At 37.0% G+C, this 72,089-nt stretch overlaps 1 protein-coding gene across 1 annotated transcript; it reads right to left on the bottom strand.

Moving 5' to 3' along the window:
• Positions 1-49,288: 49,288 nt before the first annotated feature.
• LOC131655656 (F-box/LRR-repeat protein 3-like) lies at positions 49,289-57,265 on the bottom strand. The gene is made up of 6 exons (XM_058925521.1): positions 57,191-57,265; positions 50,129-50,562; positions 49,881-50,042; positions 49,724-49,802; positions 49,474-49,629; positions 49,289-49,345 (listed from the first exon to the last, which is right to left on the bottom strand). Exons 1-6 carry the CDS (start codon positions 57,263-57,265, stop codon positions 49,289-49,291), a joined length of 963 nt encoding a protein of 320 aa, XP_058781504.1.
• Between the last annotated feature and the right edge of the window lie 14,824 nt (positions 57,266-72,089).

Raw genomic sequence — 72,089 nt, 5'->3', positions numbered from 1 at the left:
GGCATACTTGTTAAGTACCGTCGAGAACAAACCCGGAAAAACATTGCACAGTCTGGCCGTTCCAAACCAATTAGAAAACCAGAAAAGAATTCTATTACCATTACCCAGCCTCCACTTCAATTGACTCGAAAAACCGTGACTTACCAATTCATCAAAATCATTAATTTTCAATAGGTCACGCCACCATAGTGATTCCTGTAACACCCGTATATTTTAATTTTTAATTTAAATGGAAATTTAATTTAATAATTAGAATTATTGGTGATTTGTAGAATTTAATTGGAAAATGATGGTTTATGGTGTTGGGCCATGTGTGACGTTAAGGAATGAGGGGGTGTTATGTTAGTAAAGGTCTTATTCCAATTAAAAGGTTATTTTATAAAATAATAAGGAATTGAGAATAAGAAAAGGAACGTGAAAAGCAGAGCAGAGGAGATGAGTGATTGGGAAGCTGGTACGTGAAGAGGAGCAATGGAGGGAGAGACCAATCAAGAATCTTTGGCTAAGGTAAGGGGGACTCTCTGGTTATCATCTATTATCGTGTTTCTTAGATAATAATATTGATTAGGGATGTTGTTGAGTCAATTGGATCATATGTTAGGTTTAGGGAGGTTATGAATTGATGAAAATTGCATGGATTATTGGTTGATTATGTGTTGTTTTGATGTGTGATGATGAATAATGATGCAATTGGTGATTAACTGCCTATATATGACGTTTAGAGACGGTTTTGGACTCAGATTGAGTCAGATCGCAGGATCTGACGCAGACCCGAAAATCTGTGAAATCGCCAGTTCGCGCCGCGTCCCCGTGTTGGCGCCGTGAAGGTGTACTTGTTTTCTCGCATCGCGCCGCGTGCATAGGTTGGCGCCGCGAACGTGTTTTTGTGGTTCAGGTCGCGCCGCGAACTTTGGTTGCGCCGCGTGCTGTAGCGTTAGTTGTTTTCTTGGAGAAGTTAAATGATGTGTAACTTTCGAACCGTAGGTCCGTTTTTAGTGCCGTTTCGAGCACGATGAATCTTATGAGATAACCTACGTGCTTAAATGATGAAATGAGGTGTGAATCCAATTATTTTTAAATATGATTTTATTTCTTGATGAATGATGTATTGTACATATATGCGATGAGATGTGTTAAATACATGCTATGTTGAAATATTAATCATGTGACGATTTGTTTGATTGGATGATGTATTGTTGACATATATGATGAAATGTGACAATATAAGATGTTGTTTTGAAAACATTATGATGTGATGATTTGTAGAGAATTGTGTGATGTTGGTTGATTTGTTTTGGAATGATGTGGGTACATGTGTGTTCTTCTTACTAATGATGATGATTGATGTGGACACATGTATGTTCTTTAATGATGATGATGATGATGATTGATTGTATTGAATGATGCTAATGTATATAAACATACTTTGATGATGATGATGATGATGTTAATGATGATGATGAAATGAGTATTTGATGATGTTACTCATTATACTTGACGATGGTATAAGTATGTTGTATATGTTGCATTCATTCATGTGCATTGATGATACTGTATCCATAAGGGTGTGTTGGATCAGTGAAGGGCATGATTCCCATTGTGAGGAATCTGTGCTGGCAGGGCCGTATCTTGATGATGTTGGATCGGTCATGGGTTATTCCCATTTGATGAGGTTGGTACCACATGCATAGTGTCAGTTCATACATATGCATACTTTTATAACATGATTGGATGTATTCCAGTGTTATAAATATTGATGATGTGTTGGTTGTGTGTTTTGTTGAATTAATGTTGAGTATGATTGTCTGTTTGAAAGATGTGTTCTGTTGATGTTTGTGTAAACGATAGATGTTCCTAATAATCTGAATATGATGAAATTGGGTGAATAATATAACTATGATGTGTTGTTATTTAAGATGCAATAACATTTGTTAACTGTGATGAGACTCACCCTTACTGTTGACATTTTCAGATTGAGGATAGCTGCTTTCGACTTGGTGAGGATTAGCTCATAAGTCAGTGTATTAGTGTAGCGTCAGGTGTCATGCTCTGATATTGTAACACTGGGGGAACGTTAGATTAGAGTTTATGATGATACTCTATCGTGTTGTTATTGTATTAAATTATGTGGGATATTGCATAGATGATGTTATGCTTATCTGTATGATGAATTTTCCGCTGTGTAAACATGAGATGTTTATGTATTATGACAGATTGTTCCTTAGGGAAAGCATGACAATGAATTTATGATAATTTGTTTTAAATTGAATTGTGGCACCCTTGTTTTCATGTTTTACTCTGAAAATTATTTTATAAATTTCCGTGGGGTTTAGATGGGTGTTACAATAGTGGTATCAGAGCAGGTCGGTCCGTCCGGCCAGTTGTTGAGTCAGTTGAGTTGCACGACGGTTGAATACTGTCGGCATATTATCCCTTGGTACGCGACATGTGAGTGAATCACTGTCGGTACTTTGTTGTTTGTTGTGGAAGTTGGTTTGAAACAAGTGGGGGAGAAGCTTCGCTTCTCAGTTATGTTTCAGTTGTAAGATGATTGATTCAGTCGGCTGTTGTTGGCAATAGTGCAAGCATTGTTGGAGTTGTTGTTTTCCGAATTGAAGGTGACTTGGAATTAAGACTTCACTGGGAATTGAGTTGGAACATCTTGAAGGAAGATGATTAGAGGTAATTGATGATTATTTGTAGGAGAGGAAAATTAGAAAGTTGCGATGTATCAGCTCTGCTGGTGTGCTGCGAAGTTGTCGGTTGAGTAGCCTTGGGTCTTGGAAGAGGATCAGTTGCAAGTTTGCAAAGAGGATTGATGTCGTAATGTTTCACAAATCTCACTTCGGCGATGGGATGTGTTGCTCAAATTATAAGAATGTTTGGAAGTAAAGAGATATGATAAGGGGTTGTTTGGAATGTAATCGAGTTGAAGAGAATGAGTTTTGGAGTGAGATTTTCGTAAGAAAAACGCAGGAAAATTGTTGAATAGCTGCGGAACTTCGAAAATTCATAACTAGAGTTCTGGACATCCGATTTGAGTTCCGTTGAAGCGTCGGAAAGCTAACGAGATGAACTTTGTTATAAAAATGGTTGCAGCAGCTGTAACATAATTAATTGTGACAGGATGACGTTGGAAAGAGGCGAAGTTGCGGTTACTCTTGTTCTTATAACTAGACTTGTTTATTGGTACTGCACGGGATGTCGGTGTCAGTGTTGAATGGATTGAAAGAATAATTAGAAGGTTTGTTGAGGAGTAATTTTAAGAATTGAATTTACCAATTGAGAAGTTTTGGATATATCGTATAGAGTGTCGCTGCATGATGTCAGTGTTGCATTTTCGGACAACAATTGGAAAATTCATATCTTGAGTTCCAAGTGTCGGATCAACGTGCCGTTTGAACCTACGAAGAAGAGAGATTATGTTCTACCTTATGAGAGAGTTATAAATACAGTAGAGGTGATACTATGAGGAGATATTTTGAATTCGGTTAAGGAAGCGTGGAACTTGTTGAATAGGAATACCTACTACCGCGATTGTTTGAAACACAATTGAGTGGAACATGTTGTTGATGAATAGGCTGATGAGATGTTTGATAATAAAGATGATTTGAGTGCCGATGGATTTTAGTGAAGAGTGAATTAGTAGGAAGGGTGGAATAAACTTTGGGAACAGTTGAAGTCGTAATTGTGATGCCAAAGTAACGATAGGTATAAAAGAAGAATTGTAGAGAATTTCTAACACCTATTGATGTGAGGAAGACTTTGTTGAGATTTCGAGTTGAATGATACTTGAACGCGAAAGATGTCATCAGATTTAGAATGAAACCACGAGTTATGAATGTTGCCGCGGTCTTTTTCCAAAATGAGGATTTGATTGGAACAATATGAATAGTAATGTACGAGTATATTAGTGATTATGAAGTTCGGAAGTACTTAACAAGTGTGTGATGCTAAGTGACTATGAAGCGGATTGCGTAAAATGTTTGGACGTTGGTGTCTCACCGACAAGATCCAATGAGAAGGAAGTGTGCAAGTTATAAAGACTCGAAGTGAATTATTGTACTATGACAATGTTAATGAGTTTGAGTGCAAACTCGGAAAAGGACACTATTATGTAGTAACGACGGTTTATGCTTAAATATGATTTTCAACTAATATCGACAAATTTAGGACTTGATCACCCTAAATCTCTTGTTGGTAGTAGATGGAATCATATAGAAGAGATAAGCTTGTTTTGTTACCTTAATGGTTTAAGATGTGATGAATACTAAGCCGTGAGAATAATCACTCACTATGTTGTGTGAACTTATGAAGAAGTGAATATGAAAGAGTGCGACATGGTGGATGATGACTTAAGACGGGTAATCAGAGTCGCGCAGCGAAAGTGTGATGTGGAGTAGTGTTATGAGTACTACTCGCGGGCAGTAAAGGAATTAATATGTCGGAAGCCTACATAGAGAATATGTATTGATCTTTATGTTGGATTTAGAATCCAGTGGATGTAAGGAGGTCGTGTCGAAGAATTATAACTCTTTTGAATAATTGCCGAGATGATGAATATGTTATTACGGTTGTACGTAGTTAACGAGTATGTATCCGGCGAAATTAAAACGAAGGGTTGATGCTATATGACGTTGTAATAATTTTGTGTTGTTGTTAAGGGGTTATTGTAGATTCCATATATAATGAGGAATTATACTCTATGAAGGGAGGAATTGATTTAATTCTTAGAAAAGAGTGAAACTCAATTTGAGTGGTTTGTAAGGAATGGCGTATTGAGGCTGATGAGTGTGATTTTAATTACTTGTGTGCACTCGTTCCGATGGCCGAAATGTTTAATAGATGTAGTAACTCAGGAATTTGTTTTGAGTGCGAGTAAGTATTACTGAATGGTAAATTGGTACCATGAATGATGAAGAATGATTCTTGGACGAATGAGTAAAGAGAATCGGAATCGGGTGAAACTCAGAAATCTATTCGGTATAGATGATTGTTATGAGTAATCAGAGTAGTGCGGAAAAAGCGGAATGCAACGAGTTGGATAATTGCTGGTGTGACTTAAGAGGAGACAGATAATTGGAATTCAATGGTATAGGAATATGAGTATTGAGTTTCTTGAAGGAAGCGGTTAGTGAAAAGTGTAAGTATTATTTTATCGCTCAGATGGAAGAATATGCCTAAGGTTGGTGTGTTGGTAGATGGTATGCATTACTGCAGTGTTGATCAGTGTGATCATACTATAGATTGTGTAATTGTATTACTCGGCTATTGGGCGTATTGTATAGGTTGTATCTCAATGTTCTGTTGTTGTTAACCTTTTGGAGCGATAGCGAGTGGTATACTTCTGGATAGCCAAAAGCGACGTAAGAACTGGGATTTGAATGTATGAAACATGTTTCCTGTTGGTTATGTCAGATGGATTTTTGAGGTTGACCGATGGTAATGTTAATTGGGAGCTGAAGAGTCAGGTGGAGGACTCTTATACGAGCTGGTTACTTGAGGTATGTTTTCGAGGACGAAAACTCTTTTAGTGGGGGAGAGTTGTAACACCCGTATATTTTAATTTTTAATTTAAATGGAAATTTAATTTAATAATTAGAATTATTGGTGATTTGTAGAATTTAATTGGAAAATGATGGTTTATGGTGTTGGGCCATGTGTGACGTTAAGGAATGAGGGGGTGTTATGTTAGTAAAGGTCTTATTCCAATTAAAAGGTTATTTTATAAAATAATAAGGAATTGAGAATAAGAAAAGGAACGTGAAAAGCAGAGCAGAGGAGATGAGTGATTGGGAAGCTGGTACGTGAAGAGGAGCAATGGAGGGAGAGACCAATCAAGAATCTTTGGCTAAGGTAAGGGGGGGACTCTCTGGTTATCATCTATTATTGTGTTTCTTAGATAATAATATTGATTAGGGATGTTGTTGAGTCAATTGGATCATATGTTAGGTTTAGGGAGGTTATGAATTGATGAAAATTGCATGGATTATTGGTTGATTATGTGTTGTTTTGATGTGTGATGATGAATAATGATGCAATTGGTGATTAACTGCCTATATATGACGTTTAGAGACGGTTTTGGACTCAGATTGAGTCAGATCGCAGGATCTGACGCAGACCCGAAAATCTGTGAAATCGCCAGTTCGCGCCGCGTCCCCGTGTTGGCGCCGCGAAGGCGTACTTGTTTTCTCGCATCGCGCCGCGTGCATAGGTTGGCGCCGCGAACGTGTTTTTGTGGTTCAGGTCGCGCCGCGAACTTTGGTTGCGCCGCGTGCTGTAGCGTTAGTTGTTTTCTTGGAGAAGTTAAATGATGTGTAACTTTCGAACCGTAGGTCCGTTTTTAGTGCCGTTTCGAGCACGATGAATCTTATGAGATAACCTACGTGCTTAAATGATGAAATGAGGTGTGAATCCAATTATTTTTAAATATGATTTTATTTCTTGATGAATGATGTATTGTACATATATGCGATGAGATGTGTTAAATACATGCTATGTTGAAATATTAATCATGTGACGATTTGTTTGATTGGATGATGTATTGTTGACATATATGATGAAATGTGACAATATAAGATGTTGTTTTGAAAACATTATGATGTGATGATTTGTAGAGAATTGTGTGATGTTGGTTGATTTGTTTTGGAATGATGTGGGTACATGTGTGTTCTTCTTACTAATGATGATGATTGATGTGGACACATGTATGTTCTTTAATGATGATGATGATGATGATTGATTGTATTGAATGATGCTAATGTATATAAACATACTTTGATGATGATGATGATGATGTTAATGATGATGATGAAATGAGTATTTGATGATGTTACTCATTATACTTGACGATGGTATAAGTATGTTGTATATGTTGCATTCATTCATGTGCATTGATGATACTGTATCCATAAGGGTGTGTTGGATCAGTGAAGGGCATGATTCCCATTGTGAGGAATCTGTGCTGGCAGGGCCGTATCTTGATGATGTTGGATCGGTCATGGGTTATTCCCATTTGATGAGGTTGGTACCACATGCATAGTGTCAGTTCATACATATGCATACTTTTATAACATGATTGGATGTATTCCAGTGTTATAAATATTGATGATGTGTTGGTTGTGTGTTTTGTTGAATTAATGTTGAGTATGATTGTCTGTTTGAAAGATGTGTTCTGTTGATGTTTGTGTAAACGATAGATGTTCCTAATAATCTGAATATGATGAAATTGGGTGAATAATATAACTATGATGTGTTGTTATTTAAGATGCAATAACATTTGTTAACTGTGATGAGACTCACCCTTACTGTTGACATTTTGAGATTGAGGATAGCTGCTTTCGACTTGGTGAGGATTAGCTCATAAGTCAGTGTATTAGTGTAGCGTCAGGTGTCATGCTCTGATATTGTAACACTGGGGGAACGTTAGATTAGAGTTTATGATGATACTCTATCGTGTTGTTATTGTATTAAATTATGTGGGATATTGCATAGATGATGTTATGCTTATCCGTATGATGAATTTTCCGCTGTGTAAACATGAGATGTTTATGTATTATGACAGATTGTTCCTTAGGGAAAGCATGACAATGAATTTATGATAATTTGTTTTAAATTGAATTGTGGCACCCTTGTTTTCATGTTTTACTCTGAAAATTATTTTATAAATTTCCGTGGGGTTTAGAAGGGTGTTACAATTCCTTTTGCTTATTTCTATGCACCGAACCAGCCTCAAATCTCCTACTAACATCCCCATATCTTTGGCTTAACAGCTTCTGCCACACAGCGCAATCATCATCAAAGCATCGCCATAACCACTTACACATCATAGCCTTATTGAAAAGAGCCACATTCTTGATCCCGAGTCCCCCGTCTTCCTTCGATCTACATATTAAATCCCAGCTTATAAGCCTTAGTCCACCCTTCTCAGCTGATCCATTCCAAAGAAAATTCCTTTGGATACAAGTAATTTGATGAGATATTTTTGTCGGCATTTTGAAGAACGACAATTGATAAATAGGAATGTTGGATATAACAGCATTGATTAGCGATATCCGCCCCCTATAGACAGGAGTCGTCTTTTCCATACCGAAAGCCTAGCCTTCAACGTCTTGATTAGCGGATTCCAAAAGTTTAGACTCCTATGATTCCCTCCTACTGTTATGCCTAGGAAATTAAAAGGAATTTTACCCACACTGCAACACAAAAAGTGGGCAGCAGCATCCAGAAAACCTTCTTCAATTCCCACCCTAACAACTTTACTCTTAGCCATATTAATTCTCAGTCCCGAAGCCATTTCAAAACCTCGAAGTACTGCCTTCAGTGACCATATATTCTGCCATGTTGCCTCACCCACAATGACGGTGTCGTCCGCAAATTGTAGTAAACTGAACCCCTCCGTATTATTCAGAAAGAACTCTGTGAATAGTTCTTTTTCCAGTGCTTGATTCATAATTCTAGTTAATCCTTCTGCTGCAATCGCAAACAAGTATGGAGACAACGGGTCTCCCTGACGCAATCCACGTGAAACGCCAAAATCCGTCGTTGGACTCCCATTGACTAAGACAGACGTAAAGTTCCTAAACACACCAACTTCTAGCCAACTCATCCATTTTGAACCAAAGCCAATCTTCCTCAAAAGACCTCTTAAATAGTTCCAATCCACGCAATCGTATGCTTGCACGAAGTCCACTTTAAATAGAAAGCACCTCTTCTTTTCTCTCCTCGCATAATCAAGAATCTCATTTGTAACCATTACTCCATCCAAGATCTGCCTGCCAGGTATAAATGCCGTTTGGTTGGGCGAAATAATCTTGCCAATCACCCTGCGTAACCGAGCTGCTAACAGTTTGGATATAATCTTGTATAAACACCCAATAAGGCAAATTGGACGGAAATCCACCAGCTCTTGAGGATTGTCCACTTTAGGTATCTGAGCAATAAATGAAGAGATCACAGTCTTAGGCAGCTTAGCATTAGAATGGAATTCCAAGATGAACTTAACTATGTCATCCCCCACGATGTTCCAACACTTCTTTATGAATGCCAAGTTAAAACCATCTGGGCCTGGGCTTCTATCCCCATCGCACCCAAAAATCACCTCCCTAATTTCTTCCCTGGAAAAATCTTCCTCTAAGCTCAATCTATCTTCAACTGACAGAGACCTAAATTCCAATTTATCCAAGTTTGGCCTTTGCACCTTCTCCTCTGAAAATCTTGACACAAAATGATTTTTTATTTCCGTCTTCACATCTTTAACACCCTCAATAACACCAGACGCCGTTCTGATCGTGACAATGGCATTACGACGATTCCTAGCTTTTAACATATTATGAAAATACCTGGAATTTCCGTCCCCTTCTCGAATCCACGACTGCCTAGATTTCTGCTTCAAAAAACTTTCTTTCAAGATTAGATTAGACCATATTGATTCAGCCGCACTTTTCCTCTTCTCTTGCAAATCCTGCCCTCCTAACCCCCTCGAGCTCACCAGCTCACTCATATGATTGTTGCATTCTAATAAATAGTCATGAACATATGACTTATCCGTCAATGACAATTTCACAATTTCAAACAACTATTCCTTAGATTAATTGATTTTCGATATATTTTTTAAGATAATAATCAAGAGGAAATGAGTGATGCACTGAGTAAAATATTTTTATACTTGATGACTTTCAATTAGATAACAGTGTTAAACTATTTTACACTGTCCGTACATCACAACCATGTATCCAATTAAAACACAATTTTAATTAAAAAAAACTAATATGACATGGCAAGTGTAAGCATTTTAATTGATTTTATATGTAAAACGGTCAGTGCACTACCTTTAAACTCATAGATTATTTTGATAATAGAAATAATTAATAAATTTTAGATTCATATTATAAATAAATAAATATTGAAAATATAATATATTACTAAAATAATAGTTATAATAAAACGGAGAGTATCGTTCTATTAGATGATTTTATTATCTAGGTGTTCCAATTGGTAGCAATCATCGGAGGGATGTGAATGAAAATCGCTGGCTGTATCAGCATTTGCTGTCTAATTAGCGGTGGCAAGTTCGCTATATAGATGTTATCCACCATATAATTGGTGGGTGTTTGGACATTGTGGAGGATCTGCAATGAAAATATTTTCAAGAATGTTGGAGGAGAATATTCTGCAATCTCCGAAGATATCCAACTGCTTTCTTGAAAGTGGATCAAGTGTAAAGCGGGCGGATTCAGCTTCGATCTTGATCATTTGATGGTATATCCAAAGGACTGCATCAAGAGAAGCCCTAAATGATTGTTGCTGTTAGACAATTGGGAGAGTGTTAGCAGGTTTTATCTCTGTTTTAGTTGAGGTTTGGGCAGGATGCTTTTTAAAGTTTGGCACTGTTGCTTCTGTTATGTGGATGTTGTACTGTTTTTTTTCATCCATCAGCGTCTCTTATACTGGTTGGGTTATTAATATTATTAGTTTGGCTTTCCAAAAAAATAAATTAACAAGATCTATAACAATGGTTTCATCAAGTTTCACATACTATGCAATTCTTTCATTACTTTTATTTTAATTAAAACACATCTATCCTGCAATGAATTCCATAAAAAATTATAGATTATTTTATTTAAGTTAGTGGTCATACGAATATATAAAAAGTTATTGAGCTATCCAATATACACATGTAAAAATATAGTGAATTACATAGGCTCTGATTTAGTACTCGGATTAACAGTATTGTTGAACTATATGGTCATGAACATATGATTTATCTGTCAATGACAATTTCACAAACAACTACTCCTATCTGTCAAAAGAAGTATTCAGCCTCAAAAGAGAAGCTTCAATTAATCTCTATGCTAAAGGTTATATAAAATTTCTCCTTTTTATACTTATTTTCTCATATTGTAATTTTCTATTTCTCCCTGTGGGTAGAGTTGGATATCCTCATTTCTGTCATGCCAAATCAACCAGATACATGCCACCAAAATTGTTACAGTAAATCCTAATTCTTACTGATATAAAATTCCTTTAGCAAATATTATAAATGACAAGTGTTGCAATCAATTATATAAGATGAAGGATAAAACGACATATATTTCAATTATTAATGACATAATATTTTTGAATTTCAAGGTATCAAACATTAAAACATTTGGCAGAAACTAATGCAACAACTAAATTGTAATGCATGATGAGATGACAAAACCTCTAACAAATAAATAAATAAAAGTAACTAGAATTTATCAACCATTACTTAACAATGATATGTGACGTAGCACCCCATCTACATAACCAAGGTGATACCAAACTTTCCTCACAAACTTCAGAGTCGCAATCAAAACTAGTAGATTGATAAGTACCATTTATAAAATTGTAAATAATCAACCTGTACCCAACCTTAATGAGCACTTGGTCATCGTCATCTTCAAAACTACAAATTACGTCAGTTATGGTATAACTTCTGAAAAAAAACATATTAACGGTGAACAATTTAGTCCAAGACTCTTCATTACCGTATTCCTTCATAATCCAAATATCACTATTTGCAATGATGCACAAGCTATCTCTCATTACACCCAAGAACAACCGACGTGCATTTACAACTGGAGGTAGGAAAATCTTTTGATAGGACTCCTTTCTCAAATCAAAAGAAACAATAAAGTATGTGGTCAACCAATTTATGGTGCCACTGCCACTCACAAATCTTCCCTTTCTCTGGGGGAGTTCCTCGGAAGGAAAGTCGGGAATACTTTTCCAAAAATTGGTACCTAGTGTATGAAGTTTTCCTTTTGTTTTGTTAATAACAATAACTTTGTAAGTATCGGCAAGAGAATCATAACCAAAGGCGATTGAAGTCAAAAAAACACCCCTTGTCCTTTCCAAAAGGGGCAATTCTTTGCCTTTTTTAACAGAAGGATTCCACAATATGACCAAGTGCAGACGATGGTCAGCAAGACACAGGATTCCGTTGCAAGAGCCCATGAGTTCAAAATGAACTCTTTCAAGAAAATCATAGGAAGGGAATATTAATAAAGTGGAGTTTGGGGTCATGTCTGTAAAAACGGATCGGAGTGGGTTAGACTTTATAGTATAGTAGTGTGAGTAACTGGTGAAGGTACTTAGGCAGTGGATGTTGTGAGTGTTTGACCGGTTAAGGTGTTTTCTGGCAAATTGATGGTCGGATATTAGAGAATTCCAAGATTTACAGACACACTGTAATTGGAGAAGGAATTTGACAGGTAGCCTGGAGAGTATTTCAGGAATGAGGTCGAAAGGAAGAGAAGAACAAGACATCATGTTAGGGTTTCTTCGCCCCGAATCTTCTCTCAACATGAGATTCCATCAATTGTAACAAAGCAATATAAATAATGCCAGATGTTAGGGTTTCGTCCATCTGAGACGGTCAATAGGTTTTATTCAAATATCCTTAGCCCTAAATATCATCCTATAAAATAGGCAACACCTGATGTGGTTTAAATTTAGAATGGAAATTCCACGGCTTAATTATTAAAATATCATATAAATTGAGAAATATAAATTTAATAAGAGAAAAGGGGCGATATGATAAATATAAATTTAAAGAGTAATTCATTATCCTTACTTAAAATAGTTTTATTCTATTTTTGGTAATTAATAATTTTGATTTTAACAAATTATAATTTATTCTTTTTCTCATAAAATAAATAAAATCTCTTTTAGTTTTGTAACAATTAAATCACACCTTAATTTTATAAAAGAGTTTAAAGGCAGTGCACTGACAGGTGTAAACTAACTTTACACATGCATCCAATTAAAATTCTTACACTTTCCATGTCATATTAATTTTTTAAAATTAAAATTGTGTTTTAATTGGATACATGGTTGTAATTGGTTGAAATTTTACCCTGTCAGTGCATATCTCTTTTTCTCTTTATAAAAAACATGATTCTAAATAGTTCATAAAAAAGTCAAGATTAAAAAAAAACTTTTCTTATTTTAAAATATATCAATTATATAAAGAATTTTAAGTAAATAAAATATAAATTTATTTACATAAAAAATAGAAAAATTTGTTTAAAGTTAAAAAAATTAAATAAAAATAAGTTTTGATATTAATAGATGTTAAAAATCATAAATTTTTAAGAAATATTAATAAGAATAAGTGAATAGAATATAGTTTGAGTTAAAAGGTAGTGCACTGACAGTGTAAAATAGTTTTACACTGTCATCCAATAGAAAGCTATCAATTAGTCATGTCATTAAATTATTTTTTAAATAAAAGAGTGGTTTAATTGAATACATGGTGGTGATTGGTTGACAGTGTAAAATATTTTACACTGTCATTGCATCACCCCTTTTCTCATATAGTTTTATATTATTAGAAACATTGTGATTTGTTTAAAATTGTTAGTAAACATTATTTGATGCAAAATAATATTTGTTACTAAGAAATATAAAAATTTACGTATTTTTTAAAAATATTAATAAAAATTAAGTGATTTTTACTAATATTTCTTAAAATATGTTATTTTTTTATCATTTCTTAACAAAACTATAATTTTTTTAAGGGTTAATGAACTTTTTGGTCCCTCTAAATATTGCAGATTTCGTTTTTAGTCTCTCCAAAAATTTTCTTAAGAAATCGTCCCTTCAAAATTTTTTGTCTAAACTATTGGTCCCTAACGTCAAACTTGCTAGAGATTAACTACGACTGTAGCTACCGATTAGCTAAGAAATTTGATATTAGGGACCAATAGTTCAAAAGAAAAATTTTGAAGGGACGATTTCTTGAAGGAAAATTTTGGAGGGACTAAAAACGAAATTTGAAATATTTAAAGGGACGAAAATGTTCATTAACTCTTTTTTTAATTAAAAAAACTTGTATTCTTAATTTTAAAAAAATTACACTACTTTTTAAAATAAAATTTTATTTGATCCACAACTAAACTATGATGCTCTAATTTTTTTTTATACATATTTCGATAATTATTTTGTATTGTATTTAAAAATAAAACAATTTTATTAGTTACATTAAGCGAATATAATATATTTTTTAAAATAAATTATAATTTATATACCAATTTTTACTTAGTAACAAACATTATTTTTCATCAAATAATGTTTACTAACAATTTTAAACAAATCACAATTTTTATAATAATATAAAATTATATTCTATTCACATATTATTATTATTATTATTATTATTATTTCTTAAAAATTTATGATTTTTAATATTTATTAATCTACAAACTTATTTTTATATATTTTTTCTAACTTTAAACAAACTTTTCTATTTTTTATGTAAATAAATTTATATTTTATTTACTTAAATTTACTATATAATTGAGATATTTTAAAATAAGAAAAGGTTTTTTTTACTAAGAATCTTGATTTTTGATTTTTTTAAGAAATATTTAGAGTCATGTTTTTTATATAATTGAAGTTTGATTTAATTGTTACAAAATTAAGAAATATTTTATTAATTTTATGAGAAAAAGAATAAATTATAATTTGATTAAATCTAAATTATTAATTACTAAAAATAGAATAAAACTATTTAAAGTAACAATTATGAGTCACTAATTAAATATTTCTAACCATTGAATTAAAATAAAATCAAAGGTTATTAATGAATGTAACTATAAATGTAACATATTGGTGTAATTTGATCTCTCTCTCTGTGTGTTTGTGTGTGTATGTGTGCTCGCGCGCGTGTGTGTGTTTAAAATTGAATAAAATAATATAAAAGAGAAAGAGAAGAAGAGAGTATATTCTATTATTCATATTTTGAGCGTAAGAGATTCTGATACAATATAAGTCCTATTTATATAACATATGTAGTAAATGGAAATTTAATACATAATAGTCCTCCTCGGATGTTTGTTTAGGATATGCCTCGTTAAAACCTTACTAGAAAAAATCCAGTAGAAAAAAATCTAGTGAAGGAAAAACACTACATATCCTTTTAAGTAAAATCCATTTCTCCCCCCTCAGTTGAACGAATCTAGCTCTCCCCTTCTGCTTAACGATCATTTCTTCGATGATGAAGACTAATCTTTTGCACTAAAAAGGTCTTTAAGATGAACAACTTTGTTGGAGCTTAAATCACCACTTTACTGAAGATCATGAGTGAAAAGAACTCTGGAGAAATGTGTTTTATTCAATCTCCTTTAATGTAACCATCTTTTAGTTGAGCAAGGCATGCATTATTATCTTCATATATGGGTTTCTAGAAGTCAAATCACAAGTTTTTTTGTATGTTGAATTAGGTATCTCAATCAAGTGCATTCTCGACTTTCCTCGCGTAGTGCTAAAAAGTTCATCATAATTAAGGAAGTTGTTATTGTGATTTGTTTCACGGGTCTCCATGAAATATTTGTACCATTATGAAAATTTGACAAGTGACTGATTTCTGCATAATTTGTTAATTATAATTTGGACACTTTGGAATAAAACAAACTCATTTCCATTTATCCTTAAGATAGCAAAGTATATATTGGACTTCGTTCCAATGTCTTTGTGTAGGTGAAGAATAATATCTTGCTAGTAGAGTTATAGAAATTAATATAGCATGGTGCGCATACATAGCAAGATAGATTAGTGCTTTAATTAGACTAGGATATGGTACTTCAGGACCAATTGATTTTTCACCCTCTTCTCGAGGTTTAGAAGAATCGTCTGTACATTCCATTATCCAACATCATAGAGGTAGACAACATACGAGATTTGTCCATATAGGAACATTTTAACATTCCATTGTAACATTTTAACATTTTCTATATAACTTTCTTGGTATATAAAAATTCCATTGTCTACATGTTCATCCAGTAAGGACTTTTTATTTCCTAAGTACCTCATCTCAAATATTTTCTTTAAATAATTTATAGATTTTTGGAATCTCTCAGGAGTTCCAACAATTTTGTGTCATCTACATAGACAATTATTATAGAAAATAATTTTCTAAGTCTTTTCATAAAAATACAAGGACTTATGAACTTATTTGTATATCTCTCCCTTGACAAATTTTTATTGAGACAATTATATCACTTGTGTCTATATTGTTTTAGCCCATAGATATACTTGTTCAGTTTTATGTCCTTATCAAGTGAATCATACAAATAAAATGTTACAACATCCATCATGTTCAAATCAAGCCCTTCACGAGCTACCAGACTAATTAATTATCAAAAATTAATTGAATCCACTACAGGTAGATATGTTTCATCAAACTCAATCTTAAGTCTTTGTGAAAATCATTGAGAATCAAATTAATCTTTATACCATTCTTATTTTTCTTTTTCACAAAAACGCATTTATATCTCATTGACTATTAGTTTCTCAATTAATAGTCAGTCTTCTAGACTGCAATCAACTATCCAGTTATTGAATCAAGATATCTCTTCAAATACGAGATTCATATCCAAATATATTTTTCCTAATATTCTTTCAAGACTCATCTTAGTGTACTATATATTGAATTATACACAACACATCCAAAAGTTTACTTAGATGAGAAGTATTAGGTTATTAACCTAAAATAATTTATAAGTTAAAGGGAGAATGGGCATGAAATAATTTGTTGGCTTAATGCGAATAAATATCTTAATATCATATTTTTGGTATTTCTCAAATATATAATTTAAAATTGATGATCTCATAAGTATCAACCATATAATTAACTTTAGACTTCTAAAGAATGGATCTTCAGGTCCATTTTTTTGTGAGTATATGCTATAAGATGTTCAATATCGAATTTAATAGTATATGTGATACTTATCAAGAAAATTTTAAAAAATTCAGAAATTGAAATCTTAGTCTAAGAAAACAACTTCATAAACTTTTGATTATGAGTAGACAATAAATATTTGCATGATATTTTAGTCAATGCAATAATTAATGTTACAAAAAATTCAATTTCTTAGAATTTTATTTTCCTTTAGAAACACACAAATTTTATTGGATTGAAGAAACTTCTGATTCTTCAAAATTAATTTTCGCATCATAATATATTTGAGATGATTCAACCAATTTTGTCAACAATACACTTACGTGTGATATGTAAACTTCTGGTTTACTATACTACATATGATTCTATTCTTCTAATTTAATTCAATCCATAGTAAATAATAAAAAAATATATTTACAATTTCAACATGTGGCATATAATTCATTTACAATTTCAACATCTAAAAAAAATTATAAATTTTGATAATAATCAGATAGTACATAAAATTATTCACAAGTTTATCATATATAATTAAGAAATAAATATTAAATTAATTACATCAATTTATTTAAATCTTAATAAATTAATCACCGGTTAATAACATTCAATTATGAAATAAGTATATGTCAATCTTAATAAATTAATCTAAAATATAATATTTTCCAATCTTGATAAATTATCAGTAAAAAAGAATATTTGTCAATCATAAATGAGTTTGCATATATAGAAAATAGTTTTTATTAATTCACTTTATATTTGAATGATTTGTTTTTTGATGAAACACAACGTGAAAAAAAAAATAACAAAATCCTTTTCTTTTTTTGGAAGTTCTTCAAGAACTCAATCATTTTTTTTAGTTATTTGGGAACTCAATCACAAATCTTTTACGAAATTTTTCAGAAACTCAATCACAAGTTTTTTTATGCAGTTCTTCAGAACTCAATCATAATTTTTTTTATTAAAACAAATAATAATATTTATAAATCTTCAACTATTCAAGAACTATACAAAAATTAATATTTTCTTTCCAAGAACTATAAAACCACAAATCTTTTACGAAATTCTTCAGAAACTCAATCACAATTTTTTTATGCTGTTCTTCAGAACTCAATCATAATTTTTTATCAATAAAAATAATAATATTTATAAATCTTCAACTATCCAAGAACTATAAAAAAATCAATATTTTATTTAGGAACTATAAAACCAATTCATAATTTTTCTATCCTTCAAGCATACTTTATAAGTTCTTTATGAACTACTCCCTCCGTTTTTTATTATAAGTCGTTTTAGAAAAAAAATTGTATTTAAATATAAGTCGCTTTACAATTCCAATGAATAATTAATGCTATTTTTTCTATTATATCCTTAAATATTTATTATTCTCTCTCCTTTCAATTATATAAATTTATCTTCCACATGTCATTAATGAAGTATAATTTTGTAAAAACCTTCATAATTTCTCATTTTCATACAACAATTATTATTTTTCTTAATCTGTGTGAAAAGTCTAAAACGACTTATAATAAAAAACGGAGGGAGTATATAATAAATTCAATATATTTCAATTCTTTATGGATGCTTTATATGTTCTTCTGGAACAATATAAAAAATTTAATATTTTTCTATTCTTTAAAGATGCTACATATGCTCTTCAGGAACTATATAAGAAATTCAATATATTTCAATTCTTTAGGGATGCTTTATATGTTCTTCAGGAACAATATAAGAAATTCAATATTTTTCGATCCTTTAGGGATGCTTCATTTTTTCTTCAGGAATTATATAAGAAATTCAATATATTTCAATTCTTTAGGGATGCTTTATATGTTCTTCAGGAACAATATAAGAAATTCAATATTTTTCGATCCATTAGGGATGCTTCATATGTTCTTCAGAAACAATATAAGAAATTGTAACACTGTGGGAGAACTGACTTTTTAAATGTCGCGGATAGCAAGAGTTGCCATCAACTTTTATTTTATCCAATTTGGAAAGGCTAAAAGAGCAAGAAAGACCTTTTAAAAAGACTTGAGTTCGAGGGATAGGTTATACAAAAGGAAGGTGTAAGCACCCTGTGTATCCATGGTTATCCATGAACTCTTAATTGCTTAGCTCACTTGTTTGTTTGAATTGTATGAAAAGTGTCGTGTGTGTTTAGAAAAAAACATTTTTTTGAAAAGGACTTTAACTTTGTAAATAAAGTGTAGCGTTTGAATTTGTTTTGAAAAGAGGTGTATGAGAATAAATTTTGAATGTTTGAGCAAGCAACTAAGAACTAACTACCCTAAGCTTAATGTTTTTCTTGTTCTTTAAGTATTCTGAGAGAAAGAGACTATCCACATCATTAGTTAGTGGGAAGTCCTTTTAATGGATGTAATCGGGTCATCGAGGGTCATCGTTTGCGATGAGGCTATCCATACCATAAGAAGGGTAGGAAGTCCTATGAATTAATGAGAATAGTCATTAAGGCAACAAGTAAGGATACCTTAGCAATCGAAAGGGACTATCATCAAGATCTTTTATCGTAGGCAACATTGAATGGACTATGATCTTTATATGATGATTTTCATTCATAGGCAGCAGGCTAAGGTATATCTACATCTGAGGGACTTGACTATTTAATCGAAAAGGCAACATAAGATAGAGTTATCCTAAAGGTGAATGTGTGCAGCAATCACGTGTGTTATGTTCAGATAAATTAATCTTCGACTTAGAAGTGATTTAACGGTTGATTTTAATCTTCTCATGCAACCCTATTAGCCATACATCTAAGGAGTTATATCAGCAGTTTATAGTGTGCAGAAAGTAAATGCGGGAAAATAAATCTACGTTATTACAAGGCTTCGGGATTAAGGGGATACATAACCAAAAATAGGAGGATGCGGAAAGTAAAGCGGAAATTAAATCCTAATTACTATTACATTAAAAAGAATTTGCGACCTATACATATTCTAGAGTTTAAATGACAGAAATTAAATAAAGGACGAAATTTAAACAGTCATGCGTCAGTCACTAAAGTTTAAGATGAGAAGAGAATTAGGAGAAAATTACAGTTAGGGAAAATTGAGATTTAAATAAAAAACCTAAATTAATTTACCTTAAGTGTCTAAATTAATTAACTTAATTTATGAACAAATTAATTAGAACCTAATTAAGATTAAAACCCTAATTAACTAAATATCTAACTAATTAAATGTTTAAGTCAAATTAATAAAAAAAAATCAAATTAGAATTAATCATAGTTCTGTGTCAATTAGGAATTAAAATAATTTAAATTTAACTATTTAACCTAATTAAACTACTTTACTTATATTTAATTAAAAGAAAAAGAATGAGGGTTAGTAAACTTGAAAGTATGAAAAAATAGAAAAAGGAACGAAATAGCTCCTGGTAGGATCGAACCGGGGCTATGTTGGTCATCAAAGGAATGCACTGGCCACTTGAGCTGCTGGATTATGTTGTTAATTGATTGCGTTCATTGGATGATAACTGATCAACATTCTCGATGTTTCCCAAAGAAAACTCAGTGGCGGGACTCACTCACTTATTGACCTGCAAATCAGAATAAAGAAAAATGCCACGCGTACGAGTCAATTGTTTAAAAACGCTGACTGGGCCCAAGGGATTTTCGAGTGAGCCAATCAGAACGCTTGGAAATGCCACACCACCATGGTCAAAAAGTCAGCGTCGCAGGGCCACCATAACAGCGATGTTCCGTCATCTTCTCCGACGAACAAGGATGTCGATCTGGCAAAAACAAAGCAAAACGCAACAACCAACAACCCAGATCAACTATATTGGACTCTGTGAATCTCGTGGTGGTGTTCTCTTGGCCTAAAAACCATTGTATCTAGGGATACGAAGTTGAAGCTTCTCATGACTTAAATAATGGTGAATCGCGTCCTACACGTTGGAGCTTCAGTTTAACGGCCCAAGCCTCCTATAAACTGTACCAGGAACTCAAATATGCAATTAGTTTAGATTGAAATGCAAGAACATGTAAGATACGAAAAATAAAATATGAAAGAGAGTAATGATCATGATGTGCCAATTCTAGGGGTTATACAACTTGGCTCTCGATTCATCCTTACCCTTTGATGTCCCAGGAGTGAATTGGGATGATTGGTATGGATTGAAAGTAGTTGTAGAGAATTATTTTGCGTGCGCTAGATTCTTGATAATTTTTGCACTCTTGAACCCTTGTCCTTGTGTCATACTCCAAAATTTTCCCATCATATTCATTCATATTTCAGTCCATCTGAATTTCAAATGCTCGAAGATATACAAGAAGGAAGCATGTAGTCCCTCTCCTAAACAATGAACTCCTGAACTAGGGTTTTGATTTCTCTGAAGAAAATGAATGAATCATATCTCCAATGGACTTCATATTACTTCTTATGTTTCGAACTATCTCTATGACAAAACACAAGCTTCAATACCAAAGATTGTCCAGTCAATTGCTCAAAAAGTCAACAGTCGACTAGTTTGACCTAAAAGTTAACTGTGGTCAAAGTACAGTCAAAACTCCTGATTTTTCGTCAACATCTTTATTTTAAAGTATCATTCATCATTTGATCAAGGATTTATCATGATTCATCAAGGAAAGTTCAGAAATCAACAAAACCTAGAGTTTCTAAATTAGGGTATCATAGGAGAAAGTCAACTGAACTTTGACCAGCCATAACTTTCACATGGAACATCAGAAATTTCCCATTAAAAGCACAATTTAAATGAAAATGAATTCTCTACAACTTTGTCTCTCACATGCTAAGGCTAAAAATGCTTCATTTAAGAGATATGGATAAAAACATTACAGGTCCTTCTAGAAGCTCGCAAAAAGCTATTTTTTGTCAGAAGCCATATCTTCCAGATAGAATCTCCAAGTGGAAAAAAGGCTACAAACTGGATTGTAGAGGACATCTTGAGGTTTCCAAAAAGTCCTATAACTCCTCCATATCTTAAAAATTGAGGGAGATATGCCTTGTCAAAGTTGGACAATTTTAAAGGGAAGAATGTGAAAGAAAAGGCCTCAAATTGGATTTTCTTGTAAATAAGTCCAATATTTTTTGGCCCAATCTTGTTCTACAAGTATCCAAGAGTACGAAATCCATTTGCCACGAATTTATTTGATTTATTATGGATTTTTACTCATTTTAAAAATGGTTAAATTCAAATAAATCAAAGGAAAAATCAAAGATTTAGTTTGGCTCATAATTCTAATCAAATCCAATCAACATTAACTCCAAAAATCAGTCAAATTTCGTGCAAGAATGATTGGAAAGAGAATGGAGCAAAAATAGAAAGATTTGAATAAATTTTCAATCAAATTTTCTCACACAAATTAACTTGATTTCCAAGCAAGTTTGTAACCCTAATTTCACCTATTATATAGGACAACATTATCACAAGCAAAGGGACGATTTTTTTGGTAGTCACAAAGCTAGGGTTCCAAGTCAAAGAAAACTAAAGCTAGGGCTTGGTTAAGAGGCGTCTTGCAGTAGGTTTCAAAGATATATGATCACTCCAATAGCCTCCTGAGGTGCTCTATAGCATGAAGGCCTCCTTAAGCAAGGTTAGGGACGTCTGGATGCTGCTACTCTAGCTTCACCGGAGGTAAGTTTACACAAAGATCAAACTCGTTGATTCAAGTATTATTAATAGGTTTTACAGGTATATTCGGATTCAGTGGGTCAATTGGAGAATGCGTGGACCGTTACATGCGAGATTTCACGTCACAATGATATCATGCCATTTGTCATACCCCAAAATTTGCCCATCATATTTCTCTTGATCAAACTCATGTCAAAGTTCAAGACTCAAAGACACCCCTCCCAAACAATGGTTCAAAGAATTAGAGTTTTGATTTCTCTGAAGAAAATGAATGAATCAAAGGCTCCAATGCATTTCATATGGCTTATGATGTTTCAAACTATCTCCATGACAAAATTCAGGTCTTAATTCCAAGGATTGATCACTCAATTGCTCAGAAAGCCAACAGTCGATTAGTTTGACCTAAAAGTCAACTGTGGTCAAAGTACAGTCAAAACTCCTGATTTTTTGTCAACAACATATTTTGAAGTATCATTCACCATTTGATCAAGGGTTGATCATGGTTCATCAAGAAAAGATCAGAAATCAAAAAATTCAAAAGTTTCTAAATTAGGATTTTCATAGGAGAAAGTCAACTGAACTTTGACCAGCCATAACTCCCACATGGAACATCGGACATTTTCCATTCAAAGCTCATTTTTAATTAAATTGGATTCTCTAAAAATTTGTCTCTCACAAGCCAAGTCCAAAAAATGCTTCATTTGAGAGATATGGATCAAAAGATTATAGGTCCTTTTTGAAAGTCAATCAAAAGAAGTTTTTTGTCAAAGCCAATATCATCAAGATAAAATCCTCAAATAAAAAAAGCTTCCAAAGTGGCCTGTAGAGGACATCTTGAGGTTTCCAAAAAGTCCTAGAACTCCTCCATATCCTAAAAATTGAGGGAGATATGTCTTGTCAAAGTTGGACAATTTCAAAGGAAAAAATATGAAATAAAGAGCCTCAAAATGAGTTTCCTTGCAAATAGGCCCATGTTTTTAAGATCCAATCTCATTCCTCATGGTATTAAGAGCCCGAAATCCATTGGCCACGAAAATATTTGATTTGATTAATTTTATGAGAATTTTTATTCATTTAAAAATCAATAAAATTAAGAAAAATCAAAGATTTATGGAAGAAATTGTTTTGAATCCAATCCCAATCAAATCCAATCAAAAATCATACCTCATAAACACCCAAATTTCGTGCAAATAAAATCAAATGATTCGTGCATTATTTGTGAAATTTGATTGCATATTATTGATCATGATGTTGTTTCGATGATTTCTGGATGTTTAATTGCATTTTCATATACGATTGCCTCGGATTGCCGTGTTAGGGTTCATAGCTCTCGAATTGGGGCTTCGAGATAAACGTAAAGTTAAGCTAATTCATAGCCATCATGAAATTCATAGTGTCTGGACGATCACAACTATGTCTTCGCGAAAGATTTTTGTTGTGGTTTGGATGTTTATTTGTTTTCACAGGTGTAAAAGATATAGACCTTTTATAGCGCTTCAGAAAAACGCTGTAAAAGCGTGTCCTGCAACTTTCCAAGGAGGAAGATGAGTATGTGTCTCCTCCTAACGGGTTAGTGTGCGCGCTCTCTCTTATTTTGAATCAGATGGATCTGCTGCTTCTTAGCGTACGGGCGCGTGATGAGCCTCCCACGTTACAGCCATCAGATCTCCAAGTTACATGATCCAACGCGCCAGAGCCTGCAAGCACACCATAGACCTTCGCTGCCATGTCACACCAGAACAACTACGCTAAGTGCCAAATTTTTTACTTTTTATTGTATAACTTAGTTTTTTTATTCTAATTTTATTTGTTTATTTAATATAAACTCATTTAAATATTCTTCTTGAATAAAATTTCTCCCAAATTTCATTATTTTCATAAGTAATAAAAATTATTATTTATTTTGATTTTATTTTAATAATTTGATTTTAGTCATTAAATAATTTTTTTAATTTGATTAAATGATTAAATCAATTTGGCTATTTAATCATTTAATTAATTATAAATATTTTTATTAAAATTTTTAGAATTACATATTAGAGTTAGGTTATTTAATCGAACTTTTCTTTTTGCCGATTTAATTAATTAGGTTGAAAACCAATAATTAATTAATTTGGCTTTCATTTATTCTATTAATCATAGTTAACTTGTGCCCTAGTCAGGGTTCACAAGGTTTGTCGCCTGATCAGTCATACACTAAAAAAATTTCTTTCTTTTTGTGCAATGTTTCAGGGTTACCATCAGGGTTCTTCCGACTACGCGCCACGCCAATCAAGAAGCTAAGTTATGATTCTTTACTGATTTAAATACATTTTTATTTTTGCCTTATAATTTAAATTAGGGTTTGCTTCCAACGGTTAATGAACTCCTCCTACACTTACCCTCTTTTTTCTTGCCTTTATTAATTTTCAGGGTTTACCAACCGGTCAAAGCTCGAATGTTCGGTAACCCTAAAACTCATACTGTTTTTAATTTTTTTCTTTTAATTATTACTTATGTCAAACTTATTGCTCTGTTAGGATCTATTTTATTGTTTTTTCTCCCCTTCCCCATGGCTTATTATGTAACTGCTCCTGGTTGTATTGTATGGCCTTGAAGGCACTTAACACTGTCATATATATTATTATTGCGTGGTTAGTAATTTTAAGGCGTGAAAACCTCGAACTGAACTTAGAATAACTAATTATAAGATAATTATTTGAATTAATCATGTGATTGTGCACCCACACACCTTTTATGGTAACCTCTTCTGTTGCCTGTTGCCTGTTGCCTTGTTTCCTTCTTTTTTCAGTGCAGAATAGTCAAGTCCCTCGAATACGAGGACGCCTTAGCAATGTTGCTCTCAGTTCATTCTTAAGATCATATGTCCCAATGATGCTGCCTTCGATTCGCTTATATGATAGCGTCCCTCGAAGTTGCCTACGAAATGCTGAGGTGTCCTTTGGTTACCTAATAATGATGACTATTCTGATCCTTCCCTTAGACTACCTGTCTTCTCTATGGCCAGGGACAGTCTTATGGCGAACGAACTCTCGATGACCCTTCAACCTCCAAATAAAAGGACTTCCTACCCTTTTATGGTATGGATAGCCCTGAAAGGCTAAAAGAACTCTTTTAAAATGTCAAGGTAATTTCCCCTAATTGCTTTGCTTTGGTTTAAATCTTTTTCTTACACATTTTCATAAACCTTCAAAAAGGCTACGCTCATTTACGAGCTAAAGTCCTTAATTTCTTCTTCTACATTTCTAAACTTTTGGTTTCAAAAGAGCAAAGCAATTAAGAGCCCATGGAAAACCATGGATGCAAAGGGTGCCTTACACCTTCCCTCTGTATAATTTATGCCCCAAACTCAGTTTTCTTTTAAAAGGTTTTTTTCTGTTCTTTTAGCCCTTTCATTAATTTTGATAAAATAAAATTCGGTGGCGACTCTTGCTTACCGCACATTTCAAATAAAGTCAGTTCACTGTATTACAGAACTGGCGACTCTGCTGGGGATATTTTTTTGAATAAAAGAGGGGTTACCTTAAAAGTTTAGGATCACTTAAATGTTTTCTATTGTTTGCTTTGCTTGCTTTAATTTTCAAGGCTGTTTTGGGTATTCTGTTGTGTGAAAGATCCTACACCCGGATCTAGTGTACCTTAGGTATGTGGCATGAGACCAGGGAGGCTATACGACATGTATCGTTATGATTGAACTGGTGGCCACCGTTAGTGCAACGCTTTGGTTTGTCCTGATGGCCCTTGAATCTGATCGACGAGACGTTTGGCTACCGCGTGGTGTCATGAGCATTAATTCGCCTTTAGAACCTTAGTTGAACTTGACTTTGACTTATAAGAAGTAGCGAGATGGCTGGCTTTGGATCCCTGGTTGAAGCCGGTTGATACTCAATGCTACACTCATTGAGATTAGACTCTAGGGATGCTTTTGGCTGGCCGATTGAGTGCTATGTTGAGACAATGCCCGCGAGAAAGATCAGGGATATGAGCACCATAGAACCCGATTACTCTTCTAGGACAGGTTGAACCAACTAAACGAAAGGAAGGAGGGTATGTACCTATGGACTTCATGCAAGCCTAACCTTAAGGCAATTGTGTGACTTGTTTGTGTTTGTTATCTACTTGGAATCATAACATCATGACATCATGGCATATCATATCCACTAACGATTTCAAGGACCAAGAAATTTATCTTTGTGCTGTTTTGTAGGACATGGCTTTTGCTACTAGGGATTACATACGACTCAACTTCATGGGGATACCTTCTGAGCTTAAGGAGCTTGTCTTAGAGGTTCCTGGAGATTCTAAGTTTGCTGAAAGACACGGTTATCTACTCCGACTGGTCACCTCTCAATTTGAAGAAGATATGATGAGAGTCCTATGCCAATTCTTTGATCCTGAGCATCATTGTTTCACGTTCCCAGATTACCAATTGGTACCTACCTTGGAGGAGTTCTCGGATTTACTTGGTATACCCATCTCTGATCAGTTGCCTTTCACTGGTTTGGAGGATACTCCAAAACCCGCGACTATTGCTGTTACGTTACACCTAAGGAGATCAGACATTGCTTCCAACTAGGACACCAAGAATGGGGTCGAAGGTCTCTCAGCCAAGTTCTTATTTGGGAAAGCTCGACAATTCCTGGAAGCCATGAGTTACCATGCCTTTGAAGATATTTTAGCTTTATTGATATATAGTTTGGTATTGTTTCCTAATCCCGATCAGTTCATTGATGTGCGTGCAATTAAGATCTTCTTGACTCACAATCCGGTACCTACATTACTTAGAGATATTCTACACTCTCTTCACTCCCGTATCATGAAGAAGCGAGTAACCCTTATGTGTTGCACACCTCTGCTAGATAGGTGGTTTATTTCGCACCTTCCTCGTTCAGTGTTAAGAAATGATCAAAAGATGCAATGGTCCCGAAGGATTATGTCACTTTCTCATTCAGATATCCGTTGGCACGTCATATCTCAGGAGTTCGTCACTATTATTGATCATTGTGGGAAATTCCCTAATGTGCCACTCCTTGGAATTAGAGGGGGAATCACCTATAACCCTTCATTAGCCCTACGACAGTTTGGTTATGCTCGCAGAGATGGCCCTCATCACAATATTGTTGAAGGGGTTGTTTTCAGCTACGAAGAAGATGTTCAAAACCAACGCCGAGAGTTCATACGCGCTTGGAACCAAGTGTACAAGGTTGATAGCAAGAGTTGGGGGCAAAATAACTCCATTACTTCAGAGCCTTACCTCAGATGGGTGTGCACTCGTGCTTAGCGTTTTGTCATGCCATATCCCTACGTCAGACCTGTGATTGTGGAACCAGAATGTGAAGAAAAGGTTCCTCTGGTTATTCTCCATCCGGACATGCCTACTGATTTAGAATATCTACAAAGGTCATGGGTTCAGTTGAAAGAAGAAAGAGATGCTTTTGAAGCTCAATTCCGTGCCAAAGAAAAGCAAGTGTTAGAACTCACGAAACAACTTCATGCGGAGCAAAGCATCAACAACTTCATTGGATCAAAGAGAAAGCGTCCATGGGAAACTTGAAGAAGTTTATTTTATTATTATTATTTTTTTTAGTTGTTCATTATTTAGTTGTTTTTTCCTTTGTAAGCCTAAAAATGGAAAAGAACAATAATTACAATTTATTTTATTACTAATAAAATTTGTTTCTTTTCTTTTGTTTAAACAAATTTAAATTTCAAGGTCCTTAAAAACATTGCATACGCATAATTATACTGACATACCCCAAAATTTTTCCACCACATTTTATACTCAAGCTCATCCAAGTATCAACAGCTCAAGATCTAAGGGGATGCACACTCTCTTGAACAAACAACCCACAACTAGGGTTTTTGCTCCTCTTCAAGAAAAATCAAGTTCTGACAATTCAAGTGGACCTCATAACCTCTTATATGCCTCAAAGAATCCTCATGCCAATTTTCAAGCTCTGATTCAAGAGATTGTTCACCCAATGGCCCAAACGATCAATAATCGACTAGTTGACCTAAAAGTCAAACTACGGTCAAACCACAGTCAAAACTTCTGATTTTTGGTCAACATCCTCATTATGAAGTATCATTCACCATTTGATCAAGGATTGATCATGACTCATCAAGGAAAGTTCAGAAATCAACAAAACTCAAAGTTCTAAATTAGGGTTTTATAAGAGAAAGTCAACTGAACTTTGACCAGCCATAACTTTCACATGGAACATCAGAAATTTCCCATCCAAAGCTCATTTTGAAGGAAATTTAATTCTCTACAACTTTTTCTCTCACAGGCCAAGTCTAAAAATGCTTCATTTGAGAGATATGGATCAAAAGGTTATAGGTCATTTTGAAAGTCAACAAAAACACCTTTTGGGTCAAAGCTCATAACTTGAGCATGGAAGACCCAGTTGAGATGAAACCAAAAGGAGGTTTTAGAGTACATCCTAATATTTACAAAAAGTCCTAGATCACCTCTATATGATCAAATTTGAAAGAGATATGAGGTGTACAAGTTGGCTGAATTTCAAGAAAGATATGAAACCCTAGTTGCATAACTTTGTGTTTTTGGATGGATGGGCCTAAGATTTTGATTTCAAACATATCCATGACCTATAATATGACCTATAAATCCATCATTATTGTTTTACAATTTTTATTTATATTTATTTGAATTATATTCATTTAAATACTAAATAAATTAAGTAAACAATCAAAATAATTGAATTAATTTGTGTGGATTTTATTTTAATCATTTGGGGGGCCCAAGTAAGGATTAAAAACGTGAAGAATCATGTGGGGAGGAGAATAATACTAAAATAGAAATATTGGAGGAAATTTTCAATCAAATCTCTCTAATATTTCTCTTATCAATCAACATGATTTTAATTAAATCGTTTGCCCTAATTTCTAAGCCCTATAAGAACACAAAGGCAGGGGCTGCAAGAGAAAGGAGGTTTTCAAGGTTTGCAAAATTTCAAGAAGGATACAAACTTGAAGTCATCAGTGGAGCAGATTTCAAGGCCATATAACGATCCTATTTCACCCCTGAGGCTCCAAGGATTCGGGCCAAGCAGTTATACGAGCCTATAACCTATCAGAACCTCTCTGCTTGCCTTCACCGGAGGTAACATTCTAACAATTTTTGATTTCGTATGTTCAAGTGTTATTAACCCTTTCGTTGGCCATGGCTGTTTTCAGAGTCTCAAATAAGACAGGATGGACGTATTACATGCGTGTGTGGGAGCCGGAATCGTGCTTCACCATTGCTAGGGCATGAAAACGATGAAGCTTCGGATCCTGTGATGCAGACACTTTCAGACCATAATAATCGATCCATGAGATTCGCAAGGTCTAACATAGTGGATCTGGGTTTTTTTTTTTTTTACTTTTTTGATGAGTTCGCAGGTTTCCAAAGACACCTCGTCGGAGAAGACGAAGCTCAGCCGGAGAAGATGGTGGCTCCGGCGGGCATTGGTTTGCGTGGCACCTATGGGATTTCTCATTGGCCCGTCAAAGGGTCAGTCTTTTGTGTTATTCATGCGTGCAAACGTTATTGGTTAGTCAACAGGCGCAGAGTCTCTCTCCCAATCTCATTGGCTCACGCGTGATGAGTGGCCCCAGGTTTGACTGTCCTTTTTTTTCCATTAAAGTGTTTGTTTCATATTTATGTGTTTTCTCTCATATTATTATCAGCGAACCAACACAACTTCATTGGTAAAGGGAGTGAGATGGGAACAATCAAGACCTGGGTTCGAACCAGGCGCTCAACAATTATTTTTTCAGTTTCTTTACTTACAGATCCCATGCGGCCCAGTCCATGCACACCTATGACACACCAGCAACACAAGGCGTGGGATTTCTATGTTCCCAGATCCAAGGGCCTAGAGGATGATGTTCCATGGTGCATCTTCAAGAGACCAACACACAGGATCCAGAGCTAAGTATTTCTTAATTCTTTTTATTTCTTTTTATTACATAATTGTTTTTATTCGTTTTCTTTTTCTTTATTCCTTTCTCCTTTTCTTATTAAATTACTTTTAATTAAATAATGTAGTATTTTAAAAAATATTTATTTTTTATCGAAAACTCGACTTTTTCCCCGATTTTATCAATAATTGTTTTTAAACTATAAAAATTAATATTTTTGTATTTACTTTTAATTAATTAATTAGGTTGAAAATCAATAATTAATTTTTTAGGTTTGTTAACCTCGATCCATTTTTAAACCCCGGTAGCCTTAGGTTTACTGGTAGGTGTTGGCCATTAACCCTGGTTGACTTGCTCCCCATTTGGGGTTTCGCCTGTTCGTTTGTTTGCCTAAATTATTAGTATTTTAATTTTTGATCTGCCACGTTATAACTGTTGAGGTCTTTAATGAACTAATATTTTTTCTTCTTCGTGGCTAATTTTCAGGATTAACCAAGAACTTTCAGCCATGCACCATCAGATCAAAAAGCTAAGTTCTAACTCTTTTTTTTGCTTAAATGTCATTTTAATTCTTATTTTACCTTTTGCCCAAAATAGGGTTTGCTTCCACCGTCAATGAACTACTCCTACACTCACCCCCTATTATTTGCTTTCTTAATTTTTAGAGTCAATCGAGGGTTCGAGGAAGATCAAGGCATGCGAAGATGTTTATATTAATTATTGATCCCTTTTATTTTTCCGTCTTTTAATTCCCCCTTCCCCGCAGGTGTTTATTGTAATAGCGTAGGACTTTTTTCTGCCTTTAATTCCTGCATTTTTAAACTGCGTGGTTAGTAATCCTAGGGAGTGCAAGACTATTAACTAAATATAGATCACTAATTTATAAGATAAATATCATCGAAGTTAACCACCTGATTGTGCCACACACACACCTTTAGGGTAATCCCTCTCGTTGCCTTGTTGCCTTATTTATCTGTTGCTTGTTGCCTCTAATTGTACTAAATATGTCAAGTCCCTTGATTCCGAGGATACCTCAAGCAAGGTTGCCTTAAAGAATAAAAATCATCTAGTCCCTCGAAGTTGCCTCGGTAAAAGATGATTGTCCCAATTGCTAAGGTATCCTCGCATGATGCATAAAAAGATTAATGACTATTTTATCCTTCCCTTAGACTACCTGCCCTCTATATGGTAGGGACAGTCTTATGGCGAACGATACTTTTCTCGATGACCCTTAACATCCAATTGAAAGACTTCCTGCCCTCTCATGGTATGGATAGACCCTTTCACCCGAAAAGCTAAAAAAACAAATTTCAAAACTTAGGGTAGTTGCTACTAATTGCTTGCTCTAAATTCAAAATCTTTTTCCCACTTCTTTTCAAAAATCAAATTCAAAAAGACTACGCTTATTTACAAGCTAAAGTTCTTATTCAAATTTCTATTTTAAAACATTGATATAGACAAAGTTAGTGGAAAATAGACGAAAATGACATATATGATACGATTTTAAAAAAGAAGGTATTAATTTGATCTTTTTAAAAAGTGAACCCCAATGTATAGATAAAGGACGAAAATGATATTTTACCAAAAAAGGAAAAATCGGTCTAAAAGGCTGCCAAAAATTTCTTCAAATTTCCTCTATCCTTATTTAGACGAACACAATCAGACGGATCAGATTGAAAGTAAAAAGCAAGTACAAATCAACATTTAAATTCTACCTTTGAAACATAATCAAACTCAAGTGCACAACAAGCAATGTCATGTTACTCTTTTCCTTTTCAGGACACACGTCTAGAGAAAAACAAAGAAAAGTTTCAATGATGGAACTGCATGGACATCTCACGTTCTCCATTATGATCTGGAAAAACCAAAGTAATTCATATCAGCCTACGCATGGACAGCCATTCCTGAAGGTCCACCGTGACTATTAAAAGACTCTTTGGCATCTAGGGTATCCGACGAGTCTTGGGGCAACTGTTCCATGCCAACCAAATGTCCAATAAGATAAGACCCACTTATCATGTCCGCTTCGTTGAGCCCAAGGTATAAATACCTTCACAAGGAATTTTCAAGTACCAAATTTCTAATCTTCACTCTCACTATGATTATTTTGAACCCTAAACTGACTTGGGCGTTGGAGTGCTAACCATGCATGCACCCTTCTTTGGTCCATAATACAAGCAACACCGATTCAAGATCAACTTCTCCAATTCAAGAAGCGTGAAAATCACTATCTTTGGTTCGAGGTGTCACATCCCTGAATCACTTAAGAAACTTCAACGCACCGTAGTTTCCGAGATCTTCTCCATTTTTTATTCCGCAACGAAACAAATATATTTAAAATATATATATTTCTTTTATTAAGAATATTAAAATAATATATATATATATATATATATATATATATATATATATATATATATATATATATATATTTGTATCTTATAAGTAGAACCAGGGTAGTAATTAAGGAAAAGTGGTGAGTCTCTTATCAATATATTTTGTTTCACTAGTTTATTTATGGTATTTTGTAATAAAATAATATTTTTTTGGTCAAAGTAAGCGGGATAAAAGGTTTTGACTATTCACCACTATATAACGCACACTATATTTCTTCAACCTTGTATAAAAATTTATGCAATTCGTTCACCTCTTTGATTTCTCGCATGAAATTGGTTGGGTTATTTCTTTTTGTTAGCGAGCTTATAATTTTTCTCTCCACAATTCGTATTTTCATATTGTTCATTACGCTGAGAGTTGATCAATCTCTAAATTCAATTTTTTCCTCATTTATAGATCGCATGATCTGGAGTTCAATTTTTTTTCTAGAGTGAAGCTACCTTCTTGAATTAAGGTGAGAAAGAACACAAATTATTATATAGGGTGGATTTTTGGTTTGTCAATATATCTTTTGGAATTTTTTATCATTTATTGTCGATTTCTCTATTCGTTATCTTTAGATTTAGGTTGGATTATCTTTTTTATTATAATTTATAAGACGTTGTACATTCATTCATACAATTTTTTATATAAGATTTATGGTCTTTATAAATATATTTTTATCCTTAATTTATTTATTTTTTAGTGTCATATATACAATAGTTGATCTGTCTTTGAATTTTCATTTTCCCCTTTATAGGTCATATGTTTTGGAGGTCTTTGATTACCTACGTCAACTCTCACTAGTTTGTTTGCTTCTCTAATAAGGTTAGAATAACTCAAATTATTGTAAGGTATTGCATGTTAGTGTTTTTTGTATTAAGTATTACGATTTTTCTATTTTTCAACTTTTTTATATATTGTTTGTTTCTTTTATATTAACCATAGATTTGTGCTTGACCGTTCTGATATGAATCACTCTAATTTATATCATTTTTGTATGGTTTGAATATATATATATATATATATATATATATATATATATATATATATATATATATATATACCCATTTTTTACGGATTTAAGTATGAACAAAAAAGCTAATTTTGTAAAGACAATGTTAGAGGAAAATAGACGAAAAGGACATATATGATACGATTTTAAAAAAGAAGGGATTAATTTGATATTTTTAAAAAGTGGACCCCAAGGTATAGATAAGGGACGAAAAATGATATTTTACCAAAAAAAAGGAAAAGTCGGTCTAAAAGGCTGCAAAAAATTTCTTCAAATTTCCTCTATCCTTATTTAGACGAACACAATCAGACGAAACAAGTTGAAAGCAAAAAGCAAGTACAAATCAACATTTAGATTTTACCTTTAAAACATAATCAAACTCAAGTGCACAACAAGCAATGCCATGTTACTCTTTTCCTTTTCAGGTCACACGTCTAGAGAAAAGCAAAGAAACATTTCAATGATGGAACTGTATAGACATCTCATGTTCTCCATTACGATGTGGAAAAACCAAAGTAATTCATACCAGCCTACGCATGGACAACCATTCTTGAAGATCGACCGTGACTATAAAAAGACTCCTTGGCATCTAGGGTATTTGACGAGTGTTGGGGCAACTGTTCCATGCCAACCAAATGTCCAATAAGATAAGACCCACTTATCATGTCCGCTTCGTTGAGCCCAAGGTATAAATACTCTCACAAGAAATTTTCAAGTACCCAATTTCTAATCTTCACTCTCACTAAAATTATTTTGATCCATAAACTGACTTGGGAGTTGGAGTGCTAACCATGCATGCACCCTTCTTTGGTCCATAATACAAGCAACACTGATTCAAGATCAACTTCTCCAATTCAAGAAGCGTGAAAATCACTATCTTTGGTTCAAGGTGTCACATCCCTGAATCACTTAAGAAACTTCAACGCACCGTAGTTTCCGAGATCTTCTCCATTTTTTATTCCGCAACGAAACAAATATATTTAAAATATATATATTTCTTTTATTAAGAATATTAAAATAAAATATATATATATATATATATATATATATATATATATATATATATATATATATATATATATATATATATATATTTGTATCTTATAAATAGAACCAGGGTAGTAATTAAGGAAAAGTGGTGAGGCTCTTATCAATATATTTTGTTCCACTAGTTTATTTATAGTATTTTGTAATAAAAATATTTTTTTGGTCAAAGTAAGCGAGATAAAAGGTTTTGACTATTCACCACTATATAATGCACACTATATTTCTTCAACCTTGTATGAAAATTTACGCAATTCGTCCACCTCTTTGATTCATCGCATGAAATCGGTTGGGTTGTTTCTTTTTGTTAACGAGCTTATAATTTTTCTCTCCACAATTTGTATTTTTATATTGTTCATTATGCTAAAAGTTGATCAATCTCTGAATTCATTTTTTTTTCATTTATAGATTGCATGATCTGAAGTTCAATTTTTTTCCTATTATGAGTGAAGCTACCTTCTTTATTTTAATTAAGGTGAGAAAGAACACAAATTATTATATAAGATGGATTTTTGGATTGTCAATTTATCTTTTGGATTTTTTATTTATTTATTGTTGATTTCTCTCTTCATTATCCTTAGATTCAGGTTGGATTATCTTTTTTATTATAATTTATAAGATCTTCTACATTCATTCATACAATTTTTTATAAGATTTATGGTCTTTATAAATATATTTTTATCCTTAATTTATTTATTTTTTAGTGTCATATATACAATAGTTGATCTATCTTTGAATTTTCATTTCCCCCTTTATATGTCATATGTTTTGGAGGTCTTTGATTACCTACGTCAAGTCTCATTGGCTTGTTTGCTTCTCTAATAAGGTTAGAATAACTCAAATTATTGTAAGGTATTGCATGTTAGTGTTTTTCGTATTAAGTATTGCGATTTTTTTTCCAACTTTTTTATCTATTGTTTGTTTCTTTTATATTACCCATAGATTTGTGTTTGACCGTTCTGATATGAATCACTCTAATTTATATCATTTTCGTATGGTTTGAATATATATATATATATATATATATATATATATATATATATATATATATAAGTGAAAAGAAGAGTACATGTTGAGCAACATATAAGTGAAAAGACTTATATACTCAATTCTTCAAACTCATGTGTGAAGTTGTGATGTTTAAACTCAATTGTGAGGTTTCTTTTAGTCGAATATGGTCATTCATCCCGATGTTGATTCTGGTTAGTGTTTTAAGCCTCCCTTGAAAGTCCCAACATAAATAAGTAGATAACTAATACATTTTCCAAGAAATTCGAGTTTAGTAGTACGAATTTGAAATTATATTCTAAAAGACTTAGTTAATTTAAAAATGAGACACGCAAAGGGGCAATCCCCACCCATATATCATGCCAAAAGCTGGTATTTTGGCCATCTTCGACAAGCTTAGCACATGATGAGGCAAACCAATCAGAGTCCTTCCTAGTGCGGAAGAGACCCTAGGAGAAAATCTCATCTCCACCAATGAGGCATCCTCCCAAGGCCTCCACCCCTACCACCGAAAGGAGAACCGAAACAATAATACCAATACTTAGCCTTCATAACCCTCCCTAAAGTGACATCAAATCTTGGAGAATCGTCTGTCTCCACTTGCTTAACAAATAAATATTTACTAGTCTAAGATCTCTCACCCCTAAATTGTTGGACATGTGACTCTATACACAAGAGGAAGTGAATTATGGAGAAAACAAAGTCATTTGGAAAACTAGAGTTTAAAATAGTTTTAAAACCAAATGAGTAAATAAGCTGAAGAAAACCAAAGGAAAGACAATAAAGTAAAGAGATAAGGAATGGAGAGAAACACTAGTGATTTATACAAGTTTGACCTAAATTGATATACTTTTGTCCCCAAGAATTATTCTCGAGAGTATCCAATAAACTTGAGAGCTTTTGAAAGGATGTGCCCACAAATCTCCTTATACAAGGAAATGAAGTTTTAAGGCTAGCTTCTAACCAAACAAAAAACAAGGTTTAGATTGGTTATCCTTCAAACCAAATAGAGATTTTTCACAAGCTGATATTGAACTATAATGGATTTTTAAGTTTAGTATCCTCATAACCAAATCAAGGTTTTACATAGGATGACGTTGAATCGAGTTGAGATTTTACACTGGTTAATCTCAAACCAACTTAGCTTTTACCCTAATCTGATATTTTACACATCCTAATCTCGAATTAGTAGAACTTTTAACTGTGCTGAGCTTAAGAACTGTTTTGGAGATTTTGATGGATGATCTTCACAAACCAAAAGAGATATTTTATTCTTGGTAAAACTAACGAACCAAACGAATACTTCCTAAGTCAATACCCCAAAATCAAGCAAAGTTTTTACTGATTTAGCTTGCAAGCAAACAACCACTTATTGAGGAATATTTACTCAAGAGACAATACATTTTGGTAAATTATGGTTAAACCCTCACCCAAAACAATGATTCTCACTTAGAATCAAGAATACTCTTGAAGCATTAATGGCAAAATATATATGTGAAAAAAATGAGAGATTTAGTGAGAAGGATGGGAGAAGAAAAAGTGAGACCAAAGCTCGATTTTTGGATGATATAAAATGATAGAGTAGCTATGAATTTATAGGTCAATGTGTGGTATAAATTTGAAAAAAACCATGGGCAAAATGAATACCATAATCGATTAGGCCAATCAATTATTGAACCTCAATAATCGATTGTTCAAGCCACAAATAGAAGGTTTTGATATTCAATTGTTACCAATCAATAAGAGACTGTACCAATCAATTTTATATTCAATATAGTGAAAATAATTTATTAGGTTATTAGGTCTAATAAATTATCTAGTTGGAAAAAGTCTTTCAATCATCCGGACACTCTCCTAATCAAATATCTAGGCCTTAAAAACATTTTCACGTGGTTTAAATAAATTATGAGAAACTTCTCAAAGGCTTTTGTGTGTGTGTGTGATTTTCCATAGTATTTCCAAAAATACCCTTGTGTCTTTACAAGACATAGATCACTCAGACGAAAATGACCATACGAACTTTCACACTCTTCTCTTTCACAACTATGAAGCTTCAAGTCTTGGCGTTATCTTTGAGTTTAGCATCACACAAGAACCTTAAATCTTCTTAAAGAGGCTTGATATTTCTTCATGCTGATTTTCATTATCTGAGAGTTTAGAGGTTAAACCACTAGCGAACCTTGAAACATAAGTTTTCACTTGAATGTTGTTTAACCATAATATTAAATTCAAAAAGATGATTTGATCTTCAAGAATGTCTTCACGAGGATAGCTTGATAAAATATCTTGAGCATCTTTGACCTGTTGAGCTATCTTCAACAGATAAGGACTTAACTGGATATAATTTTATATCAAGTGTTGTCATCATCAAAATCAAATAACAACTTAGTTGACTTTCATCTTTGCTTATTAACAGACTTCTTATAACTTTTCTTATCACATTGGATCACCTTGACAATACCCGCAAGTACATAGATCCACATAAACCACCAACCCTTTTCCCTTTACACACATCCTCCCACTTAACCCAAGCAACCTTAGCTTCTCCTTTGGAACCTTCCTAGAGAAAACACCTTTTCATAATAACCAACTTCTTTCAAACTGACAATGTCATCTTTATGAAAGACAAAAATAACTCCAGAATAACATTTAACACCGAATTCAGCAGAACCACCCTAACATCTAAACTCAAAAATCAATTCTTCGAATAGACTAATCTCTTAAAGACAAACTTGACTAGAGGCTCCTAAATACCATTCTTTTTTGGATTCTCACCTACAAGAAGCCTTAAATACAAGAAAGGAGAGCATCCACCTTACAAAGAAGAAAACCTTCGACCAGCTCAAGAAAAAGCCTTCCAACATTAACACCAATCAGACAACTCTTGACAAAAACTAACTTTGATACCTAAAGCAAACTCAAAGTTTTTGAGAATCTCCTTAATCATTACAAGATTCGCAATAGATAAGATCCCTACAAGCATTGTATCATTAGTGTATTGAAGATGAGTCACCTCAAACCCTCTTGAGAACTTAAAACCTTCTAGCACACCAACCGAGACAACTTTCTTCAAAGAATCACTAAGCCCCTTCATCACTAGAAGAAATAGAAAAATAGATAAATGGTCTTCTTACTTCAGACCCTTCTAAATACTAATCTCCTCCGAAAGACACCCATTCACCAAGACAAAGAGACTACTTGAAAAAATAAATTCTCGAATCTAAGCCCTCCACTTATCATCAAAACCAAATCTCGTTAACATATACTCCAAGAAAGTCTCACTGTAGTTAATATTGTCTCACATCAATAGTCATGGTCACAACCATTGAATTGGTCTTTCATGTAACGCCCCAGATTGCTTTCAGGATGATCGACTGACCCCACAAACCAACACGGGTCTTTTCAGCATGCTTTGACCTCACTCGCAGGCTTTCCGGGAAAATTTCCAGAAGGTCACCCTTCCCAATACTACTCCAAGTCAAGCACGCTTAACTATGGAGTTCTTATGGAACAGGCTCCCGAAAAGAAGATGCATCTTGTTGATATAGGTATTACTCATCAATCCTTATAAGCTTTCCTTCAACCATGCAGTCCCATACCTGCACGGTCTCAAGATCCCTCTCATTCCGATGTGGTGACCACTCCTTGCCATATTTGGCCACGAATGTTACATGCGGTGTAACCACCCCTCGCCTTCTTCGGCCTTGGGTGTTACATTTCACTCCTCTACAAAAACCCATCTATTTATTTTTAAGTTGAAGTAATTTGAAATTTTAGGCTACCGATGTGTTGTAATCGGCAAACTTGAACTTGCTAAAGAAAAACAAACATCAAATTTGTGTTTCTAATACTTGACTTTTGAACCAATACAAACTAGAAAAAGTTTATAATTGTTCAACTCTCTTAATAATTTGGGGCAACCATATATCCAAATTAATACCCTTTCTAAAAGATGTAAAATAATTTTACATATATATATTTACAAATTAATAGTTTTAGATTTAACTTACAAATTAATAGTTTTAGATTTAACTTAAACAATAATATTATTGAGTGATTTGATTGGATATACTGTGTAGATTCAATACATAAATACAATTTTGTATTGATAATATAAAATAATTTTACATAATTAATTAAATATTTAATAAGATATTTTTAAAATTAGTGATATTATCGAATATTTGAATATAATTATTTTACACTATATATATATATATATATATATATATATATATATATATATATATATATATATATATATATATATATATATATATATATATATATATATATATATATATATATATATATATATATATATATATATATATATATATATATATATATATATATATGAGGAGGGATCAAATTACACCCGAATAGTTACACCACGAGTTACACTCGTTCAATAACTACATCTCGAATTAATATTTTTTAAATTCAACCGTTGGATTGAAACGTAATATCATATAGATCATACCTATAAAGTTTGAGCTTAATCTATAATGATTTACTAGCTCCGTCGCAATCCATTCAGGTGGGTTTTTTTTGTACTTTTTGACGTTTTGCTTTTGCTATCCTAAACTTCTATTGCTTAATAATGATTTAAACTTATTTTCCACTAAAGCGATGAAGCAATTTCGGTATTTTTGGAGTTAGCTGGCAAAACCTTGGAAGAGCTTTCACTTAATAGCATTAACAAGGTAATGTTTTACATATTCTCTGGCCTAATATCTCTCAATTGGCTTCGAAATTTGTAGCATAATTCTTGGAAGAACTTGGGAATTTTTTTTAGTATCTGTCACATTTTGGTTTTAATCCAGGTTGGCCTATTGACATCCTCAGCACTTACAAAGAATGGCCAAAATTTGCATACCTTGGATCTATCATGGTGTCGAAATCTGTCTGACAATGAGTTCGGTTTAATTGTCGATAGCTGCTTGTCGCTGAGGTCACTTAAAATATTCGGATGCTCGCAGGTATATAACTCTCTCAAAGGCGTTTTCAGTGATCAGTTTGACATAGTCATGAAGAAATATATAAACATGAATTCGTCGAGTCTTTATACGAAGAACTTAGCTGATTTATCGGAGACAGATTTTGAATGCTATGTACTTTTTGTTTTGCAGTTAACAGAGATGTTTTTCAAAGGACACTCGAACTCAGGGGTTCGGATCATTGGGTTGAAGTTGAGTCCTTTATTTCAGCAATTCGAGTCTTGCTGTAAACTTTGAAATAAATTAGAATTAGAAACTGAAATAAAATATGTAGATAGTGAGATTCGGTATAACTTGTTGGTATATCTAGTAGGCTGTTTTCCGAAGAGACGTGAAAATTACTCTGTTGTCGGTTTTCGACTTTTGTTTTAGTGATATGTTTATCGACCATAGTCGAGTTGTAACGGGAGAAGATGACCTTTTTTCTTTCTGGAAACATTCAGACAAATACTTTAGCAGACTTTCTAATGCACACAGGATATTTATTTTCTTGAATTAAGTTGCATAATACTGTTGCTTGATCTTCAAGAAACACTATTGAGGTTTAACATGAACCATAATCATCTAATCATAATCCTAATACACCAATAGTTCAAATCATGATTCACACGACAAACCGAACTCTCCATCATCCGCATGTACACTAGTAGGGTGTTGATGTATTTCGAATGTATGTAAATATATGTAATTACACATTAAGTGGCATATGAAGCTGATTATTTTGCAGTAGATTTAAAATAAGGAAGAAAGTGAAGCATTTTCACAAAACAAACACACTATATGCTACACAAGTCTTGTTCAATTCAGTGATTAAAATGTTCTAAATTGGACTTTGTATCTTTCTTGAAGAACAAGAAACAGTATTTTACATCTCAATTCCGTAATTAAAATGTTGCAAATAGGACTTTGTTTTCTTTCTTGAAGAACAAGCAACAGTATTATGCATTTTTTTTTTGTAGATAACAACTTAATTTTTTGTAAAACTAAGGAGCAGGAGGCTACTAATCTCATCAATATCCTTAACATTTATGAAGAGGCATTAGGTCAGAAGATAAACTTTCAGAAATCATAACTGATGTTCATCAGCAATGTCACCACAAAGAATAAGGAAAAACTCAAAACCCTCCTCAACATTCCCACTATTGATTGCATTAAAACCTTCTTAGGTCTCCCTACCAAAATAGGCCTTTCATAATCCCAAATTTTCAACTTTATCTTAGACAAGGTCAGAGATGGACTAAAATGATGGAAAAGAAATAGTCTTCCCAATGCAGGCAGGGAAACTGTAATCAAATATGTAGCCCAAGCTATCCTCCCTTATACCATGAGCTGCTTCCTAATTTCCATCTCCATTTGCAAAATAAATAAATAAAAGGTATCATAAGGCTACTCCATATCCCTAACTATTTACATTTTAGACCAACTTTGTATGGCTAGGAACAAGATGATTTATGACAATAAGTTCATACCTACTGAAGATACTGATAGGAATGGATTGGACCCCACAAGTGATGATGGGGATGTGTTAGTTAATAGAGACATTGTTGGGCCTAAACAATGGAGGGTGTATGTGAGAAAGAATAAGAAAGTGAATTAATTGGGTAATTGGCCCAATTAATTAGTATTCTCCAAATAATTAGGAGTTGGCTCAATTAGTTAGATTTTATTCCGCAAATAATTAGGAGTGGCTTAGTATGTTAGTTTTTATCATCCAAATAAATAGGAGTTAGTTCAGTTAGTATTCTCCATATAAATAGGAGTGTATGGGGCAGTAGTTAGTAGGATTATTATTTTCTGTTTTCTTCATTAGGGTTTAGGCAGTGAGAGAATTATTTCTCTGACTGAGGAGCAGCAGCTCTGGAATTCTGTTCTGTTTTCATATTCAGTAATAAAATAACTTTCTCCATTACCTCTGTTCTATCAATTGGTCCGACCTACCATTGTTGATGCCCAGAGCTCCTAAGATGGCTGACCGTGTTTCTGCAGTGGAAGGACGATTGGGGAGTGTTGAGGCTAGCATCGTTGCGTTACGAGAGTCCATTGGTGTTGAGATTCAACGTGCAATGGCCAATCACGACGTTGCCTTACGAGAGTTCATTGGTGGGGAGATTCAACGTGCAGTGGCTAATCGCGACGTCTCGCAGCCATGCGGTGTGACAGTTACCTCACCGCTGGATGAGTTTCGCTTATCTGCGAAGAAGGTGGAGTTGCCGGCATTTACCGGTGACGATCCAGTTGCATGGATCACTCGGGCAGAGACGTACTTTGAGGTACAACGAATTTCAGAGGATGTTCGTATTCAGTTAACGAAATTGAGCATGGAAGGCCCTACTATCCATTGGTTTAACCTATGGCATGATTCAACCGAGGAACTGTCATGGGAGAACCTCCGTGAGGCGTTGATGGCTCGATTTGGTGGTGGGCGTTTGGAGAATCCTTTTGAGGAGTTGAAGGAACTAAAACAATCAGCATCAGTAGAGGAATACATTGCTGAATTTGAATTGTATTCTTCACAGTGTGGTCGTTTGCCAGAGCAACAGTTTCTTGGTTATTTCATTGGTGGGTTACGTCATGATATTCGCTCTCGGGTGCGTACCTTCAAGCCTCGTAACCGTTACTTAGCAATGCAATTGGCTCGTGATGTTGAAAGTGAATTTGCAGTGGCTTCTGGTCAAGGTTCTGGATCACGTTACAAACCGGGGCATAGCTCTTGGACAAAATCTCAAAAACCTACTTGGGCTTCTCGCGAAGGGGAAGGGAATGGCTCTGCAATTCAGAACCAAACTAATAATTATTTAGGCAGAACGCGTACTGGTTCTGGTTCGGGATCTCAAACGGGGTCAACACGCCCTACCAATTCTACAGCATCCTCCCGCCCAAATTTAGGTGACAATTCGCGCCGTCATTCTCGTGGTGTTCGCAATTTACCAAGTGCAGAAGTTAACGAGCGGCGTGCGAAAGGACTCTGTTTTCGTTGCAACGAACGATGGGATCCTCTCCATCAATGTGCAACAAAACAGTTACGATTGATTATCCTGGGGGATGATGAAATTGTCAACGATGCAGGAGAGATTGTGGTGTTGGAGGCTGAGTCGGAAGAAGAGCTCGCGCAAGAGGAATTAGAATGTAAAACCATGGGACTGTTTGGTGTATCCACTAATCCAAACCAGGTCCGGACGATGAAATTGGAGGGATGTTTACAAGGTGCATCTATTTTGGTTCTTATTGACAGTGGAGCCACACATAATTTCATATCCCCTAAGGTGGTTGAAGCCCTTGGATTGCCTATGGTGCCTTCTAATCTTTTGAGTGTTAAGTTAGGAGATGGTCATAGGGTCCTAACTAGGGGTAGATGCAATGGAATTCAGATGAATGTGGGAGCGGTGCAAATTTGTTTCGATGCTTATGTTCTGGAGTTAGGAGGTGTGGATTTGATTTTGGGAGTTGTGTGGCTGGAAACTTTAGGAAAGGTGACCATGGATTGGAAAGAAATGTCTATGGTGTTCAATCATAAGGGCAGTATGGTGAAATTAATTGGTCAGGCTGTAGATGATAAGATGGCTACTTTCCAAAGTATTATCACTCCTTCCCGAATGATAGCAGGCTGTGAATGGCCTACCTTGATGGAGGTGCTAGGGTCACAAGTGCCACGTGTCTCGGATCAACAGGCTGAGGAGTTGGAAGGATTGTTAGACCGTTTTGTTATTGTGTTTAAAGAAATCCAGGGTCTTCCTCCGCCTAGAAACACAAGTCATTCAATTGATCTTTTACAGGGTGCTGGTCCGGTAAGTGTGCGGCCTTACAGATATCCTCATTTACACAAGGATGAAATTGAAAGACAAATTCAGAGCCTATTGCAGCAAGGGGTGGTTAGAAACAGCACCAGCGCGTTCTCTAGTCCCGTCATTTTGGTCAAGAAGAAGGATCAATCTTGGCGTATATGTGTAGATTACCGTGCACTCAACAAGGTAACAATTCAAGACAAGTACCCTATTCCTGTCGTAGATGAATTGTTAGATGAGTTACATGGTTGTAGTTATTTCTCGAAGCTCGATCTTAAATCCGGTTATCATCAAATTCGTATGAAGGAAGAGGATATTCATAAAACTGCCTTTCGGACTCATGAGGGTCACTATGAGTTTTTGGTAATGCCGTTTGGCCTCACCAATGCTCCTGCAACCTTTCAATCGGTGATGAACGCAATTTTCAAGCCCTTTCTAAGGAAGTTTGTTCTGGTTTTTTTTGATGATATCCTAGTATACAGTACTAGTTGGGCTGAACATTTGCAGCACTTGGAGGTGGTTCTTAATATTCTGAAGCAGCATCAATTTGTGGCAAACCGGAAGAAATGTACCTTCGGTCAGCACCAAGTGGAATATTTGGGCCATATCATTTCCAAAACAGGGGTTGCTGTTGATCCTGCCAAGGTTAGTAGTGTCTTACAATGGCCGATTCCTAAGAATGTCAAAGGAGTGCGAGGTTTTTTGGGGTTAACTGGTTATTACAGAAAGTTTATAGCTAATTATGGAAAAATTGCTAAACCCTTGACAGAATTGACAAAGAAGGATGGTTTTAAATGGCATGCGGCAGCTGCGGAAGCTTTTGAGAAATTGAAAGTAGCTGTTACGACTGCCCCAGTTTTAGCCCTACCTAATTTCAAGCTTCCATTTGAAATTGAATGTGATGCTTCAGGAAAAGGAGTTGGTGCAGTGTTGTTACAATCGAAGCATCCCATTGCATATTTTAGCAAAGCTTTTGAATCGTCTAGATTATCCAAATCTGCCTATGATAAGGAGTTGATGGCGTTAGTATTAGCTATTCAACATTGGAGACATTATTTGTTAGGAAGGAGATTTGTGATTTACTCTGATCAAAAGAGCTTAAAACACTTGCTGCAACAGCGTATTACCACCGCAAATCAGCAAGAATGGATGGCTAAGTTGTTGGGTTTTGACTTTGAGGTGGTGTACAAGGTGGGAGTGGAAAATAAAGTGGCTGATGCGTTATCTCGACAACACGAGGATGCTGAGTTGCAAGCTATTAAATCCTACCCTATTTGGCAGCAGAGCAGCCAACTGCAACAAGAAGTATCAAATGATCCTTTGCTTAAAAATATTGTGGAGGCTATTCAAAAGGATCATAATGCTAAACCTGGTTTTGCTTTAAAAGGTGGCATCTTATTCTACAAAAATAGGTTAGTTATACCTGCTAACTCGCCACTTATTGAGGATTTACTCAAAGATTTTCATTCGTCTCCGAGTGGGGGTCACTCCGGCTACCTACGCACTTATAGGAGAATGGCAGGAACTTTATATTGGCAAGGCATGATGCGGAGGGTGCAAGAATTTGTGAAAGCTTGTGATACTTGTCAACGACAAAAATATGCGGCAACGACTCCTAATGGATTACTACAACCTCTTCCTATTCCGGTTTTGGTATGGAGTGAAATATCTATGGATTTCATTACTTGTTTGCCAAAAAGTAATGGATTTGAAGCTATCTTGGTTGTTGTGGACCGTCTCTCCAAGTACAGCCATTTCATTCCTCTTAAACATCCATTTACTGCTCGCTCAATAGCTGCTATTTTTGTAAAGGAAGTGGTTAGATTACATGGAATTCCGGAGTCAATTCTTAGTGACCGTGACCCCTTGTTTGTGAGTATTTTTTGGAAAGAGTTGTTCAAGTTAGTAGGCACGGTGCTTAAAATGTCCTCGGCATACCACCCCCAAACAGATGGCCAAACAGAAGTGATTAATCGTTGTTTAGAGGCCTATCTACGTTGTTTTATTGCCGATCAACCTAAGACATGGGCACATTGGATCCCATGGGCAGAACTGTGGTACAATACCACATTCCATGTGTCTACAGGGTTCACCCCTTTCGAGGTCGTATATGGCAGAAAACCTCCAGTACTGGTGCATTTTTTGGAGGGCGAAACCAGAGTGGAAGCTGTAGCGCAAGAGTTAAGGGATAGAGATGAGGCGTTGCGTCAACTGAAAACTAATTTACTCAAAGCCCAGGAATACATGAAATACCAAGCTGACAAGAGACGCAAGGAAGTGCAATTTGAGGTTGGTGATTGGGTTTTCCTCAAACTACGTCCTCATCGACAGCAATCGGTGGTGCAAAGAATCCATCAAAAACTGGCCCCCAGATTTTTCGGACCTTATCAAATCATGAAGAAGATAGGGCAGGTTGCTTACAAGTTAAAGCTACCACCGACATCTAAAATACATCCTACCTTTCATGTGTCGCAATTGAAGAAAGCGGTGGGCAACTATACGGCTACTTCTCAGCTACCTATCAGTTTAGAGTCAGAAAAAGGGGACATTATTCCGGCTAAGGTTTTGTCATGGAGGGACAAGTTTGACAGTGGACAGCATAAGAGAGAATGGCTAATTCAATGGGAAGGGATGGATGTTGGAGATGCTACTTGGGAAGAGGAACTGTTGTTGAAGAGTCAATTCCCTGATTTGCGCCTTGAGGACAAGGCTAATGTTGCAGGTGGGGGTGATGATAGGAATGGATTGGACCCCACAAGTGATGATGGGGATGTGTTAGTTAATAGAGACATTGTTGGGCCTAAACAATGGAGGGTGTATGTGAGAAAGAATAAGAAAGTGAATTAATTGGGTAATTGGCCCAATTAATTAGTATTCTCCAAATAATTAGGAGTTGGCTCAATTAGTTAGATTTTATTCCGCAAATAATTAGGAGTGGCTTAGTATGTTAGTTTTTATCATCCAAATAAATAGGAGTTAGTTCAGTTAGTATTCCCCATATAAATAGGAGTGTATGGGGCAGTAGTTAGTAGGATTATTATTTTCTGTTTTCTTCATTAGGGTTTAGGCAGTGAGAGAATTATTTCTCTGACTGAGGAGCAGCAGCTCTGGAATTCTGTTCTGTTTTCATATTCAGTAATAAAATAACTTTCTCCATTACCTCTGTTCTATCAGATACCATCATCAATGCTACCAATGGAGCTCAGTATTACCTCAAAGCCAACAAACTTGGCAATGGAAACAACAATAACATAACTTTTAGTGTTCTAAGAGAAATAAGCAAGGAAGACAATGTCAAGGAATCCCAAACTATTCTTAACTTACATCAATACAACCAGAACATTACCAACAATGACCGGACAAATGAGGCCCATTAAGGACACGAGGCCATATAAATTTCCTACTCAAATTCTGCTTAAAGACTGTTCCTGGTTGATAGAAGAAGAGTTTACTAAATATTTCGGAACTTTGGTCACTTCTGAAATTGAGGTATGTTCATTAAGTTTATTTGTTTCATATATCAACATATTTCTTTCCTATTTGAATTCGTGTTGATACGTTTATTTGTCGAATAGGTGCTGCAACTTGACAAGTGTGGAAGATTTATGACTGAGTATACACTACCTGCTACATTGGCAAAGTCACCAAACTCCTTGTGTAAATTAACCATTCTATCGCTCACTGGTGCATGTCGTCTTACGAATGAAGGATTGCGGTTACTAGTTTCGTCAGCAACAGAACTTAGGTCCATAAACCTAAGCCAATGTTCCCTTCTCGCTTATCCTAGTCTTGACATTTTGGCTGATTCATTAAGATCAATTTCGAAAGAGTTGCATCTTGATGATTGCATACTCATTGATGTTGCGCGGATTTTACCGGCCTTGAAGTGATTCAAACAATTAGAAGTACTGTCACTAGCTGGTGTTCCAACCGTTTCTGATAAATTTAGCAAGAGTTACTTCATCGCGTGCGTTACAACATTAAGGACACTCGAATTCAGGGACTTGGATCATTGGGTTGAAGTTGAGTCCTTTATTTCAGAAATTCGAGTCTTGCTGTAAACTTTGATATAAATTAGAATTAGAGACTGAAATAAAATATGTAGATAGTGAGATTCGGCATAACTTGTTAGTATATCTAGTAGGCTGTTTTCCGAAGAGACGTGAAAATTACTCTGTTGTCGGTTTTCAACTTTTGTTTCAGTGATATGTTTATCGACCATAGTCGAGTTGTAACGGGAGAAGATGACCTTTTTTCTTTCTGGTAACATTCAGACAAATACTTTAGCAGACTTTCTAATGCACACAGGATATTTATTTTCTTGAATTAAGTTGCATAATACTGTTGCTTGTTCTTCAAGAAACACTATTGAGGTTTAACATGAACCATAATCATCTAATCATAACCCTAAAACATCAATGGTTCAAATCATGATTCACACGACAAACCGAACTCTCCATCATCCGCATGTACACTAGTAGGGTTTTGATGTATTTCTAATGTATGTAAATATATGTATTTACACATTAAGTGGCATATGAAGCTGATTATTTTGCAGTAGATTTAAAATAAGGAAGAAAGTGAAGCATTTTCACAAAACAAACACACTATATGCTACACAAGTCTTGTTCAATTCAGTGATTAAAATGTTCCAAATAGGACTCTGTATCTTTCTTGAAGAACTAGCCGCAGTATTATACATCTCAATTCAGTGATTAAAATGTTTTAAGTAGGACTTTGTTTTCTTTCTTGGAGAACAAGCTACAGTATTATACATGTCAATTTATGAAAAGTATCTTGCTCCAAATAGGATTCAACTTCATCCCAAATGCCGAATCTCTAAGTTGTCGCTTCCGCTGAGAGAATCACCTGTTAACTGCAAAAAGAAAGTATATAGCATTCAAAATCTTGTCCAACAAATCCTCTATACGAAATCGTGTTTATACATCTATTAATGACTATATGAAATCGATGGCTAGAAATGCCTTTGTTAGAGCTATTTACCTTTGAACATCCAACAATTGTAAGTGTCCTCAGCGACGAACAGCCATTGACAATCATACCTACATCACGATCCGTGAGATTTTGATAGTGTGATAGATCCAATGTATGCAGCTTTTCGGCACATGTTCCAAGTGAAAAGGCTGTCAAATAGCCAACCTGGATTAAACCAAAATGTCACAGACACTCAAGTACTAAATTCATATATCTTTAATTCAAGAATCCGTCGAATCGATATTGTAAAAAACATTACATTTTCATTGCTATTAAGGGAGAGTTCTTCCAAGTTCTCGCCAGCAACATAGTCCAAATAAACAGCAATTGCCTTATCACTGTATTGGAGAAAAAGTTAAGATTAGTTTTGAAAACAAGATTACAGTAAGCACTTTTTAACATTGTCCAAATATCACCTGAACGGAATGTGATCGAGCTTCAATGTTGTCAATCCTCGAAGTCTAATCTTAACAAATTCTAGAGATAAATCTGTCAATTTTCCTAAATTTGAAATATCAAGCGTACGCAATTTACGAGAAACAGAAGAAATGGAATTCATCGATACGTCGGTCAGATTTCTGCACAAGAGGAAATTTAAACCAGTAAGCACAAATGAGAAGTAACTTTTAGCAATATATGAAAGAAAACTGAATCAACTACTTACACACAGTCCTTTAAAACCAGAGTCGTAAGGTCGCGACCGCGTTCTTTGATATAATCCTGGATAAAGCCATCCGAAAGATCTCGAATACCAGCTAGTGATAACAGTTTTACTTGTTTGAGTCTCTTCAAGGCTTGCAAAGTCCTGTGAGTATCAATGAGATTGAAATTGCCCATATACAACTCTTCCAGAGTTGATCCAAATGAATCTGCTAAAATGTCAAGAGCAGTAGCAGTGAGACTTATACATTTGCTTATATTTATACGTGTAAGTGTTTTTACCGAAGAAACAAGTAACCGTAATCCTGCATCAGAAAGATCGAATGCACCGACAATGGATAAGTGGGTTAGTTTCGAAAAGGAGTGGTTTGGTTTTGCCAATGTTTCAGATACTGTTTCATCAGTGATAATGCAGCCACAGTTGTCAAGTTGCAATACCTATTCCATAAAATAACAATGTAGTAAAGAACTAAACATGATGAATTCTAACGAGAATGAAATAGTGATTATCATACCTCTAATTCAGAAGTGATTACAGACCCAAATTGTTTTAGGAAATCTTCTTTTGTCAACCCAGAACAATCTTGAATTTGGAACTTGGTGTGATCATCATCAGGTTCTTCCAAATTGTCCAAATTAAGATACTTGTCGATTTCTTCAAATGATGTTTCTTGTTCTTGATGCAGAACAGCTGGCTCACAAGATTGATTAGTAAAGGAAGTTTCATGTGGTTGAGGCAAACCTATAAGATCTTCAAATGATTGATTTGTTGGGTTATGATGTGTAAGGATGCAGTAGACTTCTTCAGAAAGAGAAGAAGAAGAAGAAGACATGTTTTGTTTGGTTTTAGAAAGAGAAGAAGAAGAACAAAGAGAAGAAGAAGAACAAGAACAAGAACAAAAAAAAGACTCTTTGATTTTCAGTTTCTCGTTAAGTTTGTTGGTATTTTCTCAAGTTTGTTACACTTTAGTTGTGGTAAGTTTGTTCAAATAAGATTTGTAGTTGCTTTTTTTTTTTTTTTAATAAATTAGTTTATATTTTAATTTACAATTAAAGTTTTAGATGAAAATTTAGTTTAAATAATTAGTCTTAAAATATTAGTTTTTTATTTCTTTATCCTATTGAAACCATTTTTAAATATGAAAGTTTCAAAATGTCACTTAACTTTTAAACTATTTCAAATAGTTTTTCACAAAAATCATTTTTAAAATATAATTTTTTGAAAAAAAATTATGATTTCGACTATGTTTTAAATTTCAATGTTTATGTTATACGATATCAAAATTATACTATATACAAGGGAGGACTGCACAACACGCATCTGTGCGGCGTGAACGGGCGCGTGTAGTATCTCAGGTCACAAATGGAGTTGTTGTTCCACATGATACACGCGCTCCAGCCAGACCTTCTATATCTGTCCCAGATGAGGGGCTCCCTACGCCTATTCCAGTTGATACACCGCTCCATCCGGGCCTTTCTCCATCTATCCTAGTTGAGGGGCCTTCCTGTAACGCTCGGAAAATTATCTTTGTTGTTTCTCTTTTGGGCTTTTTCCTTTGGCTTTTTGGAAACGGCACACACAACCCTTCTCGCAAAATTTAGAAGGAGGAAGGCAGCCTTGGGGAGAATGTTTCCTAGTTACATTCACTTTTAATTTATCCTACCTAAGTGGAAGCGGAAACATATCTCAATCTACCCTAAGTGTCTAGGTGTAGGGATTTCACCTAATAGAGATTTCTGAATTCCAGGAAGTTGGTTATACATAGGGAAGGCATTAGCACCCTACATATCCGTAGTACTCTACGGCAACCTTCTGTTGTTTTGTGTTTGAATTTGGTTTGTTGGTTGATTATTGGTAAATTTTTCTCCTTCGTGCTAGGAGAGGAAATGAATTGAAGAATGAAAGGTGAATTGAATGTTTTTGATGTTTTGTTTGCTCGCAAAGATTCCTTGTGAATCTCATGCCTACATATCCTTAATGGAAGTCAGAGATTTTGTAGTTAGGGGAACTAATAGGGGAATGGATTGAATTTGATGTGCCTTGTTCAAAGCTCAAGGTTGAAGCTTGAAATGATCTCTGTTTACAGAAAAGAGACAAATAGTCATCTTTACAGAGAGATATCTCTACTATTCCACCACATACATTTGAAGTGACAAAAAAGGAGGTTCATTTCATAAGATATGGGTGTCATACCTCAAAATTTTTCCACTATATTTCAAGAAAATCCTCAAGGGTTGGGGAGACAAACCCTTTCCTAAGTAATCAACCCACAAATAGGGTTTTGCTTCTCTCAAGGAAAAATTAGGTTCTAAGACTCCAAGTGGACTTTATAGCATCTCATATGCCTCACAGTATCCTCATACCAAGTTTCAAGCCTTGATTCACAAGATTGCTCAGTCAATGGCTCAAAAGGTCAACAATAGACTAGTTTGACCTAAAAATCAACTATGGTCAACATACAGTCAAAACCCTTGATTTTTGTTCAACATCAATATTTTGAAGTTAAATTCATCATTTGATCAAGGTTTGATCATGATTCATCAAGAAAAGTTCAGAAGCCAACAAAACTCATAGTTTCTAAATTAGGGTTTTGTAGGAGAAAGTCAACTGAACTTTGACTGATCATAACTCTCACATGGTTCATCACAAATTCCCCAACAAAAGCTCATTCTCAAGGAAATTCAATTCTCTACAACTTTGATTTGGGCCCAAGACCAATAAATTCATCATTTGAGAGATATGGGCCAAAACATTACAGGTCCTTCTAGAAGCTCACAAAAAGCTGCTTTTTGTCAGGACCAATATCATCAAGATAAAATCTCAAAATGCAAAAAGGGTTCCAAAGTGGCTTGTAGAGGACATCTTGGGATTTCCAAAAAGTCCTTGAAAACTTCCTTATCATAAATATTGAAGGAGTTATGATTGACAGAAGTTGGGGTAAATTGAGGAAAGGCATGAAACCCTAATTGAACAATTTTGAGTTTCTTGACCAATGGGCCTAACATATGGATTTCAAATATTTCTATGGGCTTTATAATGATCTAAAAACTATTTTTTTAATAATATTTATCTTATTTATTTGAATTTTAATTCATTTAAATATGAATAAAGCATATAAATGTGAAGATTTGGTTTCCAATTAGTTTCAATCAATCAAAAGGGCCAAATAATTGAACAAAATTCATGCAAGAGAGATTGGAAAGAGAAATATTGAAATTGGCTAAAATTAGAAATATTCATAATTATAAATCCAATCAAATTTTCTTCTCTCCAATGACCAAGGATTCAAGCCCACAAACTTGACCTAACTTGCTCTCATATATATCCTCAAACATTTCAACTAGAAAGAGAACGAAAAAGAGGGGAAAAGAGCTAGGGTTCAAAGAGAAGAAATTTCTCAAGAACAGGTGAAATTCAAAACCAAATTTCCAGGAGTTTTCAGCCCAAGCCACTGATCAAACGTCATTCCTGAGATTTCCAGGAGTCTCCCTAGGTCCAAGACAAGTCTTCATCATGCCCAGAACAAGTTTGTTAAAACTCACCGTTATTGGTAAATTTTTGAACTTTGAATCTCTCTGATTATGCATTATTGACTAATCTTTTGTGTGTAGATGTGTTCAGGGACCTATTTAAATCAGGTTAGACGTAATACATGTGGGGTTTGAGGTCTGAAGCTCGATCCACCATTTTTATGGGCTTCAAGGATGTGAGCTTTCTTCTCCCATGTTCCAGGAACCTTCTGATCTAAACGACGCCTCCAATAAGTCCAGGGAACATTACTTGTAATATCTGGGCATTTAGTTGAAGCGCTAACGTCGATTTTTGCAAGTTTTAAAATTTTCGGTTTAATGTTTTAGATTTGCAGTTGTATGAGCTCAATGCTAGATTTGAAGAAGAGAATACTGAACTTTTACAATGTGTTTCATGTTTGAGTCCTTCATCATCATTTGCAGCTTTTTATGTGAAAAAACTACTAAGGATGATTGAACTTTGTCCAAATGATTTTGTAGATGAGCAGGAAGTGGTGGTACGACATCAACTTCAAAATTATGTTAGAAAGGTTAGATGTGACCCAAAATTTGCATAGTTAAAAGGACTTTCAGATCTTTAAGCAAAACTTATGGAAACAAATAAGTGCAACGCATTTGATATGGTTTATAAGCTTCTGAAGTTAGTTTTAGTCTTGCCGGTAGCAACTACAAGCGTGAAGCGTGTTTTTTCAACAGTGAAGTTTGTGAAGAGTCAATTATGTAACAAAATGAGTGATCATTGGTTAAATGACTGCCTTGTAACTTTTATAGAAAGAGATGTTCTTGGAACAATTAACAATGATGTTATTTTAGCTCATTTTTAAGAAATGGATAGTACACGATTTTCATTGTAATTTATTGTATTAAACAATATTACTTTTTATTTAATTTTGTAACAATGATGTTAATTGAGCTCATACTACATGTCAATATTGCAAACCACAACAAATACCAATTGTCACTTGTTGCAAACCACAAATACTAACTATCAATGTCTTCTTGAGAATTTGGACTACAACCCTAGTCTCTTAAGGAACTATCAACTTCACTCGTTGAATACAAAGTTTTTGTGTTTACAAGGATGATTCTTGAAAGAAAATTACACAAGTTTGAAATACAAACAAGTAATACAAAAGTGTTAAGCAAATATTGAACAAAAGCTCACTTACTGCAAGTAAACGAACAAAAGTTCACTTACTTACAAAATTGTACAAAGAAATTACCAGAGTTATTTCAGCAGCGTTTCAACATGATGGATGTGCCTTTTCCATACCCAAAGTTTCTCCAAGTAGCCTCTCAGAAGGAGTTTCAACCAGAGTGAGATCCAGTTGACCAATGGCATGCTCTTCAGGAATGAGAACTTTGAAAGCAGGAAAATAGAGCATAAGAGGATTAGGAGGAGGATGTTAGTGAGATAGACAACAGTGAAAAAAATCAAATTTACAATATGGAAGAAGTAACGATTCTTGGCTAAGCAAGCTTAGGCTTGTGTTCACTATGTGCATATGTTTTCTCTCTTTGACACAATTCTGATGGTGTGTATGAGGGAAAATGACCCTATTGAAGAATGCATAACTCAGTGACCTGTTGAAGGGTCTAAAATCCCCACCCTAGTCATATTGAGAGGATTTAATAGGAAGTCCATGTCACAACTCAACCATGTTTTTAAACGGTTTAAAAATGTTCAAAGCCTCAATTTTTTTTTTAAGAAAGTAGATCCAAGTGAACTTTGTACAAGCATTAACAAATGACATGTAGTATCTGAAACATGAGGTGGACAAATTGGGAGATGGTCCCTTCACCATAAATCAATTCCACTAGCTTAGAATCTATAGTGTGTGATGGTGAAGAGGGAATTCTGTGGGACTTGCCCATACAACAAGGAGTACAAAAGGAATTACAATCTTTATTTTTGAAAGGAACATTACAATTGTTTAGTACAAGTTTAAGAATAGGATGGCATAGCCTCAAATTTCACTTATTAGTAGAGCCAGAATTAACAATATTAGAAATGATAATAGCAGACATTATTTGAGTCTCGTAGATGCGTCAGGACTGGAACTGGACAGATTGATTAAGGAGAATTCATACAAATCATTAGTGCTAACAGATTCTTCAAGCAGCTCAAGTAGCACTTCATAAGAAGCTTGTGATTTGAAAAGACACTTGTCAGAATTAAACATAAAATAGACTGCATTATGAGTTGAGTTTGCAGATTGCATTTCGTATACAAAATATCATTTGATAATTCTTTTTCAATTATAAAAAATTGTAATATTATTTTGTACTGGTAAAAATGTACCAGTGTGTGTTCTATGTGTAAGAACATGAAGACTAAGAAGCCTTAATAGATTTATAACAATATGCGATTATATGATGTCGGTCGAATGACCAGATACTAAGATTTTAAAAAAATGATTATATGATGGCTAAAAATTTCCCATAATTTTAACTTCCATACAAGCCATTTGGATTTGAGTATTCTTCTAAAAAACTTCATCAGATAATACAATATTACTTTGCAATGTAAAGCTATCTACTTGAAAGATGATAATACAATATTACTTGTTCTCTTCTTTTCTCTCTATCATCTCTCCTTCATCTATATTGTTTTGGTTAATGATCATACCTGATCAGAAGAATCGTCGTAGGCTGCTCGGACTGGATCTTCTAGGAAGGAGGAGGGGGGTGTACCTGCAAGGTACTCCGATGCCAAAGTGAGAAGACGAGCAAAGGAGTGCAAGTACTAGCTAAAGGTTAGAAAGAAGTGAATACCTGACCCTCTGGTTGAAGAGGGTATTTATAGCCCCCAGCGCTGGGCCATGATCTCGTTATTGGGTTGGATTCCCAAGCCCAAGTAGGAGACTGCCAGGTTTCCTGAGCGGAAATATCGGAGGTGCGTGTATGCCCTCTGTCCTGGTTAACCGCTCCGAAGTTCAAGGGAGGACGCGGTCTTTTAGGAGCCACGTGGGATCCGTACTATTCGGAGGATTGGATATGAAGGAGCCCTGCGCGGAGCAGGGTCCTCGGCAATGAGCGACGCTCGGGAGTGACGCCATATCCGAGCGCCTACTTGTACGGGGAGCGTGTGATCTTGCTGGGTGCTCTATGACCCAGCCGAGGATGCCGTATTGCCGGGCGTGCCTTAGACGGGCATCTCGGGCATAAGACTGGGCCACGGAGGATTATTGGACCCTTGGGGTTTCGCTGGGCCGAAACCATGTTGGGCCTAACCTTTGGGCCAGTCCAGAACAGGAGCCCCCCAAGTCGGAGCTTTCTGGTCAAGAAGCTGTGACTTTGATGGTGTTCGGATTTCGCGACCTAGGTGGTGCTCGGCTGTTCAATGTTCCCCGAGGATCCTTCCCTAGCTTGAGGCGTCACGCGTGGGGGACACGCGCTGACGTGGCATAGGCAATGATGGCCTAGGGTCTAGGGGACGGCGCTTGTCAGAAGGTGCGACGTTTCGCCTTCCGAGCTTCTTTCCTATAAAAGGGGGTGAAAACGTTCATTTGGGAATTTTCCTCTGTCTGTTTACTTGCTCGGCTTTAGGTGGACGATCAAGGGAACAATTTCTCGGTTGCCCAGCATTCTTGTTCGTCGCTTCGACCATCACTCCGCCGAAGGGATCTTCCCAGTCGCTGTCACCATGTCTGCAAGTAAGTTCACGTTTCCCTCGTAGTTTATTATCTTCTCGTAGTGTTCGATGGGATTACTCTTGCGGTCCCCGTCACTGATAGCTATCTGTGTTGGTTGGGCCAGGCGCGCGGCCGGCGCTTCCTTCGGGTTATCTAAGCGATGCCCGGGGTTTGTGTTGGCTCGCGGACCAGTTGTCGTCTGTGTCGGATCATCGCGTTCGTCTAAAGTTTATACGTCGTGCCTTTTACTGCTGTCGAGAGTCCTCGGCTGACGAACATATTTCCTCGATGGGGGTTTAGCCGGGGGCTCCGCTGCTCCTGCCCTACCCTTTCGCTTGCCTTGCGGTGGAAGGGTGGATTTGATGAACTATCGAATTCACTTCTCCCTTCTGCGTGCAGGTGAATCAGATTCGAGCGCTAGCTCAAGATCCGACTCGGAGTCCGACTCGACGACCAGTGACTCCGACAATTCGACGGCGACTAGTTCCGACGTCGAAATTACCGAGGAAGACGCTCCTCTATCGGCCGAAGATGCTCACGCCAAGGGAGGGGTTTCCCCTATGCCGTTATTCAGTTATGAAGGTACCGTCGCGCTCGATTGGATAGCCGATGAAGTTCTGTCGGTTGTTTCTCGGTACACCGCGTCTCTGGATGGGGCGTTTACAGAAATTGAGGTTCTGGGGGAGGGCGATCCGCCCAATTATCAAGTAACTTGCCCGTCTCAGGACGAACGTATATGCTCTCGGTTTGTCGGGGATGGATTTGCGATGTATGATTACGTGTTCAGGGAGCTCGGCTTCCGGCTACCTTTCTCTGGTTTTCAGGTTTCAGTTATGGCGTTTCTATCTCTGGCTCCGTCCCAAATTCATCCGAATGCCTTTGCTTTTATGCAGGCATTCGAGATCGTCTGTGGTTATTTGGGAATAGGCACAACGACTGCGTTGTTCGGAAGATGTTTTCGTGTTCAACGGCAGGGGTCAAACGGGCGGTACAGTTGGGTTTCGTTCAGGAATGCCGAGCGGAAACTCTTCGGAATGTACACTGATTCCGTGAAGGGTTTTAAGGATCGATACTTCGTTGTCCGCCCTCTAAGTCCGACGGCGTATTCTTCGGTGTCCGATATGGTGGTTATGCGGGATGCCGAGGGGGAGATAGCGAGGGACGAAGATGGGCAGGAGGTCAGGGAGTTCTGCACGATGTTTCCGTTTTTCTGGTGGCAGGGTCATTTTGCGTCTCCTCCGAAGTACTATGCTTGGGAGGACGAAAATTTAGATGAACAAGACCGGGAGTCATACTCGGTCCTCTGCAAATACGTGGATAGCTTTACTATTTCCCGCTGGGTGACGAAGAATGGGAACCCTGTGTTAAACGAGGATGGGGTGCCGATCACGGAGCAGCGGCCTATTAATACCAAGGCTTTGCTAGCTTGTCGGACTCCCGAGGAGACTCGGGCGTTGTTAGGTTGTGTCCATTCACCTTGCTTTGTGTTCTCTGTCCGGCGTTTTTGCTAACTTGTTTATTTTTTCTTTGCAGAGGCTATGCCGGAGAAGGAGGACACTGTCCTGAAGATGGCTCTGGATGCGAGGAGGAATCAGAAGAAGAAGAGCCAGGGGACCGGTACTGCAGAGAACTCAGCCTCGGCAGGCTCTCCTCGACAGGCTGTCCCTGACGAGAGGTCTTCCAAGAGATCTCGTCCTTCCAAGGGGGGACGTCATGATCAGTTGAATCTAGGTCCCGGGCGTGCCTTCGTGTTGCCTCCTTGCTACAAGGATGGAGGTTATTTCGAGAAGTTCCCCCTGGCTACCTCACCGGACGAAGCTCGTCGGATCAGTGAGATGGACTCCCCGTCCCTTCAGAAACAGTTGGCGTGCGACAGTGCCGCCGTGATAAGGGTCTTGGGGATGGCCCAAGTGTTGGCCAGTGGTGGCTCGGGCTCGACCGAGGCCCTGAAGGAGGCCGAGGCGGCTAAGAAGGCGGCCGAGGACAAAATGAAGGCCATGGAGACCGAGCGCAAGGAGTTGAAGAAGAAGATCGATGTGATCCTGAAGCAGAAAGACGCGGAGATCGCGGCGGAGAAGAAGAAGCTGGCCGACCTTCGACTTGAATGGGCTCCCTCGGCTGACGAGTCGCCGGACGTGGCAGCTCTAAAGTCTAGGGCTGAGTTTGTGGAGAAGATAGATAGCCTGAAGATAAGTCTGGCCGACATGGCTGACGTCGGGTTCGAGCGTGCTGTTCATCAGCTGAGACTTCTGAACCCTGGTTTGAAGGAGGACAATGTCGGGCTCTCTTCGAGGATCGTGGATGGCGCGTTGGTGCCCGAGTCTCCAGGGAGCGAAGAGTAGAAAGTGTAGTTCCGGGCCTGCGTGCCCGTCTTCTCCGGCCTGCGTGCCATTCTTTTTTTTGTTGGGTCATGCCCGGATAATTTTTGGGGGCCTGCGTGCCCGGTATTTTGTTTGTAACCTTTGGACATCGCCGGCCAATTTGGTCGGCAGCTTTAATGTTTTATAGCTTTGCCTGCCTATATTCGTTTATTTGCACCTATAAAATATTATCGTTGTATGCTCGTATTTTGGTGACTTTTCTGTTTTGCTCGTGAGCCGAGGTGTTTCCTCCATACTTAGGATATTTTTCGTTTGCAACCGGTTACGCTCGGGTATGCCGGGGAGATATTCGTGTTTGGTAACTGCTGATTTATCCTCGTATGCTCCGAAGAGTAACCTTTATGCTTGCGATATTATTCGTTTTTGTGGACTATGCTCGGCCAAGAATGATTGCCCGGGCGTGTTGGATACGGTCCGGGTGCGCAGAGCAGGTGTGCGCTGTTAGCGAGTACGAGACCATGATTATGGCCAAGTCCTCGCGGCGTGAACGATCCCATCGCGAGCTGGGGTTCTGCCGTGCAGGTACTTCCACGGAGGGTCTAGGTGTAGAGTCTTCCGTGTGGTCGGTCCTCCCATTTTGTGGTCGGAGCCGACCGTTGCTGTCGTGGAGTTCTCGCGTTCGTACCTACGACGCGGGTCCATGCCCGGTTAGCACCTGTGATGGATACAGGTGTCCGGGGGTGTTAGATCGGGTCTAACTGTAATAACGTCTGAGTTTTTCAGCTTTCCAAGGCCGAGCAAGTTTTACTCCGAGGAGATCCTCGAGGTAGTAGGCGCCGTTCTCGGTTTTATCGTAAACTCGGTACGGGCCTTCCCAGTTTGGGGCTAGTTTGCCCTCGCGCGAATCCTTCATATTCCTGCGGAGCACTAGGGCGCCGACTTCGAATTCACGCTTGATAACTTTGGTGTTGTAGCGGAGAGCTATTTGTTGTTTCAATTTTGCTTCCCGGAGGGAAGATCCTGCGCGGATCTCCTCGACCATGTCGAGCTCCTCTCTCATAGCCTCGTCGTTGAGCTCTTCTTCGAGAGGTGACTCGGTGCGCCGAGAAGGTTCTCGGATTTCCACGGGAATTACGGCTTCGGTGCCGTAGGTTAGTCTAAACGGAGTCTCGCCCGTGCTTGAGTGGGGAGTTGTCCTATATGCCCAAAGCACACTATGTAGTTCTTCGACCCAGGCTTTTTTGGCTTCGCCGAGTCTTCGCTTTAGTCCTCGGAGGATGACTCTGTTAGCTGCCTCGGCTTGCCCATTAGTCTGAGGGTGCTCGACTGAGGTGAAGTGTTGCTTCGTGCCGAGCTTGGCCACAAACTCTTGGAATTTTTTGTCAGTGAACTGGGTGCCGTTGTCGGTGATTATGGCCTGAGGGACCCCGAACCGGGCGAGTATATTTCGTTTGTAGAAACGGAGTACGTTTTGAGACGTGATCTTGGCGAGCGCCTCGGCTTCAATCCATTTCGTGAAGTAATCGACGGCAACCACGAGATATTTGTTTTGGAATGAGCCGACGGGGAATGGTCCGAGGAGGTCCATTCCCCAGGTGGAGAAAGGCCAAGGCGATGATAGAGACTTGAGCTCGTTAGGGGGAGCCAAGTGCATGTCGGCGTGACGCTGGCATTTGTCGCATTTACGGACGTGTTCTTTGGCGTCTTGCTGCATGGTCGGCCAGTAGTAGCCAGCTCTGAGGGCTTTCCTCGCTAGTGATCGGCCACCGAGATGCTGGCCGTTGATCCCCTCGTGGAGCTCTTGGAGTATCTCGGATGCCTGCGATGTGTCGACGCATTTGAGGAGAGGGATGGAGAAGCCCCGTCGGTATAGTTTGTTCTCGACTACCGTGTACGAATAGGCTCGTCTCTTGATAGTTGAAGCTTCCTTCGCGTCGGCAGGTAGTTCGTTCTTGGTGAGGAAGTTATAGACCGGGGTCATCCAGCAATGGTCGTCCCCGATGGCGAGCACCTGTAGGGCTTGGGAACTCTCGCTAATGCTCGGTCTGGGTAAGATTTCTTGGATCACCGACTTGTTTCCGCCTTTCTTTCTCGTACTCGCAAGTTTGGATAGTATGTCGGCACGTGAGTTGTGCTCCCGGGGAATATGCTCGACGCTGACCTTTGAGAATTTTTTCATTTTCGCTCTGACGAGAGTGAGATACTCGGCCAGTGTGTCGTTTTTTGCTTGGTAATCGCCGCTGACTTGGGAAGCGACGAGCTGGGAGTCGGTGTAAATCGTGACCTCTCGAGCTCCTACGTCCTCGGCCAGACGTAGGCCTGCTAGGAGAGCTTCGTATTCAGCCTGGTTGTTCGACGTGGTAAAAGATAAGACCAAGGATACCTCGATGATGAGTCCCTCGTCATTCTCCAGGATAATGCCGGCTCCACTTCCCGAGCTGCTCGAAGCACCGTCCACGTAGATGGTCCATTTGTTTTCAGTAGGGGATGAGGAGCTGGAAATAGAGGTCATCTCGGCCACGAAATCAGCGAGCGCTTGGGCCTTTAGTGCCTTCCTGCCCTCGTATTGTATGTCGAATTCGGACAGTTCGAGGGACCATCTCAGCATTCTCCCGGCCATGTCTGGTCGGCTGAGGAGTTGCTTGATGGGTTGGTCGGTCCGGACGACGATGGTGTGGGCGAGGAAGTAGTATCTGAGCCTCCTAGCAGCTGTTATTAGGGCCAGGGCGACTTTCTCTATTTGTTGATACCGCACCTCAGGCCCTTGTAGGGCTTTGCTCGTGAAGTACACTGGTTTCTGCCCGTCTTCAGATTCTCGGATTAAGGCCGCGCTGGCCGCTTCGTTCGAGACGGCCAGGTAGAGATACATAATCTCGTTGCTATCTGGTCAGGAGAGGACGGGTGGCTTGGAGAGAACTTGTTTGAGGTGGGACAGCGCTTGCTCGCATTCCTCGGACCATTCAAAGGTCGCTTCTTTCCGAAGTAACTTAAAGAACGGGAGAGCATGCTGAGCGGATTTCGCGACGAAGCGGGATAGTGCCGTTAGCATTCCGTTTAGTACTTGGATAGATTTTTTATTGACGGGGGTAGGGAGTTCCGAGAACGCCCGACACTTATCGGGATTGGCTTCTATTCCTCGCTCGGTCAGGTAGAAACCGAGGAACTTGCCCGCCCGTACTCCGAAGGTGCATTTCTCAGGGTTGAAACGCATCTTGCAGGATCAAGCTTGTTTGAATACTCGTTCCAGGTGCGCCGTGTGATCGACGTCTTCTCGAGATTTGACGATCATGTCGTCCATATATACCTCGAGGGTGTCGCCGATTTCTTCTCGGAAAACCTTGTTCATCATCCGCTGGTACGTAGCCCCGGCGTTCTTGAGTCCGAACGGCATTACGTTATAGTAATAGTTGCCCGACTCGGTCATGAATGTCGTGCACTGCTTGTCGCATCTCGCCATGGGAATTTGGTTGTAACCTGAATAAGCATCCATGAACGATAATAATTTGTAACCGGCCGAGTTGTCGACCAGTCTATCGATATTAGGTAAAGGATAAGCATCTTTGGGGCATGCCCGGTTAACATCAGTATAATCAACACACATTCTCCATTTTCCATTAGATTTTTTAACGAGTACAACGTTTGAGAGCCAAGTTGAATACTTGGCCTCGGAAATAAAATTTGCCTCTAGGAGGTCTTTTACAGCTTTCTCGGCAGCCTCCGCTTTCTCGGGAGACTGCCGACGCCTACGTTGAACTACTGCCTTCACGGCTGGGTCAATGGAGAGGTGGTGACAGGCGACCTCAGGGTCGAGTCCGGGCATCTCGGCTGCACTCCAGGCGAATAAGTCGGCGTTGGCTTGAAGACATACTACGAGCTGCTTCCTCGGAAGATCTGGGATGTCCTTGCCGATCTTTACCGCTTTGTCGGGGTTGTCGCCCAGCGGGATGAGGTCGAAGTCTCCGTCCGGGACGGGCCTGACGGGGTGAGTCACATTCGGCCTTCCTTCTTCGGCATTCTTCAGCTCTTCGTCAGTGAACCGAGCGTCCAAGTCGATGGAGCTGACGTTCGGTGGATGTTGATCTTCCTGCAGATGACTGTCTTCTACCCTCGGCTTTTTGTTTGGATCTGATGGAGGGGAAATCAGCTGCAAACCCTTCACGGAGGCGTCGAAGATTCTTCTGGCCGCTTCGATGTCGGCGTTGATGGTGACCACTCGTCCTCGCCTGGTGTAGAACTTCATCTTGAGGTGCACGGTGGAGGGGACTGCAGTGAGCTCGGCCAGAGTAGGACGTCCGATGATGCAGTTGTAGAGGGTCTTGCAGTCGATTACCAAGAACCTTGTCTTGACCTGCCTGGATGCTTCCTCTTCCCCGAAAGTGACGATCAGTTCGACGTATCCCCACGGCTTGGTGGTAGCACCGTTGAAGCCTTGGAGATTGGAACCCACATAGGGAGTGAGGTGTGAGTCGTCCAGCTGGAGTGTCCGGAACAGGTGGGAGTACATGATGTCAACCGAGCTGCCTTCGTCGACCAAGACTCGCCGGACGTCGAAATTCGCCATCCTAGCTCGGACCAGTAAAGGAATTGTGGCGTTCGGGGCGCCGCCCGGCAGTTCTTCCAAGTAGAAGGTGATCGGGTCCGACTTCCCTTTAAACTTCCGCAGAGTTGGGGCGAAATCCGAGTTGGCGCTGATCAGCTCATCGAATTTTCTTTTTACCGAGCTGATGGTGAGGGAGCCGGGGTCACCGCCGTTGGAGATGACCATTGCTGTTGGGAAATGCTCCCAGACACTGAAAGCCGTCGTCACGCCGACGGAAGGGATGAAGTCTTCCGGTCGGGTTACGGACAGCGCAACTTGAAGCGGCCTGCTGTCTGGTGAGTTCCCCTCGTCAGAGTTTCGAGGGACGTCTCTTCTGGAGGGTTCTCCCCTTTTCGTGTATTTCGCCAGGTGGCCCTCTTTGACCAGGGTCTCTATGGCATCCTTGAGATGTATGCACTCGTCGGTCAGATGCCCGTGGCTCTTGTGGTACTTGCAGTACTTGGATTTGTCCGTCCCCGGTCTTGTAGGATTTGACTTCGGGGGCCTGATGTTGGATTTTTTGAACTCGGTGTTCTGGCAGTCGGCCAGGATTTTCTCCCGGGAGGTGTTCAAAGGAGTGTAGTCGTTGAACCGCCCCGCTGGTCCTCGCCGTTCTTTGACATCTCGGGACCTGTCGTCCCTCTTTTTGTCTTGTCCTCGGCGTGACCCTGGATCCTCGAGGTTTAAGCTCCGAGCAGCGTCACTGCCTCTCGAGGCTTTGACCGCGGCTGCCTCACCTTCTTCAAAGTCGATGAACGCCTTTGCTTTGCGGAGGAGGGCGTTCATCGAGTGCACCTTCTCAATCTTAATGGCCTTTTTGAAGTCACTGCCGGGGAGTAGTCCCCGCTCCAGGAGGTATCTCTTCATGTAGTCGGCCGTCTGTACTTGGACGGCCTCCTTGTTGAACCTTTCGAGGTAATCCCGAAGAGGTTCGTTAGGTCCTTGTATCACGGCCTCAAGGTTGGCTTCCGATTTTGGTTGTCGTCGGGAGGCTGTGAAATGGCTCAAGAAGAGTTTCTTGAGCTCGGTCCAGGAGTGGATGGAGTTCGGACGGAGGTTCCTGTACCAATTCATCGCCCATTCCTGAGAGTGGTTGGGAAGATGCGGCACTTGATTGAGCCCCTGACGACGTGATAATCCATGACCGCCTCGATGCTCCGAATATGGTCGTCGGGGTCCGTGGTCCCGTCGTATTGGTCCAATACTGGAGGTTTTTCCATCCCTCGAGGGAGGTGGGCTCTTCGGATGCTCCCGGACAAAGGGCTGCGGAAGTCCTCTTCGTCACTTGGTCCTGGTGAATGTAGTGCCTGTTTCGTCGGGGGTCCTCTCGGTTGTCATCCAACGCAGCTTTGGCAGGGCCCCGACGGCCCTGTTCAGGGGAGGGGCTTCTCTGTTCAGCGGTTTCAGGCTTCTGGTTCTTCCTGTTCTTTCTGGGTGGAGAACGGGAACGAGTCCTCCGGCGGCGATGTCTTCTTGGTGGAGACCTTGAAGAGGATGGGGAACGCCGACGGTATCTTCTCGGCGGTGAGCGCGAGGAAGAATAGGAGCGTGACCTGTAGCGCTTCCTCGGGGAGGAGCGACGTCGTCGCTGTCTTTCCAGCTCGTGAATTCGGTCGTCCTGACTTCTGAGGAGGCTGTTCGTCAATTGTATTTCTTTGAGCAGGCGGACGGTGATGGGGTCAGCGTCCTCGGGAATATTGAGCGGTTCCTCCTCTTCTACATGACGGGCCCTCCGCCTTTCAGAGGTGTGGGTGAATGAGGAAGCATGTTGCCCGTCTCGGGGGTCGGTTTCGTTCACATTTTGGGCATGTTCTGGCCCATTGGTCGTTCGGATCTGCTCGCCGCCCCCGTTCTGAACGTGCCCTTCGGGAGGAACATGGTCGACATTCTGGACCTGTTGAAGGACCTGCAACAGCTGAGTGTCCTGGGTTTCATGCCCGGACCTTTGTCGCCGACGATCCACCCGACGACGATTAGCCAGCTCGCGGGAGGATTCCTCGATCAGCTCGTGAAGGAGGAAAGGGTCAGCGCTTGGGATGTTGTTGTTGTTTTCAGCCATGACGATTGGAGATGATTAGCTTTGATCTTCGTTTGTTAAAGACGGGGAAGCAAGTTTCCCACAGACGGCGCCACTGATCGTACCTGATCAGAAGAATCGTCGTAGGCTACTCGGACTGGATCTTCTAGGAAGGAGGAGGGGGGTGTACCTGTAAGGTACTCCGATGCCAAAGTAAGAAGACGAGCAAAGGAGTGCAAGTACTAGCTAAAGGTTAGAAAGAAGTGAATACCTGACCCTCTGGTTGAAGAGGGTATTTATAGCCCCCAGCGCTGGGCCATGATCTCGCTATTGGGTTGGATTCCCAAGCCCAAGTAGGAGACTGCCAGGTTTCCTGAGCGGAAATATCGGAGGTGCGTGTATGCCCTCTGTCCTGGTTAACCGCGCCGAAGTTCAAGGGAGGACGCGGTCTTTTAGGAGCCACGTGGGATCCGTACTATTCGGAGGATTGGATATGAAGGAGCCCTGCGCGGAGCAGGGTCCTCGGCAATGAGCGACGCTCGGGAGTGACGCCATATCCGAGCGCCTACTTGTACGGGGAGCGTGTGATCTTGCTGGGTGCTCTATGACCCAGCCGAGGATGCCGTATTGCCGGGCGTGCCTTAGACGGGCATCTCGGGCATAAGACTGGGCCACGGAGGATTATTGGACCCTTGGGGTTTCGCTGGGCCGAAACCATGTTGGGCCTAACCTTTGGGCCAGTCCAGAACAGTTAATTTCATAACACGTTATCAGCACGATACTCTACAACACGAGTGATGATATAGCTAGGTTCTACGTTACTTTTCTAATCTTAATATATTTGAACCAATATAATATAATTCATGTTTTTGTTACTATTTTTTTCCTTCATATAAATATGTTTATTTTTTTTATATATTTTGTAGAGAAATTGATTTGTACAATAATATTAGATTTCTTTGATCATTCTTGTTAAATTCTGGAAGAATTTAACATTAAGGCTTTTCTATATTTTTGCCCTGAATTGAATTTTAACACATAAAAGTGTTAATTTAATATTCAAGCATCCTTGAAGGATTGTACAAAGAATATTTTTTCTCGACCGTTGTTTATGAAAATAGTTTGTGATATGATATTTGTAGAACTAAAGATTAATATTAAACTATCTCCAAATTATTGTTCAAAGATTGAGTTTAATCGATTATTGTGTTTATCAATAATTGATGAATTCCAGAAGAATTCAACGTTCAATCACCTTTAAAAAGCCGCATCTATAATATTATTGAATCCTAGAAGGATTATAAATATTATTATTTTTATTAGTAAAATATTTGTGATTGAGTTCCTGAAGAACTACAAAATGTGATTGAGATCCTGAAGAACTTCAAAATGTGATTGAATTCCTGAAGAACTATAAAAAAATTGTGATTTTATCATGATATTAATGAATCTCAGAAGGACTGCATCTATACTAATAACATATCTCAGAAGGACTGCATCTGTTATGTTACAAATTTGAAAAATATTTGCATCACATATAATATTGAATTCTAGATGATTGAATCAATAATAGTGAAGTATCCTAGAAGGATTTCACAAAGAATTTTTCTTTTTCTTTTATTGATGATGTAAAGATTAGTAACCTATATTTTTGAGAAATAAAATTTCATAAAAAGATCCAATTTTCAGTCATAATTTAATGGTACATCTATGAAGGATTATAGATCTTCATGAAATGGTTGTACCATCACAGGTAAACAAATGGTTGTACCATTAAATTATGACAGAAAATTGGATCTTTTTATGAAATTTTATTTCTAAAAAATGTAGGTTACTAATCTTTACATCATCAATAAAAGAAAAAGAAAAATTCTTTGTGAAATCCTTCTAGGATACTTAACTATTATTGATTCAATCATCTAGAATTCAATATTATATGTGATGCAAATATTTTCCAAATTTGTAACATAACAGATGCAGTCCTTCTGAGATATGTTATTAGTATAGATGCAGCCCTTCTGAGATTCATTAATATCATGATAAAATCACAATTTTTTTTATAGTTCTTCAGGAATTCAATCACATTTTGAAGTTCTTCAGGATCTCAATCACATTATGTAGTTCTTCAGGAACTCAATCACAAATATTTTACTAATAAAAATAATAATATTTATAATCCTTCTAGGATTCAATAATATTATAGATGTGGCTTTTTAAATGTGATTGAACGTTGAATTCTTCTGGAATTCATCAATTATTGATAAACACAATAATCGATTAAACTCAATCTTTGAACAATAATTTGGAGATAGTTTAATATTAATCTTTAGTTCTACAAATATCACATCACAAACTATTTCCATAAACAACGGTCGATAAAAATTATTCTTTGTACAATCCTTCAGGGATGCTTGAATATTAAATTAACACTTTTATGTGTTAAAATTCAATTCAGTGCAAAAATATAGAAAAGCCTTAATGTTAAATTCTTCCAGAATTTAACAAGAATGATCAAAGAAATCTAATATTATTGTACAAATCAATTTCTCTACAAAATATATGAAAAAATAAACATATTTATATGAAGGAAAAAAATAGTAACAAAAACATGAATTATATTATATTGGTTCAAATATATTAATATTAGAAAAGTAACGTAGAACCTGACTATATCATCACTCGTGTTGTAGAGTATCGTGCTGATAACGTGTTATGAAATTAACCAAAACAACATAGATGAAGGAGAGATGATAGAGAGAAAAGAAGAGAACAAGTAATATTGTATTATCATCTTTCAAGTAGATAGCTTTACATTGCAAAGTAATATTGTATTATCTGATGAAGTTTTTTTAGAAGAATACTCAAATCCAAATGGCTTGTATGAAAGTTAAAATTATGGGAAATTTTTAGCCATCATATAATCATTATTTTAAAATCTTAGTATCTGGTCATTCGACCGACATCATAGAATCGTATAATGTTATAAATCTTTTAAGGCTTCTTAGTCTTCATGTTCTTACACATAGAACACACACTGGTACATTTTTACCAGTACAAAATAATATTACAATTTTTTTATAATTGAAAAAGAATTATCAAAAGATATTTTGTATACGAAATGCAATCTGCAAACTCAACTCATAATGCAGTCTATTTTATGTTTACTTCTGACAAGTGTCTTTTCAAATCACAAGCTTCTTATGAAGTGCTACTTGAGCTGCTTGAAGAATCTGTTTGCACTAATGATTTGTATGAATTCTCCTTAATCAATCTGTCCAGTTCCAGTCTTGACGCATCTACGAGACTCAAATAATGTCTGCTATTATTATTTCTAATATTGTTAATTCTGGCTCTACTAATAAGTGAAATTTGAGGCTATGCCATCCTATCATGCATATTCTTAAACTTGTACTAAACAATTGTAATGTTCCTTTCAAAAATAAAGATTGTAATTCCTTTTGTACTCCTTGTTGTATGGGCAAGTCCCACAGAATTCCCTCTTCACCATCACACACTATAGATTCTAAGCCAGTGGAATTGATTTATGGTGAAGGGACCATCTCCCAATTTGTCCACCTCATGTTTCAGGTACTACATGTCATTTGTTAATGCTTGTACAAAGTTCACTTGGATCTACTTTCTTAAAAAGAATTTTGAGGCTTTGAACATTTTTAAACCGTTTAAAAACATGGTTGAGTTGTGACATGGACTTCCTATTAAATCCTCTCAATATGACTAGGGTGGGGATTTTAGACCCTTCAACAGGTCACTGAGTTATGCATTCTTCAATAGGGTCATTTTCCCTCATACACACCATCAGAATTGTGTCAAAGAGAGAAAACATATGCACATAGTGGACACAAGCATAAGCTTGCTTAGCCAAGAATCGTTACTTCTTCCATATAGTAAATTTAATTTTTTTCACTGTTGTCTATCTCACTAACATCCTCCTCTTAATCCTCTTATGCTCTATCTTCCTGCTCTCAAAGTTCTCATTCCTGAAGAGCATGCCATTGGTCAACTGGATCTCACTCTGGTTGAAACTCCTTCTGAGAGGCTACTTGGAGAAACTTTGGGTATGGAAAAGGCACATCCATCATGTTGAAACGCTGCTGAAATAACTCTGGTAATTTCTTTGTACAATTTTGTAAGTAAGTGAACTTTTGTTCGTTTACTTGCAGTAAGTGAGCTTTTGTTCAATATTTGCTTAACACTTTTGTATTACTTGTTTGTATTTCAAACTTGTGTAATTTTCTTTCAAGAATCATCCTTGTAAACACAAAAACTTTGTATTCAACGAGTGAAGTTGATAGTTCCTTAAGAGACTAGGGTTGTAGTCCAAATTCTCAAGAAGACATTGATAGTTAGTATTTGTGGTTTGCAACAAGTGACAATTGGTATTTGTTGTGGTTTGCAATATTGACATGTAGTATGAGCTCAATTAACATCATTGTTACAAAATTAAATAAAAAGTAATATTGTTTAATACAATAAATTACAATGAAAATCGTGTACTATCCATTTCTTAAAAATGAGCTAAAATAACATCATTGTTAATTGTTCCAAGAACATATCTTTCTATAAAAGTTACAAGGCAGTCATTTAACCAATGATCACTCATTTTGTTACATAATTGACTCTTCACAAACTTCACTGTTGAAAAAACACGCTTCACGCTTGTAGTTGCTACCGGCAAGACTAAAACTAACTTCAGAAGCTTATAAACCATATCAAATGCGTTGCACTTATTTGTTTCCACAAGTTTTGCTTAAAGATCTGAAAGTCCTTTTAACTATGCAAATTTTGGGTCACATCTAACCTTTCTAACATAATTTTGAAGTTGATGTCGTACCACCACTTCCTGCTCATCTACAAAATCATTTGGACAAAGTTCAATCATCCTTAGTAGTTTTTTCACATAAAAAGCTGCAAATGATGATGAAGGACTCAAACATGAAACACATTGTAAAAGTTCAGTATTCTCTTCTTCAAATCTAGCATTGAGCTCATACAACTGCAAATCTAAAACATTAAACCGAAAATTTTAAAACTTGCAAAAATCGACGTTAGCGCTTCAACTAAATGCCCAGATATTACAAGTAATGTTCCCTGGACTTATTGGAGGCGTCGTTTAGATCAGAAGGTTCCTGGAACATGGGAGAAGAAAGCTCACATCCTTGAAGCCCATAAAAATGGTGGATCGAGCTTCAGACCTCAAACCCCACATGTATTACGTCTAACCTGATTTAAATAGGTCCCTGAACACATCTACACACAAAAGATTAGTCAATAATGCATAATCAGAGAGATTCAAAGTTCAAAAATTTACCAATAACGGTGAGTTTTAACAAACTTGTTCTGGGCATGATGAAGACTTGTCTTGGACCTAGGGAGACTCCTGGAAATCTCAGGAATGACGTTTGATCAGTGGCTTGGGCTGAAAACTCCTGGAAATTTGGTTTTGAATTTCACCTGTTCTTGAGAAATTTCTTCTCTTTGAACCCTAGCTCTTTTCCCCTCTTTTTCGTTCTCTTTCTAGTTGAAATGTTTGAGGATATATATGAGAGCAAGTTAGGTCAAGTTTGTGGGCTTGAATCCTTGGTCATTGGAGAGAAGAAAATTTGATTGGATTTATAATTATGAATATTTCTAATTTTAGCCAATTTCAATATTTCTCTTTCCAATCTCTCTTGCATGAATTTTGTTCAATTATTTGGCCCTTTTGATTGATTGAAACTAATTGGAAACCAAATCTTCACATTTATATGCTTTATTCATATTTAAATGAATTAAAATTCAAATAAATAAGATAAATATTATTAAAAAAATAGTTTTTAGATCATTATAAAGCCCATAGAAATATTTGAAATCCATATGTTAGG

The sequence above is a fragment of the Vicia villosa genome, linkage group LG1, assembly GCF_029867415.1.
Source record: "Vicia villosa cultivar HV-30 ecotype Madison, WI linkage group LG1, Vvil1.0, whole genome shotgun sequence".
NCBI classification, from domain to species: Eukaryota; Viridiplantae; Streptophyta; class Magnoliopsida; order Fabales; family Fabaceae; genus Vicia; species Vicia villosa.
This window is presented reverse-complemented; position numbering and strand designations above follow the sequence as displayed.

Bases quoted from the DNA above. Each gene is read 5' to 3' on its own strand.
- LOC131655656 (XM_058925521.1), bottom strand. From the start codon at position 57,265: ATGGTCGAAGCGACGAACAAGAATGCTGGGCAACCGAGAAATTGTTCC. The intron at 49,803-49,880 runs GTGATATTTGGA...TCTCCAATACAG, and splicing joins CTCGATCACATTCCGTTCAG to TGATAAGGCAATTGCTGTTT. The intron at 49,346-49,473 runs GTAAATAGCTCT...TTCTTTTTGCAG, and splicing joins CAATTGTTGGATGTTCAAAG to TTAACAGGTGATTCTCTCAG.